The sequence below is a fragment of the Mustela putorius genome, unplaced genomic scaffold, assembly GCF_011764305.1.
Source record: "Mustela putorius furo isolate JIRA1106 unplaced genomic scaffold, ASM1176430v1.1 tig00000095_pilon_pilon_pilon, whole genome shotgun sequence".
NCBI classification, from domain to species: Eukaryota; Metazoa; Chordata; class Mammalia; order Carnivora; family Mustelidae; genus Mustela; species Mustela putorius.
The window spans coordinates 34,787,387-34,859,475 of record NW_025421280.1 but is presented as its reverse complement, the minus strand read 5'-3'; the positions used below and the strand labels follow the sequence as shown (position 1 = coordinate 34,859,475).

General features: G+C 40.0%; 4 protein-coding genes across 4 annotated transcripts; all 4 read right to left on the bottom strand.

Annotated features, from left to right (window-relative positions):
* Positions 1-17,967: 17,967 nt before the first annotated feature.
* On the bottom strand, positions 17,968-18,939 carry LOC101689194 (olfactory receptor 7G1-like). The gene has a single exon (XM_004771766.3). The coding sequence runs from the start codon at positions 18,919-18,921 to the stop codon at positions 17,968-17,970; it is 954 nt and encodes a 317-aa protein (XP_004771823.1). The 5' UTR covers positions 18,922-18,939.
* An 18,994-nt stretch (positions 18,940-37,933) lies between these two features.
* On the bottom strand, positions 37,934-38,872 carry LOC101678835 (olfactory receptor 7G1-like). The gene has a single exon (XM_004771739.2). The coding sequence runs from the start codon at positions 38,870-38,872 to the stop codon at positions 37,934-37,936; it is 939 nt and encodes a 312-aa protein (XP_004771796.1).
* Positions 38,873-49,551: 10,679 nt separating this feature from the next.
* Positions 49,552-53,208, bottom strand: LOC101689485 (olfactory receptor 7G1-like). The gene is made up of 2 exons (XM_004771767.3): positions 52,293-53,208; positions 49,552-49,601 (listed from the first exon to the last, which is right to left on the bottom strand). The coding sequence occupies exons 1-2, from the start codon at positions 53,206-53,208 to the stop codon at positions 49,552-49,554; spliced, it is 966 nt and encodes a 321-aa protein (XP_004771824.2).
* Positions 53,209-57,614: 4,406 nt separating this feature from the next.
* Positions 57,615-58,559, bottom strand: LOC101679141 (olfactory receptor 7G3-like). Its single transcript, XM_013045274.2, has one exon. It carries the CDS (start codon positions 58,539-58,541, stop codon positions 57,615-57,617), a length of 927 nt encoding a protein of 308 aa, XP_012900728.1. The 5' UTR covers positions 58,542-58,559.
* Between the last annotated feature and the right edge of the window lie 13,530 nt (positions 58,560-72,089).

Genomic DNA, 72,089 nt, shown 5'->3' with positions numbered 1-72,089 from the left:
CTCTCCCCCTGCTTGTGGTCTCTTTGTCTCTCTCTTTCTTAAAATGAATAAATAAAATATTTTAAAACATATAAATAATAAGAATGGGGATGAGAGGAAACTTTGGAAATGATGGATATGTCTATGGTCTTTATGGTGGTAATGGATTCTCAAGTATTAACACTTATCCCAAACTCATTGAGTTGTATATGTTACTTTGTACAACTTGTTTACATGCCAATCACATCTAAAATAAAGTGGCTTTTGTAAGTTAATTTAATCATGGTTGCACTATAAAAAATCCATCACAGAAGTTCAGATCCTCCTTTTTTTTTCCCCCCCTAATTGGGCCCCACTAAAGTTTGGGTCAGGCAGCTTTGGGGAGTGCCTCCTGAAGGTATTCAGAAGATAGGTACCGACTCCTATTTCCTGGGTTAAGATGATAGATATTTTATTTTATTTTATTTTATTTTTTCCATGTCCCAAAATTCATTGTTTATGCACTAGATTATTGACCTTGGATCCTTTCAAACAGGGGAGGCCTAATTGGCTCAGTCCTGGGTGTGTCCATGTATTACCTATAATTCTTATGAGGTATTGATTTAGAAAAATTCTCTAATGATTTAAGATTTGTATTTATTTGATAGAGAAAGATAAAGCACACAAGCAGGGGGAGCTGCAAACAGAGGGAGAGGGAGAAGCAGGCTCCCCACTAAGCAGGGAGCCTGATGTGGGACTCGATTCCAGGACCCCGAGATCATGACCCCAGCTGAAGGCAGATGACTAATGGACTGAGCCAACAAGGCACCCCTCTCTAATCATGTTTTAAAGGTAAATATCTCATCAGGGGTTGCCTGGCTGGCTCAGTTGATGGAGCATCGACTCTTTTTGATTTCCAGGCTGTGAATTTGAAACCCATGTTGGGTGTGAAGATTACTTTAAAGAAAAAAAAAAACACTCATCAGGATCCTAATGTTTAAAGATGACTAGTGGGGCACCTGGATGGCTCAGTCAGTTAGGCATCTGACTCTTGATTTCAGCTCAGGTCATGATCTCAGAGTCATGAGATCAAGCCCTGCATTGAGCTCCACACTCATAGTGGAGTCTGCTTGTCCCTCTCTCTTCTCCTGTGCGTTCTCTCTCTCTCTCTCTCTCTTTCTCATGGATAAATAAATAAAATCTTTTTAAAAAGAACAAAAAATAGATTCCGGAGGAGGAGTCAAGATGGCGGAGAAGTAGCAAGCTGAGACTGCTTCAGCTAGCCGGAGATCAGCTAGATAGCTTATCTAAAGATTGCAAACACCTGAAAATCCATCGGCAGATCGAAGAGAAGAAGAACAGCAATTCTGGAAACAGAAAAACAACCACTTTCTGAAAGGTAGGACCGGCGGAGAAGTGAATCCAAAGCGACGGGAAGATAGACCCCGGGGGGAGGGGCCGGCTCCCGGCAAGCGGCGGAGCAACCGCGCACAAAATCAGGACTTTTAAAAGTCTGTTCTGCTGAGGGACATCGCTCCAGAGGCTAAACCGGGGCGAAGCCCACGCGGGGTCAGCGTGGCCTCAGGTCCCGCAGGGTCACAGAAGGATCGGGGGTGTCTGAGTGTCGCAGAGCTTGCGGGTATTGGAACGGGAAAGCTGGCTACAGAGACAGAGCCGACAGTAAGCTCACAACTCGGTGTTACCTTGAACCGGTCGCAGGCTCGGTGAGCTCGGAGCGCGGCCGGAGGTCAGGCAGATGGGAGTAACTGGGCGCTGTTCTCTGAGGGCGCACTGAGGAGTGGGGCCCTGGGCTCTCGGCTCCTCTGGGCCGGAGACCAGGAGGCCGCCATTTGTATTCCCGTCCTCCAGAACTCTACAGAAAGCGCTCAGGGAACAAAAGCTCCTGAAAGCAAACCCGAGCAGATTACTCACCCCGGCCACGGGTAAGGGTGGTGTAATTCCGCCTGGGGCAAAGACACTTGAGAATCACTACAACAGGCCCCTCCCCCAGAAGATCAACAAGAAATCCAGCCGAGACCAAGTTCACCTACCAAAGAGTGCGGTTTCAATACCAAGGAGAGCAGCAGAATTCCAGAGGAGGAGAAAGCCAAGCACGGAACTCATGGCTTTTTTCCTGTGATTTTTTTTTAGTCTTGCAGTTAACTTAATTTTTTCTTTTTCATTTTTTTTTTTTTTTTATTCTCGCCTTCGGGTAAAAATTTTTTTTAACTGTTACCTTTTTCTTTTTTAACGATTTTTTACTAGTTTATCTAATATATATATTTTTTCTTTTTTACATTTTTCTTAGGTGTTTTCTTTTTTTAAAAATTCTTTTCTTTTTTTTTTCTTTCTTCCTTTTTGAACCTCTTTTTATCCCCTTTCTCCCCACTCACGATTTTGGATCTCTTCGAATTTGGTTAAAGCATATTTTCCTGGGGTTGTTGCCACCTTTTTAGTATTTTACTTGCCCCTTCATTTACTCTTATCTGGACAAAATGACAAGACGTAAAAATTCAACACAAAAAAAAGAACAAGAGGCAGTACCGAAGGCTAGGGACCTAATCAATACAGACATTGGTAATATGTCAGATCTAGAGTTCAGAATGACAATTCTCAAGGTTCTAGCCGGGCTCGAAAAAGGCATGGAAGATATTAGAGAAACCCTCTTGAGAGATATAAAAGCCCTTTCTGGAGAAATAAAAGAACTAAAATCTAACCAAGTTGAAATCAAAAAAGCTATTAATGAGGTGCAATCAAAAATGGAGGCTCTAACTGCTAGGATAAATGAGGCAGAAGAAAGAATTAGTGATATAGAAGACCAAATGACAGAAAATAAAGAAGCTGAGCAAAAGAGGGACAAACAGCTACTGGACCACGAGGGGAGAATTTGAGAGATAAGTGACACCATAAGACGAAACAACATTAGAATAATTGGGATTCCAGAAGAAGAAGAAAGAGAGAGGGGAGCAGAAGGTATACTGGAGAGAATTATTGGGGAGAATTTCCCCAATATGGCAAAGGGAATGAGCATCAAAATTCAGGAGGTTCAGAGAATGCCCCTCAAAATCAATAAGAATAGGCCCACACCCCGTCACCTAATAGTAAAATTTACAAGTCTCAGTGACAAAGAGAAAATCCTGAAAGCAGCCCGGGAAAAGAAGTCTGTATCATACAATGGTAAAAATATTAGATTGGCAGCTGACTTATCCACAGAGACCAGGCAGGCCAGAAAGAGCTGGCATGATATTTTCAGAGCACTAAACGAGAAAAACATGCAGCCAAGAATACTATATCCAGCTAGGCTATCATTGAAAATAGAAGGAGAGATTAAAAGCTTCCAGGACAAACAAAAACTGAAAGAATTTGCAAATACCAAACCAGCTCTACAGGAAATATTGAAAGGGGTCCTCTAAGCAAAGAGAGAGCCTACAAGTGGTAGATCAGAAAGGAACAGAGACCATATACAGTAACAGTCACCTTACAGGCAATACAATGGCACTAAATTCATATCTCTCAATAGTTACCCTGAATGTGAATGGGCTAAATGCCCCTGTCAAAAGACACAGGGTATCAGAATGGATAAAAAAAAAAACCCATCTATATGTTGCCTCCAAGAAACTCATTTTAAGCCCGAAGACACCTCCAGATGTAAAGTGAGGGGGTGGAAAAGAATTTACCATGCTAATGGACAACAGAAGAAAGCAGGAGTGGCAATCCTTATATCAGATCAATTAGATTTTAAGCCAAAGACTATAATAAGAGATGAGGAAGGACACTATACCATACTCAAAGGGTCTGTCCAACAAGAAGATCTAACAATTTTAAATATCTATGCCCCCAACGTGGGAGCAGCCAACTATATAAACCAATTAATAACAAAATCAAAGAAACACATCAACAATAATACAATAATAGTAGGGGACTTTAACACTCCCCTCACTGAAATGGACAGGTCATCCAAGCAAAAGATCAGCAAGGAAATAAAGGCCTTAAATGACACACTGGACCAGATGGACATCACAGATATATTCAGAATATTTCATCCCAAAGCAACAGAATACACATTCTTCTCTAGTGCACATGGAACATTCTCCAGAATAGATCACATCCTCGGTCCTAAATCAGGACTCAACCGGTATCAAAAGATTGGGATCATTCCCTGCATATTTTCAGACCACAATGCTCTAAAGCTAGAACTCAACCACAAAAGGAAGTTTGGAAAGAACCCAAATACATGGAGACTAAACAGTATCCTTCTAAAGAATGAATGGGTCAACCGGGAAATTAAAGAAGAATTGAAAAAAATCATGGAAACAAATGATAATGAAAATACAACGGTTCAAAATCTGTGGGACACAACAAAGGCAGTCCTGAGAGGAAAATATATAGCGCTACAAGCCTTTCTCAAGAAACAAAGAAAGGTCTCAGGTACACAACCTAACCCTACACCTAAAGGAGCTGGAGAAAGAACAAGAAAGAAACCCTAAGCCCAGCAGGAGAAGAGAAATCATAAAGATCAGAGCAGAAATCAATGAAATAGAAACCAAAAAAACAATAGAACAAATCAACGAAACTAGGAGCTGGTTCTTTGAAAGAATTAATAAAATTGATAAACCCCTGGCCCGACTTATCAAAAAGAAAAAAGAAAGGACCCAAATAAATAAAATCATGAATGAAAGAGGAGAGATCACAACTAACACCAAAGAAATACAAACTATTATAAGAACATACTATGAGCAACTCTACGGCAATAAATTTGACAATCTGGAAGAAATGGATGCATTCCTAGAAACATATAAACTACCACAACTGAACCAGGAAGAAATAAAAAGCCTGAACAGACCCATAACCAGTAAGGAGATTGAAACAGTCATTAAAAATCTCCAAACAAACAAAAGCCCAGGGCCAGACGGCTTCCCGGGGGAATTCTACCAAACATTTAAGGAAGAACTAATTCCTATTCTCCTGAAACTGTTCCAAAAAATAGAAATGGAAGGAAAACTTCCAAACTCATTTTATGAGGCCAGCATCACCTTGATCCCAAAACCAGACAAGGATCCCACCAAAAAAGAGAGCTATAGACCGATATCCTTGATGAACACAGATGCGAAAATACTCAACAAAATACTAGCCAATAGGATTCAACAGTACATTAAAAAGATTATTCACCACGACCAAGTGGGATTTATTCCAGGGCTGCAAGGTTGGTTCAACATCCGCAAATCAGTCAATGTGATACAACACATCAATAAAAGAAAGAACAAGAACCATATGATACTCTCAATAGATGCTGAAAAAGCATTTGACAAAGTACAACATCCCTTCCTGATCAAAACTCTTCAAAGTGTAGGGATAGAGGGCACATACCTCAATATCATCAAAGCCATCTATGAAAAACCCACCGCAAATATCATTCTCAATGGAGAAAAACTGAAAGCTTTTCCGCTAAGGTCAGGAACACGGCAGGGATGTCCATTATCACCACTGCTATTCAACATAGTACTAGAGGTCCTAGCCTCAGCAATCAGACAACAAAAGGAAATTAAAGGCATCCAAATCGGCAAAGAAGAAGTCAAATTATCACTCTTCGCAGATGATATGATACTGTATGTGGAAAACCCAAAAGACTCCACTCCAAAACTGCTAGAACTTATACAGGAATTCAGTAAAGTGTCAAGATATAAAATCAATGCACAGAAATCAGTTGCATTTCTCTACACCAACAGCAAGACAGAAGAAAGAGATATTAAGGAGTCAATCCCATTTACAATTGCATCCAAAACCATAAGATACCTAGGAATAAACCTAACCAAAGAGACACAGAATCTATACTCAGAAAACTATAAAGTACTCATGAAAGAAATTGAGGAAGACACAAAGAAATGGAAAAATGTTCCATGCTCCTGGATTGGGAGAATAAATATTGTGAAAATGTCTATGCTACCTAAAGCAATCTACACATTTAATGCAATTCCTATCAAAGTACCATCCATCTTTTTCAAAGAAATGGAACAAATAATGCTAAAATTTATATGGAACCAGAAAAGACCTCGAATAGCCAAAGGGATATTGAAAAAGAAAGCCAACGTTGGTGGCATCACAATTCCGGACTTCAAGCTCTATTACAAAGCTGTCATCATCAAGACAGCATGGTACTGGCACAAAAACAGACACATAGATCAATGGAACAGAATAGAGAGCCCAGAAATAGACCCTCAAATCTATGGTCAACTCATTTTCGACAAAGCAGGAAAGAATGTCCAATGGAAAAAAGACAGCCTCTTCAATAAATGGTGCTGGGAAAATTGGACAGCCACATGCAGAAAAATGAAATTGGACCATTTCCTTACACCACACACAAAAATAGACTCAAAATGGATGAAGGACCTCAATGTGCGAAAGGAATCCATCAAAATCCTTGAGGAGAACACGGGCAGCAACCTCTTCGACCTCAGCCGCAGCAACATCTTCCTAGGAACAACGCAAAAGGCAAGGGAAGCAAGGGAAAAAATGAACTATTGGGATTTCATCAAGATCAAAATCTTTTGCACAGCAAAGGAAACAGTTAACAAAATCAAAAGACAACTGACAGAATGGGAGAAGATATTTGCAAACGACATATCAGATAAAGGACTAGTGTCCAGAATCTATAAAGAACTTAGCAAACTCAACACCCAAAGAACAAATAATCCAATCAAGAAATGGGCAGAGGACATGAACAGACATTTCTGCAAAGAAGACATCCAGATGGCCAACAGACACATGAAAAAGTGCTCCATATCACTCGGCATCAGGGAAATACAAATCAAAACCACAATGAGATATCCCCTCACACCAGTCAGAATGGCTAAAATCAACAAGTCAGGAAATGACAGATGCTAGCGAGGATGCGGAGAAAGGGGAACACTCCTACACTGTTGGTGGGAATGCAAGCTGGTGCAGCCACTCTGGAAAACAGCATGGAGGTTCCTCAAAATGTTGAAAATAGAACTGCCCTATGACCCAGCAATTGCACTATTGGGTATTTACCCTAAAGATACAAATGTAGTGATCCAAAGGGACACGTGCACCCGAATGTTTATAGCAGCAATGTCCACAATAGCCAGACTATGGAAAGAACCTAGATGTCCATCAACAGATGAATGGATCAAGAACATGTGGTATATATACACAATGGAATATTATGCAGCCATCAAAAGAAATGAAATCTTGCCATTTGCGACAACATGGATGGAACTAGAGCGTATCATGCTTAGCGAAATAAGTCAAGCAGAGAAAGACAAGTATCATATGATCTCCCTGATATGAGGAAGTGGTGATGCAACATGGGGGCTTAAGTGGGTAGGAGAAGAATCAATGAAACAAGATGGGATTGGGAGGGAGACAAACCATAAGTGACTCTTAATCTCACAAAACAAACTGAGGGTTGCTGGGGGGAGGGGGTTTGGGAGAACGGGGTGGTATTATGGACATTGGGGAGGGTATTTGCTTTGGTGAGTGCTGTGAAGTGTGTAAATCTGGTAATTCACAGACCTGTACCCCTGGGGATAAAAATATATGTTTATAAAAAATAAAAAAATTTAAAAAAAAAAGAACAAAAAATAAAATAAAGATGAATAGCAATATAAAAACTCTGCTTCACCAATGAGGAAATCTGAGCCATGCATGGAGTTGTGAAAATAAGCAACTATATCAGAAATGATAATTTGGACTCAGAAACACCTGAGTTTATTCCAGGTTTCAGCACATACTTTGGAAATAAGGAGATGTTTACAACTAGAAAACATCACCCAACATAGTGCTTCACATATAGGATCTTCTTACTACTGCCTATCAGAATTTGTTTATGGAGGTGCTCCTGGGTGGCTCAGTCAATTAAGTGTCTAACCCTTGATTTCAGCTCAAGTTATGACCTCAGGGTTGTGAGACTGAGCCAAACACTGGCTTCACACTGGGCAAGAACCCTGCTTGGGATTCTCTCTTTCCCTCTTCCTCTGCCCCTCAATCCCTCTATCTCTCTCCCTTAAGGAAAAAAAGAAGTTTATGGCATGACAGTGACTGGACAAACATGCATGGTTCATTATAGTGAGGGAAGTGAGGAATGGGACAAAAAAAGGGAGAGAAAGAAAGAAAAATCCTGGCAAGGTAACAATTTTCAAGAAGGAATTTATGTGATAAAACTCCCATTGTAGGGCGCCTGGGTGGCTCAGTGGGTTAAGCCGCTGCCTTCGGCTCAGGTCATGATCTCAGGGTCCTGGGATGGAGGCCCGCATCGGGCTCTCTGCTCAGCAGGGAGCCTGCTTCCTCCTCTCTCTCTGCCTGCCTCTCTGCCTGCTTGTGATCTCTCTCTGTCAAATAAATAAATAAAATCTTACAAAAAAAAAAAAAACTCCCATTGTAAATCTTGCTCATATATAGAAGCAGAGAGAGGACACAAACCTTGGTACATTTCACTCTGGTTCATTGACTTTCACCCCTTTGCTATATTCCCCTGTCTTACAACATCACTAGTTATTTCCTCTTGAAGGAATAGGCATTTTTTATTGTGACATACAGACACATGCACCTGCATATACACGCACACAAATACACATACTTGTGTCTGTGTGTAAACAATTTACTACAAGGCCAAGAGACCCAACCACCTAAAGACTGTGGTTTCCTCTGGGAAAGGAAGGACAGGAATGGAGAAAAACAAAAATAGAATGCTGTCTCTAAGAAAACTATTTTATTACTTTAAGAAGAAAACTATTATGACAAATATAAAAATGTATTAATTCCAGACACAGATACACGAGTACCTGTCCTGATATTCTGTATTAGTCTCCATTTTTATTTTTAAAAAGACTTTATTTATTTATTTGACAGAGAGAGACACAGTGAGAATGGAAACCCAAGCGGGGGTAGTGGGAGAGGAAAAAGCAGGCTTCCTGCAAAGCAAGGAGCTTAACGCAGGGCTCGATCCCAGGACCCTGGAATTATGACCTGAACCAAAGGCAGATGCTTAACAACTGAGCCACCCAGGTGCCCCTAGTCTCTGTTTTTAAATATTATAAGGTTACTGAAGAAGGGCCAGCACGAGAAAGATAGCTTTATAGGATTTTCCCTTGTCCATTTCCTGTTCCAGAGTCCTCAAAGACAGGCACCAGGACCCAAACCAAGGACCATCCCTACAAAGGAGTATTAAAAAACAGACACAGAGGAACAAATATGTGCTAACCTCCTACCTCAATTCTGTGCCCAGAAATTCAACATTTTAGAGAATTCTAGAACTTTCTATAAAATTGTACGAGGGAAATTTTCTCCTGAGGATGGAAAAGGTCTCTAGAACTTTGGGTTCAGAGTAGAAAACGAGACTTATTAGGTATTGCTGCAAAAGTACATATTTATATCAGATGATGAACAATGAGGCACTCCACAGATGAATAAGATCAGGTCATCTCCACCATGTTCTCACTCACAGACCCAAATGGACTGCCCCTTCCTATCTGAAAACCATATACTTGGGAACTTCAGGTTACCTGGGTGCCGTATCTAAGAAATGATACCCAATTCTCCCTTTGATACTTCCCATGGAGAATGAAAACACAGCTCAAAGCACTAGGCCATTATACAAAATGATGGTCCTTGAGAAAAGGCTCAAGTGTGCTGCCTAGTGACCTGAACAGAGTGGCCACAGGAAGACAATTTGCAGTCTCTGTGGTTCTTCGGGGTTTAGTATCCAAAGTTCCTCATTAGTCACATTCCCTTACTATCATGCAGATCCCCAGGTAGTAAGAATCTTTAAGGAACAAGGCTTAGAGAAGGAAAACCGTAAAACTGGCTAACTCTTGGGAGCCTGTGTGGCTCAGTGGGTTAAGCCTCTGCATTTGGCTCAGGTCATGATCTCAGGGTCCCGGGATCGAGCCCCAGATTAGGCTCTCTGTTCAACCGGGACTCTGTGTCCTACTCTCTCTCTCTCTGCCTCTCTGCCTACTTGTGATCTCTGTGTCAAATAAATAAATAAAATATTTTTTGAAAAAAGAAAAACACAGTAGCTAACCCCCTCATCCCAGGAGGCCAAAAGTATTAAATTCTTCCCCATCCACCTATTTATTTTCATATCTATTTCAAATTCCTTTTATACACAGATGCAGTTCCCTTCTGTAATTTTATTCTCGTCTTGTTTCCTAAGGTACATTCAAAGGTACTCGTTACAGCAACAACCTAAGGACAACAGACAGGACATGTAAGCTCAAAAGCATAGTTTATTACATGGCGATAGATGATAGATAGATAGATAGATAGATGATAGATAGATAGGTAATACAGGTCATCTATAAAATGCATGTGGTGATATGCATGATAATTAAGCAGATATATTAAATAAAGCAAATAAAAGCAAATTCTAAGGACTAATTCTATGTATGGTGCATTGTATTCTTTTTCTACATATGATACTCAACAGTTTATTTTTATAATAAATGTTAACAATATATTTTATGTAAACTAGTATATTAATTCAATATATAAGCCATATAAAATTATTAGTGAGATATTTTACTTTTATCCTCTTTGAAATCCAATGTAGATATTAAACCTCGGCACCTGTCTGAGTGCAGACCACCATTCTTCATGTGCTTAGCAGCCACATGTGTGCAGTGGCTCCCCCAAGGGACGGCACAGCCTGAGAGCCTTGACCTGTACAGTCAATCATTTCTCGTGTAGTCCCTATAATCAAAATGAACTGTGCATTGAAAGGAAGCCTCAGCAAAAAGAAAAAATGGGAGATTAGGAGGCTCAAAACTCTTGTCCTCTCAAAATAACACTGAAAAAAAAACAAGCAGAAGTGTCAGAACTGACTTTGTCAGAACTCCTGAAAACACCCCAAATTTAGAGCAACAACGTAAATGCTGAATCAAGGAATAAGTGACTTCAAAATGGCAGGAAAGTTATGTGACATTTTTACCTGCCCTTTCCCCTCCCTTTTCCTGGCATGGCAATACTTAGTATGAAAATGTATGATCAGGATTAGACTCTGGTCCAGGTGTTCGTTTTTTTTTTAATTAATTTTTTATTTTTTATAAACATAATTTTTATCCCCAGGGGTACAGGTCTGTGAATCACCAGGTTTACACACTTCACAGCACTAACCAAAGCAAATACCCTCCCCAATGTCCATAATCCCACCCCCTTCTCCCAAACCCCCTCCCCCCAGCAACCCTCAGTTTGTTTTGTGAGATTAAGAGTCACTTATGGTTTGTCTCCCTCCCAATCCCATCTTGTTTCATTGATTCTTCTCCTAACCACTTAAGCCCCCATGTTGCCTCACCACTTACTCATATCAGGGAGATCATATGATACTTGTCTTTCTCTGCTTGACTTATTTCGCTAAGCATGATACGCTCTAGTTCCATCCATGTTGTCGCAAATGGCAAGATTTCATTTCTTTTGATGGCTGCATAATATTCCATTGTGTATATATACCACATGTTCTTGATCCATTCATCTGTTGATGGACATCTAGGTTCTTTCCATAGTCTGGCTATTGTGGACATTGCTGCTATAAACATTCGGGTGCACGTGTCCCTTTGGATCACTACATTTGTATCTTTAGGGTAAATACCCAATAGTGCAATTGCTGGGTCATAGGGCAGTTCTATTTTCAACATTTTGAGGAACCTCCATGCTGTTTTCCAGAGTGGCTGCACCAGCTTGCATTCCCACCAACAGTGTAGGAGTGTTCCCCTTTCTCCGCATCCTCGCTAGCATCTGTCATTTCCTGACTTGTTGATTTTAGCCATTCTGACTGGTGTGAGGGGATATCTCATTGTGGTTTTGATTTGTATTTCCCTGATGCCGAGTGATATGGAGCACTTTTTCATGTGTCTGTTGGCCATCTGGATGTCTTCTTTGCAGAAATGTCTGTTCATGTCCTCTGCCCATTTCTTGATTGGATTATTTGTTCTTTGGGTGTTGAGTTTGCTAAGTTCTTTATAGATTCTGGACACTAGTCCTTTATCTGATATGTCATTTGCAAATATCTTCTCCCATTCTGTCAGTTGTCTTTTGATTTTGTTAACTGTTTCCTTTGCTGTGCAAAAGCTTTTGATCTTGATGAAATCCTAATAGTTCATTTTTTCCCTTGCTTCCCTTGCCTTTTGCGTTGTTCCTAGGAAGATGTTGCTGCGGCTGAGGTCGAAGAGGTTGCTGCCCGTGTTCTCCTCAAGGATTTTGATGGATTCCTTTCGCACATTGAGGTCCTTCATCCATTTTGAGTCTATTTTTGTGTGTGGTGTAAGGAAATGGTCCAATTTCATTTTTCTGCATGTGGCTGTCCAATTTTCCCAGCACCATTTATTGAAGAGGCTGTCTTTTTTCCATTGGACATTCTTTCCTGCTTTGTCGAAAATGAGTTGACCATAGATTTGAGGGTCTATTTCTGGGCTCTCTATTCTGTTCCATTGATCTATGTGTCTGTTTTTGTGCCAGTACCATGCTGTCTTGATGATGACAGCTTTGTAATAGAGCTTGAAGTCCGGAATTGTGATGCCACCAACGTTGGCTTTCTTTTTCAATATCCCTTTGGCTATTCGAGGTCTTTTCTGGTTCCATATAAATTTTAGCATTATTTGTTCCATTTCTTTGAAAAAGATGGATGGTACTTTGATAGGAATTGCATTAAATGTGTAGATTGCTTTAGGTAGCATAGACATTTTCACAATATTTATTCTCCCAATCCAGGAGCATGGAACATTTTTCCATTTCTTTGTGTCTTCCTCAATTTCTTTCATGAGTACTTTATAGTTTTCTGAGTATAGATTCTGTGTCTCTTTGGTTAGGTTTATTCCTAGGTATCTTATGGTTTTGGATGCAATTGTAAATGGGATTGACTCCTTAATATCTCTTTCTTCTGTCTTGCTGTTGGTGTAGAGAAATGCAACTGATTTCTGTGCATTGATTTTATATCTTGACACTTTACTGAATTCCTGTATAAGTTCTAGCAGTTTTGGAGTGGAGTCTTTTGGGTTTTCCACATACAGTATCATATCATCTGCGAAGAGTGATAATTTGACTTCTTCTTTGCCGATTTGGATGCCTTTAATTTCCTTTTGTTGTCTGATTGCTGAGGCTAGGACCTCTAGTACTATGTTGAATAGCAGTGGTGATAATGGACATCCCTGCCGTGTTCCTGACCTTAGCGGAAAAGCTTTCAGTTTTTCTCCATTGAGAATGATATTTGCGGTGGGTTTTTCATAGATGGCTTTGATGATATTGAGGTATGTGCCCTCTATCCCTACACTTTGAAGAGTTTTGATCAGGAAGGGATGCTGTACTTTGTCAAATGCTTTTTCAGCATCTATTGAGAGTATCATATGGTTCTTGTTCTTTCTTTTATTGATGTGTTGTATCACATTGACTGATTTGCGGATGTTGAACCAACCTTGCAGCCCTGGAATAAATCCCACTTGGTCGTGGTGAATAATCTTTTTAATGTACTGTTGAATCCTATTGGCTAGTATTTTGTTGAGTATTTTCGCATCTGTGTTCATCAAGGATATCGGTCTATAGCTCTCTTTTTTGGTGGGATCCTTGTCTGGTTTTGGGATCAAGGTGATGCTGGCCTCATAAAATGAGTTTGGAAGTTTTCCTTCCATTTCTATTTTTTGGAACAGTTTCAGGAGAATAGGAATTAGTTCTTCTTTAAATGTTTGGTAGAATTCCCCCGGGAAGCCGTCTGGCCCTGGGCTTTTGTTTGTTTGGAGATTTTTAATGACTGTTTCAATGTCCTTACTTGTTATGGGTCTGTTCAGGCTTTCTATTTCGACCTCAGTCGCAGCAACATCTTCCTAGGAACAACGCCAAAGGCAAGGGAAGCAAGGGCAAAAATGAACTATTGGGATTTCATCAAGATCAAAAGCTTTTGCACAGCAAGGGAAACAGTTAACAAAATCAAAAGACAACTGACAGAATGGGAGAAGATATTTGCAAACGACATATCAGATAAAGGACTAGTGTCCAGAATCTATAAAGAACTTAGCAAACTCAACACCCAAAGAACAAATAATCCAATCAAGAAATGGGCAGAGGACATGAACAGACATTTCTGCAAAGAAGACATCCAGATGGCCAACAGACACATGAAAAAGTGCTCCATATCACTCGGCATCAGGGAAATACAAATCAAAACCACAATGAGATATCCCCTCACACCAGTCAGAATGGCTAAAATCAACAAGTCAGGAAATGACAGATGCTAGCGAGGATGCGGAGAAAGGGGAACACTCCTACACTGTTGGTGGGAATGCAAGCTGGTGCAGCCACTCTGGAAAACAGCATGGAGGTTCCTCAAAATGTTGAGAATAGAACTGCCCTATGACCCAGCAATTGCACTACTGGGTATTTACCCTAAAGATACAAACGTAGTGATCCAAAGGGGCACGTGCACCCGAATGTTTATAGCAGCAATGTCCACAATAGCCAGACTATGGAAAGAACCTAGATGTCCATCAACAGATGAATGGATCAAGAACATGTGGTATATATACACAATGGAATATTATGCAGCCATCAAAAGAAATGAAATCTTGCCATTTGCGACAACATGGATGGAACTAGAGCGTATCATGCTTAGCGAAATAAGTCAAGCAGAGAAAGACAAGTATCATATGATCTCCCTGATATGAGTAAGTGGTGAGGCAACATGGGGGCTTAAGTGGTTAGGAGAAGAATCAATGAAACAAGATGGGATTGGGAGGGAGACAAACCATAAGTGACTCTTAATCTCACAAAACAAACTGAGGGTTGCTGGGGGGAGGTGGTTTGGGAGAAGGAGGTGGGATTATGGACATTGGGGAGGGTATTTGCTTTGGTTAGTGCTGTTAAGTGTGTAAACCTGGTGATTCACAGACCTGTACCCCTGGGGATAAAAATATATGTTTATAAAAAATAAAAAATTTAAAAAAAAGGAAATCAGGGCGCCTCGGTGGCTCAGTGGGTTAAGCCGCTGCCTTCGGCTCAGGTCATGATCTCAGGGTCCTGGGATCGAGTCCCACATCAGGCTCTCTGCTCAGCGGGGAGCCTGCTTCCTCCTCTCTCTCTGCCTTCCTCTCTGCCTACTTGTGATCTCTCTCTGTCGAATAAATAAATAAAATCTTTTAAAAAAAAGAAAAAAAAAAGGAAATCATAGGATTACCTCATTTTTTTATGATACACACACACACACACACACACACACAAACGTACATACCATAATTTATTAATCCATTCATCCATCACTGGACACATGGATGGACCTTGAAGGCTTTATTCTAAATGAAATAAATCAGATGGGGAAAGACAAATACTCTGTGATCTCACTTATATGTTGACTCTAAAAACAAAACAAAACAAAACACCTAATGCAAAGAAAAAGAAAACAGATTTGTGGTTACCGGAGATGAGAGGTGGGATGAAGAAGAATTGGAGAGAAGTAAAAAAGTACAAATTTCTGGTTATACAATACATAAGTTCTATGGGCATAACATACAACATGATGACTACACCTAATGTAGTCATGTAGTCATGTAGTCATGATGATTACTGCTATATGATATACAGGAAAGTTGTTAGCATAGATCCTTCAGGTTCTCATCACAAGGAGGAAATATTTTTCTTTTCTTTTGACTGTGTCTATATCAGATAATGGATGTTAACACACCTACTGGGGTCATCATTTCACAATATATGTAAAACACACCATCTTGCTGTATACCTTAAACTTATACAGTGATATATGTCAATTATTTCTCAATAAAACTGTGGAAAAGAGCAAAATCTGGGGGAGATTATCATACCCAGAGCCATTACATTGTAATATTGAGTCTGAGAAGCAGAAAGAAAAAAGAATGAAGAAAAGTGAGTAGACCCTAAGGGACCGGTGAGACACCATCAAGTGTAAAAAACATATGCATTATGAGAGTGCCAGAAGGAGAAGAGAAACAGAAGAGTAACTGAGAATAAAATGAACAAAAACTCCCCAAACAGGGTAATAGACATGAACCTAAAAAACTAGGAAGCAGAGTGAACTCCAAGAAGGATAACTGAAAGATACTAACACTAAGGCTCATTATCATCAAACTAGCAAAGCAAAGGGAAAGAGAGAAACTTGAAAGGTGATCATCATATACAAGAACTTAAGAGAAAATCAACTCCACACATACAAGAGGTCCTCAATAAGATTAAAAACCAATTCTCACAAGAACCATGAAGCTGAGAGGTAGTGGGATGACATATTTAAAAGTGTTGAAACAAAACTGACAACCAAGAATTTTATATTTGACAAAACGTTCCTTCTGAAAATGAGGGAGAAATAAAACATTCCCAGAAGAATAAAGCTGAAGGAGTTAAATATCACTAAACCTGCTCTATGAAAATATCTAACAGAGTCCTTTAGGTTAAAATGAAAGAAGCTAAATAGCAACTCAATTCTGTATGAAAAAAAATTAAGATTTCGGATAAATGTGTGGGCAAATAAAAAAACAGCATTGTATTTTTAACATAAAGACAAAGCAATATAAGAGCAGAGGTTTTGTATGCTATTGAAATAAAAATGGTATGTATTCTAACTAGAGTTTTATAAACTTAGAATGTTAAATGTAATGCCCATGGTAACCATAAAGACAATTATCTGGATATATTCCAAAAAGGCAATGAGAACAAAATCCAAAATGTTCACTACAAAAAATCAACAAGGCAGCAAGGAGGGCAGTAATGGAAGAAATAAAGAAAAAAAAAGGTTTCAGACATAAATAAAATAAAAATTTCAATGGAAGAATTAAGTATCGCCTTACCAGTGAGTACTTCAAACCCAAGCAGATTAAACTCTCCAGTCAAAAGGTAGAGATTGGAAGAAAGATAAAGAAAACATGGTGTGAATATAGGCTGTTTATGAAAGACTCATTATGGCTTCACAAACACAAATAGATTTCAAATTAAAAAAAAAAAAAATACAGGCCAGGCAAATAGTCACCAAAGGAGAGCTAATCTTGGGGTGGGGGTGCAGAAATAGACTTTAAGTCAAAACTGTTAAAATAAACAAAGGAAGCAAGATGGAAAATAGATAAACAGATACACAGAAATACAGATTAAAAAGTCAGTAATCAAGACAATATAACAATTATAAACATACATACACCAAACAACAGAGCCTCAAAATACATGCAGCAAACATGACAGAAGTGAAGTAAGAAATACGTGTTTCCCCCATAATACTAAAGAGACTTCAATACATCATATTCAACAATGCTTAGTGACCCTGGATAGACTGACAAGAAATAATGAACTTAGTATTATGCCTCCATCAGAAAGGATGAAGACCCAACTTTTGTATCAACCTGGATGGGACTGGAAGGGATTATGCTGAGTGAAATAAATCAAGCAGAGAGAGTCAATTATCATATGGTTTTACTCACTTGTGGAGCATAAGGAATAACATGGAGGACATGGGGAGATGGAGAGGATAAGGGAGTTGGGGGAAAATCAGAGGGGGAGATGAGGCATGAGAGACTAGGGACTCTGAGAAACAAACTGAGGGTTCTGGAGGAGAGAGGGGTGAACCTGGTGGTGGTATTAAGAGCATGTATTGCATGCAGCACTGGGTGTGGTGCATAAACAATGAATTCTGGAACATGAAAAATTTTTTTTAAAAAAACACTATGTTGTATACCTGAAACTAATGTAACATTGTGTGTCAACTGCAGTTCAATAAAAAAAAAAAATCCTGCCCCCAAAAAATGAACTTGAAAAACAGTATAAACAAACAAAACCTAACAGATACATGTAAACACTCCATCCAACAACAGTAGAAAATGCACTCTTCTCCAGAACACATGGCACATTCCCCAGGATAGATCTATGTTAGGCCACAGAGCAGGCTTCAGTAAATTTAAAAATACTGAAATCATTCAAAGTGTCTTTTCTGATCATCATGGTGTGAAGCCAGAAATCAGTAACTGAAGAACAAATGGAAAATATACAAATATGTGGAAATTAAACAACACACTCCTGAAAAAACAGTGACATTTTGCCCATGAGTTTCCTCAAGGTTCCCTTCATATCCCTGTTCCTCAAGCTGTAGATGAAGGGGTTCATCATTTGAGGGACAACAGTGTACATCATGGAAACCACTGCAGTGTTTCTGGAAGAGTTAGTGAAAGCTGAACTAATGTACACCCCCAAACCTGTCCCATAGAACAAAGACACAACTGACAGGTGAGACCCACAGGTGGAAAAAGCTTTATACTTTCCACCTGCTGATGGCATTCTCAAAACAGAGGACACTATCTGAGTGTAAGAGAAAATGATTCCACACAGAGGAATACCACCAAATATGCTCATTGCAAAATATATCAGGATGTTATTGATGAGGGTATCAGAACATGCAAGCTGGATGACCTGAACAACTTCACAGAAGAAGAGAGGGATTTCAAGGTCTGTGCAGAAGGTCAGCTGTAACACCATCAGACTGTGCACCAGGGCATCCACAATGTTAATGCAGAAGGAGAGTAGAACCATCAGGCTACAGAGGTGGGAGTTCATAATGACTGTGTACCTCAGTGGATGACAAATGGCCACATAGCGGTCATAGGCCATTACTGCAAGGAGAAAACTTTCTAGACTAGCAAAAACCAGGACAAAGTAGATCTGTGTGAGGCAGCCTGCATAAGTGATGCTCTGATTCTGTGCCCGGATGTTCACCAGCATCTTTGGGACAGTGGTTGTGCTTAAGCAGATGTCAGTAAAGGACAGGTTGGAGAGGAAGAAGTACATGGGCGTGTGGAGGTGGGAGTCCAAGATGACAGCCAGGATGATGAGCAGGTTTCCCAGGATGGTGACCAGGTATACGGACAGAAACAGAATGAAGAGAAAGGGCTTCAATTCTGGGTCCTCTGTCACTTCCATAAGAAGGAATTCTGAAACCCCTGTTTTGTTTCTGAGTTCCATGTTGTTGATGAATCTGACAGAGAAGGTGGAGTGACAGCACAATCAAATGTATGTTTTCTAGACCAGCAGGAGAAGCATCACCAGAGACAACACTGCCTTGGGATGGGATGGAGACTAGTAGAGAGGGATAGGAAATAGGTGCCTTTTATATGCATATTATCCTTTAACAAAAACCTTAAGCTGATACAGCAAAATGCCATCCATTAATTCCCACACGGTTAACAGCTAGGCATTTTAAAAATATTGACTCTATCATTTTGGTTATTTGAAACATTTGGTAATTTTATAAAGAGAAACAGACTGGGGAGGCAGCTGAAGATTCTGTCTGGATCCCCGGAGACCTCAGAGACAAGCAACTGAGATAGTATGTCAAGAACCAAGAATGGGAAGATAAAGTGAACTTTACCAAAGATTTCCTGCCCTCTCACTTCCACAAAATTGTAAATAAATGTCAGAGACTTGTCTAATAGTCATCTTATTTTTCCCAAAAGAGCAGATTTCCACTCATTAAGAAATGGCCCTGGCCAAACTAGAGAGTGAGTACATTAGTAAATGGAGGTACTTGAGATTGGTGCAAAGTAGAAGATGTGATGAGAATGACAGGCAGGTGGACCCTGGAAGACTTGGTTCTAATCATCTGATACACGTACTCTCGTCATGACTTCCCCTGGATGAACCTGTAGTAAAACACCTGCGCTCATTTCCAAATATCCATGTAGGTTACCTGGCTGGCTTCACAGTGGAATGATGACTGACATTTCCCCTGAATGTGCCATCTGGGAGATTTGTACTCAGAAAGGGCAGAGGGACTGAATGAGACCTAGGCTCCCGAACAAAAAGGATCTTCTGTGGGAGGAGGTCCAATTATGCTACTACTTTTCATGGGAAGGATTACTGAAATAAGTGGTCACAAGCAGACTGCAGTCTCTGTATCCCTAGAGATTCAATTTCCAAAGCTCCTCATTAATCAAACAATTTCATTGTCACTGAGATCCCAAGCAAGTGCAAATCCTTCAAGACCAAAATCTGTGAGGCCCAGAGCCATGATGTACTTCTCTCCACCTGTTTCTACTCATCTCGATTTCAAATTCTTGGAAATGTGGACACACCATCCTTCTCTAATTGGATAAGAGTCTTCTTTTCTCAGTTATGGACAACGATATTGCTAACGAATCAATGACATCAGGAATTCTGATACCTATTTGGGGTGTGAGAGTACACTGTGCATGTTTATATATATTATGTATATATATACATATTATATATATTATGTATATTTTAATATACACATGTATATGTATATTATATGTATTCTTAGATTGTATATAGTGTATAAATATTTAAAAACATAGCTACAAAAAAATAACAGCATAGCTACATTATTATAAAAATGCAAACACTCTAGGGGCCTCTGGGTGGCTCAGTTGGTTAAGCAACTGCCTTTGGCTCAGGTCATGATCCCGGAGTACCAGGATCAAGTCCCACATTGGGCTCCCACTCTATGGGAAGTCTGCTTCTCCTCTCCCATGCTCTCTTTCACTCAAATAAATAAATAAATATAGCCCCCCCTCAAATAAATAAATAAAAAGTTTATCTCTCTGAGTCTTTAAATGTTTCCTGAACATTAATCTTAACCGTGTATACACAGAGCATATACAATACATTTTACACAATAGATTCTAATCTATTCTCTGTGAAAGTTCTCTGATTAACTCAAACCTGCTACTCCCATTTTAGGTTTTCATAGTCACATATTTTTTTCCTTCCAAGTTTTTATTTAATTCAAGTTAGTTGAGGCACCTGGGTGGCTCAGTCAATTTAAGTATCTGCCTTCGGCTAAGGTAATGATCTCAAGGTTCTGGGATCCCGTCCTCCATAGGCTCCCTGTTCAGCATGGAGTCTGCATCTCACCCCCCCTCCCCCTGCTCCTGCTCTCTCTTTCTCCTCTCTCTCAAATAAATAAATAAATACATAAATGAAATCTTCTTTAAAAGAAAATTCAATATTGGTTTTAGGAGCAGAATTCAGTGATTCATCACTTACACAGAACACCCAGTGCTCATCCCAAGTTCCCTCCTTAATACCTACCACCCATCTAGCCCATCTTCCACCCACCTCCCTCCATCAACCCCTGGTTTGTTCTCTGTAGTTAAGAGTTGCTTATGGTTTATTTCCTGATCTCTCTCTTTCCCCCTTCCATATGTTCACCTGCTTTGTTTCTTAAATTCCACATGAGTGAAATCATACGGTATTTGTCTTATGACTGACTTATTTCACTTAGCATAATACTACCTCCATCCACACTGTGGCAAATGGCAAAATTTCATTCTTTTTGGTGGCTGAGTACACACACACTCACACACACACACACACACACACACAATTTTCTTTATCCACTCATCAGTAGATGGACATCAGCTCTTTCCATAGTTTGTCTATTTTGATAATGTTGCTATAAACATCAGGGTGCATGTACCACTTCAGATCAGTATTTTTGTATTTTTTGGGTAAATACCTAGTAGTGAAATTGCTGGATTGTAAGGTAGTTCTATTTTTAACTTTCTGAGGAACCTCCATACTTTTTCAGGGTAGCTGTACCAGTTTGCATTCCCCCCAACAGTGTAAGAGGGTTCCCCTTTTTCTGCATCCTCACCAACACCTGTTGTTTCCTATGTTGTTGATTTTAGCCATTCTGAGTGGTGTGCACAGTCATCTTTTCTAATTTTGTCACAAGTCTCAAGGTACAGTATTCCTTACTTTAGGGGACTGAGGATTGAAACATTAACATAAAGATAAACATAAAATTTCCCATCTTAACCATTTTTAAGTGTGTCGTTCATTAATGTTAAGTATTTCTCACTGCTGTGCAACCAATCTCCAAAAGTCTTTATCTGGTACAAATGAAATTCTATGTCATTTCTTCGTGTGTGTGTGTGTGTGTGTGTGTGTGTGTAGCATGGAACTTCCTTTTTTTTTTTTTCCTATTGTGTTATGTTAGTCACCATAAAATACAACACTGCATCTATGTCATTTCAATAAGACCAAATCCCCTGCCTCCTCCAGCCCCTAGTAACTACCATTCCATTTTTGGCTTTGTAATTTTGACTCCTCTAGGGACCTCATGTAGAACCATACAGTTTCCTTTTGTGACTGGCTCATTTTACTTTGCTTTATGCCCGTAACATTCACCCATGTAGTTTCATGGGTCAGGATTTCCTTCCTTTTTAAAGAATCATATTTCATTGTGTATATATACCATATTTTATCAAGTGTTCACCATTGCAGACCCCATCTGCTCCACAGATGACCCCAGAAGCTTTCTTCACTGAGGAAACATAAAAGCTGCAGACCCCCTGCAGTTTTCATTGCCAAGAGTTCTACAGGATTTCACATTCAAAGACCAACAGCTTGAGTCCCATTCCATTCACATTACACAGATGCCTTGGTCCTGGAAGTCAGCATGGCCACCAAGCACACACTCACAGCTCGTCCTGGCCCCCAGAGCTACACATATGCTTGTTGCCAGGTCCATTTCCTGTCCCTGGTCTCCACCCCCATGCAAACCCATGGCTATCAGTCATGATGCAAATGCATACCATCAGCCCCAGCAGCCACAGCTGTGCATACACGGGCAGAAAACCTCAACCCTTATCACTGGCCACTACCACCATGCACACACATCCATAGCTGACCCCTGCCACTCCCCTGACCCTAACTACCATTCAAGTACTTACAGTTGTCTGTGCCACCGTATAGGAAACTACAGGTAGCACCCACAGCAGGGTGTTTGCACACTGCTAACCCTGACCATTACAACTGCCTGTCCTGGACCCTGATCACTGATTCTGGAGGTGCTGCAAGAGAAAAGAGACCCATCAAACATGAGGGAAATCCCATAAGGTAATCAGCAGATTTCTCAACAAAACGTTGAAGGCCAGGAGAGAATGAGATTTTATATGTAAAATACTGAAAGAAAAATCTGCTAACAAAGAATACATTACAAAAAAAAAAATACATTACCCAGCAAAGCTGTGACAGATAAAGATATTCACAGAAAGACAAAAGCCACATTGAGATATCACCTTACACCAGTTAGAATGGCCAAAATTAGCAATTCAGGAAACAACATGTGTTGGAGGGGATGTGGAGAAAGGGGAACCCTCTTCCACTGTTGGAGGGAAAGCAAGTTGGTGCAGCCACTTTAGAGAACAGTGTGGAGATTCCTCAAGAAATTAAAACTAGAACTTCCCTATGACCCTGCTATTGCACTACTGGGTATTTACCTCAAAGATACAGATGTAGTGAAAAGAAGGGCCATCTGTACCCCAATGTTTATAGCAGCAATGGCCATGGTCACCAAACTGTGGAAAGAACCAAGATGCCCTTCAACGGAAGAATGGATAAGGAAGATGTGGTCCATATACACTATGGAGTATTATGCCTCCATCAGAAAGGACCAATACCCAACTTTTGTAGCAACATGGACGGGACTGGAAGAGATTATGCTGAGTGAAATCAGTGAATCAGAGAGAGTCAATTATCATATGGTTTCACTTGTTTGTGGAGCATAACAAATAGCATGATAACAAATAGCATGGGGACAAGGGGAGTTAGAGAGGTGAAGAGAGTTGGGGGAAATTGGAAAGGGAGGTGAACCATCAGAGACTGTGGACTCTGAAAAACAATCTGAGGGTTTTGAAGGGGCGGGGGGTGGGAGGTTGGGGGAACCAGGTGGTGGGTATTAGAGAGGGCATGGACTGCATAGAACACTGGGTGTGGTGCAAAAACAAGGAATACTGTTATGCTGAAAGTAAAAAAGAAGAGACATCCAAAAAACAAACAAACAAACAAACAAAAAAAGCTGAAGGAGTTCATCACCACTAGACCAGCCTTAAAAGAAATTCTAAGTGAAATTTTCAAGTTGAAATAAATGATGTGGGGGCATCTGGGTGGCTAAGTCAGTTAAGTGTCTGCCTTTGGTTCAGGTCATGATCCCAGGATCCTAGGATCAAGCCCTACATTCAGCTGTCTGTTCAGTGGAAAGCCTGTTTCTCCCTCTCCCTCTGCCATTACCCTCACTTGTGCTCTCAGGCTCGCTCTCTCTGTCAAATAAATAAGATCAAGCAAAAAAAAAACTGTATCAATTAGTAATGTGAAAACATATTAAAGTACAAAACTCATTGCTAAAGGTAGTCAAATGCAGAAAAGTCTAATATTTTAATGGTTATAACTCTAAGGTAATATCTAAAGGAAAAAATTATTAAACATAACTATACTGCATTTATTTTAAAAATATACAACACAAAAAGATGTAAACTGACACACAAAAGATATAAAATGGGGAAATAAAAGGGTAGTTTTTTTTTTTACATAATCAAAATTAAGTTATTGGCTTAACATAGACTGTTTTATTATTTTATTTTATTTTATTTTATTTTTTATTTATTAGAGAGAGAGTATGCCTGAGCAGGTGGAGCAGCAAGCAGAGGGAGAAGCAGGCTCCCTGCTGAGCAAGGAGCCCAATGTGGGACTCAACCCCAGGGTCATGGAATCAGGACCTGGGGCAAAGACTAACTTAACCAACTGAACTACCCAGGAGCCCCTTAACATAGACTGTTAAAACTGTAAGATGTGTTATATAAGCCTCATGTTAACCACAAATCAAAACCTTATAGTAGATACCAAAACAAACCAACATCAAAGGAGAAGGGAGATGAGGGAAATTGGAAGGGGAGATGAACCATGAGAGACTATGGACTCTGAAAAGCAATCTGAGGGTTTTGAAGGGGTGGGGGGTGGGAGGTTGGGGGAGCCACCTGGTGGGTATTATGGACGATATGGCACGGAGCACTGGGTGTGGTGCATCAACAATGAATTCTGTTACACTGAAAAGAAATTAATTAAAAAAAAAACAAAGGAATCAACAAATCACAGAAAATAAATCACAAAGGAAGACAGCAATAGAGAAGAAAGGAGCAAAGGATCTACAAAATACCAAGAAAACAATTAACAAAATGACAATAGTAAGAATTCACCTATAAATAATTACTTAAAAGTAAAAGGCACTAAATTCTCTAATCAAAACACATAAAATGACAGTCGTTTTGTTTTGTTCTATTTTTTAAATCCCAACTATATGATGCTTACAAGGAATGCACTTCAGCAATTAAGGACACACATAAACCGAAAGTGGAAATGTGGAAAAAGATACTCGATGCAAATGAAAACCAAAAGAGGGCAGGAGTATCTATACTTATATTATATAAAATAGACTTTAAGTCAAAAACTATAACAAGAAACAGTGGCACCTAGAAGGCTCAGTCAGCAAAGCATCTGACTCTTGATTTCAGCTCAGGTCATTACATCAGGGTCTTGGAATCCACCCCCATGTTGGGCTCCCTGCTCAGCAGAGAGTCTGTCTCCTTCCACCCTTCCCCTTGCTTGCACTCTTTTAAATGAGTGAATGAATGAATGAATGAATGAATGAATCAATAAAATCTTTTAAAAATTGTAACAGGATACAAAGACGACTGATATATAATAGTACAGGTCATCAGGCTATAACAAGTATAAATGTGTATCTATCCAATATCAGAGTATGTAAACACATTAAACAAATACTAATGGATCTGGAGAGTAACAAACAATAAATAATGATAATGGTCCTCCCTACCTTACTTTCAGCAGTCTACACTATCCAGGCTAAAAATGAATACATAAACATTGGATTTTAAGAACAATTTACCAAATAGACCTAACAAACACATCCAGAAAACTCCATCTAATAGCAGCAGAACACACATTCTTCTCTAGCATATACAGAACATTATACTGAATGGATCATATGCTGGGCCACAAAACGAGCCTTAACAAATTTGAGAAGACTGATGATAGTGGTATGAAGCAAAAACTCAATAACAGGAGGAAAACTGGGGAATTCACAAACAAGTAGAGGAAAAAAAAAATATTCTCCTGAAAAACTGATGGATCAAAGAAGAAATCGAAATGGAAATTAAAAAAAAAAAATCACACAACAGGGATGAGGGATGCCCCAGTAGCTGAGTTGATTAAGCATTTCCCTTCAGCTCAGGTTATAATCCCAACATCCTGGGACAGAGGTCCACATCAGACTCTCTGTGCTCAGTGGGGAGTCTGCTTCTCCCTCTGCTTGCTTCTCCTCCTGCCTATGCTCACTCTCTCTCTCTGACAAAAAAATAAATATTTATTTTTCATGTGATTTTTTAAAGAATCACACAACAAAGGAAAATAGATTAAAACTCTTCAAACTACAGGGATAGAGGGATCATCCTCAACTTCATAAAAGCAATTTATGAAAAACCCACAGCGAATATCATTCTCAATGGGGAAAAGCTGACAGCCTTCCCTTTGAGATCAGGAACACAACAAGGATGCTCACTCTTGCCACTGTTTTTCAACATAGTACTAGAAGTCCTAGCAACAGCAATCAGACAACAAAAAGAAATAAAAGGTGTACAAATGGGCAAAGAAGTAAAATTCTCTCTTTGTAGATGACATGATACTTTATATGGAAAACCCAAAGACTCCACCCCCAAACTACTAGAACTCATACAGCAATTCAGTAATGTGGCAGGATACAAAGTCAATGTACAGAAATCACTTGCTTTCTTATACACTAACAATGAAAAAAACAGGGAAATTAGAGAATCAATTCCATTTATTATAACATCAAGAACCATAAGATACCTGGGAATAAACCTAACCAAAGAGGTAAAGGATCTGTCCTCGAGGTACTACATAACATTCATGAAACAAAATAGAAGAAGACACAAAAAGATGGAAAAGCATTCCATGCTCATGGATTGGAAGAATAAACATTGTTAAAATGTCTATATTGATGGGACTGGAAGAGATTATGCTGAGTTAAATAAGTCAAGCAGAGAGAGTCAATTATCATGGTTTCACTTATTTGTGGAGCATAACAAAAAGCATTGAGGACATGGGGAGTTAGAGAGAAGGGGGTTGGGGTAAATTGGAAGGGGAGGTGAACCATGAGATACTATGGACTAAAAAACAATCTGAGGGGTTTGAAGCAGCAGGGGGTGGGAGGTTGGGGGAACCAGGTGGTGGGTATTAGAGAGGGCACGGATTGCTTGGAGTACTGGGTGTGGTGCAAAAATAATGAATACTGTTATGCTCAAAATAAATTTTAAAAATCTTTAATAAAAAAATAAAATGTCTATATTGCCCAGAGAAATCTAAACTTTCAATGCCATCCCGATCAAAATTCCACTGGCATTTTTCAAAGTGCTAGAACAAACAATCCTAAAATTTGTATGGAACCAGAAAAGACCCCGAATTGCTAAGGAAATGTTGAAAAAGAAAAACAAAGCTGGGGGCATCACATTGCCTGATTTCAAGCTTTCTAACAAAGCTGTGATCACCGAGACAGCATGGTACTGGCATAAAAACAGACACAAAGACCAGTGGAACAGAGTGGAGAGCCCATATATGACTCTCAACTCTATGGTCAAATTATCTTTGACAAAGCAGGAAAAAATATCCAGTGGAAAAAAGACAGTCTCTTCAATAAATGGTGCTGGGAAAACTGGACAGCTATATATAGAAGAATGAAACTCAACTATGCTTTTATACACAAGATAAACTCGAAGTGGATAAAAGACCTCAACGTGAGACAGGAATCTATCAAAATACTAGAGGAGAACATAGGCAGTAGCCTCTTCAACATCGGCCACAGCAACTTCTTTCAAAACATGTCTCCAAAGGCAAAGGAAACAAAAGCAAAAATGAGCTTTGGGGACTTCATCAAGATCAAAAACTTCTGCACAGCAAAGGAAACAGTCAACAAAACAAAGAGACAACCCACGGAATGGGAGAAGATATTTGCAAATGACACTAGAGACAAAGGGCTGATATCCAAGATCCATAAAGAACTTTTCAAACTCAACACCCAAAAAACTGATAATCAGATCAAAAAATGGGCAGAAGACGTGAACAAAGAAGACATACAAATGGCTAACAGACACATGAAAAAATGTTCATTATCATTAGCCATCAGGGAGATTCAAATCAAAACCACATTGAGATACCACCTTACACCAGTCAGAATGGCCAAAATTAATAAGACAGTAAACAACGTGTGTTGGAGAGGATGTGGAGAAAGGAGAATCCTCTTACACTATTGGTGCAAATGCAAGTTGGTACAGCCACTTTGGAAAACAGTGTGGAGATTCCTTAAGAAATTAAAATAGAGCTACCCTATTAACCTGCAATTGCACTACTGGGTATTTACCCTAAGATACAGATGCAGTGAAAAGAAGGACCATCTGTACCCCCAATGTTCATAGCAGCAATGGCCACAACTGCCAAACTGTGGAAAGAGCCAAGATGCCCTTCAACAGACGAATGAATAAAGAAGATATGGTCCATATATACAATGGAGTATTATGCCTCCATCAGAAAGGATGAATACCCAATGTCTGTATCAACATGGATGGGACTAGAGGAGATTATGCTGAATGAAATAAGTCAAGCAGAGAAAATCAATTATATGTTTTCACTTACTTGTGAAGCATAAGGAATAACACATAGGACATTAGGAGAAGGAAAGGAAAAGTGAACTGGGGGAAATTGGAGGGGGAGATGAAGCACGAGAGACTGTGGACTCTGAGAAACAAACTGAGTGTTTTGGAAGGGAGGGGGGTGAGGGGATGGGTGATCCTGATGGTGGGTATTAAGGAGGGTACATATCACATGGAGCACTGGGTGTACATAAACAATGAATCTTGGAACACTGAAAAAATTAAATTTTTTTAAAAGATTTTATTTATTTATTTGACAGACAGAGATCACAAGTAGGCAGAGAGGCAGGCAGAGAGAGAGAGGGAAGCAGGCTCCCCGCTGAGCAGAGAGCCCGATGTGGGACTCGATCCCAGGACCCTGAGATCATGACCCAAGCCGAAGGCAGTGGCTTAACCCACTGAGCCACCCAGGCGCCCCCAAAAATTAAATTAAAAAAAAAAAAGTAAAATAGAAATACAACATGCCAAAAGTTATAGGATGAAGCAAAAGCAGTTCTAGGAGGCTAGTTTATACTGGTAAGTGCCTATGGTGAGCAAAAAGAAAAATCCCAAATAAACAATCTAAATTTATACCACAAGGAACAATAAAAAGAAAAAACTTAGCCAAAAATTAGTATAAAGAAGAAAAAAAAAGATTAAAGCAGAAGCATTAAACAGAAACTAGTAAGAGAATGAACAGATACCATCAGAATGATGATGTAGGACACACAGCCTCATTGTCCCCCAAGAGAAGTCAAGAATTAGACACATATGCAGGGGCATCTGGGTGGCTCAGTTGGTTAAGCATCTGCCTTTGTCTCAGGTCATGATCTTGGGGTCCTGGGATCTAGCCCTGCACTGGACTCCCTGCTCAGGAGAGTTTGCTTCTCCTTCTCCCTCTGTCCCTCCCCCTGCTCATGCTCTGTCTCTCTGTCTCTCTCTCTTTCTTCTCTTATATAAATAAAGTCTTAAAAAAAAGAATCAGACAAATATTAACAAACAAAAAACAGTCTGGGAGGGCTCTGGAGTCTACTTAAGAAATGTTACCAACATAGTGGAAAAAACCTGAGAACAATCACAGAAGAAGAGAAGGAAGACAGCTTCGTTTTGCCTGCATTACCCTATCCCCCAAGCTGGCATTATTGTGCACCAAAAGGAACCTCAGCTAGAGAGAGTCCCCTTACCAGGAAAGAAAGAGTGGGTTGAGCTATCAGTTTCCAGGCATTTCAGGGCCTCACACACCACTTCCCTTCACCCTACCCAGACTAGCAAAGGTGAGACATAATGAGAAGGCAAGGATCAAGGAAGAAAAGCAGGGGATACTAATACCAGGACTGATCTCAATTCACAGGGACCTGAAACACATAAAAACTTAGCAGATTTTGTCACAGAAAAAAAAAATAAAGTCCAGCACAGCCACTGTGTACTCCTTGCACTCCCTTTCACCCCACAGATATACATGTTTAGTGACGACATCCACCTGAGTCCCTCGCCACCCCTTCCCCTCTACTCTGAGCCCACAACATGTACCAGCAGCCAGCTCAGGCCTCTGAAGCTGTAAATGCAAGTCACCACCCTAGACCCCCTTGCTGGCTTCCCAGCACCATGTGCTCACTTAGAGATAGTCCCTCCAGCTGTGCACTGCAGGCCATCAGCTGACACTGATCACCAACCTCCATGGCAGTGTGCATGCCTGGGGCAGATGGTACAGCAAAGGGAGAGCTCAACAAAAGCCAGGGCTCCCATAGCTGCTTGTGGATATGCATCAGGCCTTGTCTTCTGTCACTGACCTACACCACTGAACTCTTCTGTAGCCAACCCCTCCAGCTATGCACCTCCACACTCCCAGACCAACCCCCATTACTGGGACCCTCTCCAATATATAAAAATCATGAACATATATGTACCCAACATCACAGCACCTCAATATGTTAAGCAAACACTAACAGAATAAAGGAAAAATAGGCAATACAATAATAGTAGGGACTCCAATGCCCCCACTTTCAACAGTGGATAAATAATTCAGAGAGAAAATCAACAAGGAAATAAACTTGAACCATACATCATGCCAAATGTACCTATCAGACATATACAGAACATTCAGCTGATAGCCTCAGAATACATATTCTTCTCAAGTGCATGTGGAACTTTCTCCAGGATAGATCATATGATAGGTTCCCAAAGAGTCTTGACAAATTTATAAAGATTGAGATCATACCAAGTATGTTTCCAACCACAATGCTATGAAACTAGAAATTGGTAACGTATGAAAAGCTGGAAACTCACAAATATGTGGAAATTAAACAACACAGTCCTGAACAACCAATGAGTCAAAGAAGAAATCAAAAGAAAATTAAAAAATACCTTGAAACAAACAATAAAAATGAAAGCACCATATATCAAAAACTACAGGATGCTACAAAAACAGTTCTAAGGGTGGTGTGTCTGGGTCTGGGGGTTGGTTATCTGCTTTTAGCTCAGGGCCTGATCTTGGAATCCTGGGATCATGCCCCACATTGGGCTCTCTGCTTGGCTAGCAATTTGCTTCTCCCTTTTACTCTCTCTCTCTGCTTTCCTTATATCTCTCTCTCTCTCCCGCAAATAAATAAAATCTTAAAAAAAAAAAAAACAGCATGGAGCACTGGGTGTGGTGAAAAAATAATGAATACTGTTTTTCTGAAAATAAATCAATTTAATAAAAAAAACAAGTCTAACAGAAATATTTAGAATGATATAAGTCTGCATTAAGGAAAAAAAGATCTCAAAAAAGAACAAACTGAGTCATACTTAGGAGAAGGAGGTAAACATAAAGAGAAGAAATAAATGAAATAGAGACCAGAAAACTGTGTAAGATTTATTTATCTGAGTCAGAGAAAGAGCAAGTGGGGAGAGGGGAAGGGTGACAGACTCTTCAAGCAGACTCCCCACTGAGTGCAGACCTCAACTCAGGGCTCCATCTCATAGCACATGAGATCATGACCTGAGCTGAAACCAAGAGTTGGACACTTAACCCAAGGCTCAATCTCATGATTGAGATCATGACATTAGCTGAAACCAAGAGTCCAGTGCTTAACCAACTGAGCCACCCAGGCACCCCATGAAAACTATATTTTTTTAAAAAACAACAACAACTAAGAGCTGGGTTTTTAAAAATATTTTTTATTTATTTATTTGAAAGAGATCACAAGTAGGCAGAGAGACAGACAGAGAGAGGAAGGGAAGCAGGCCCCCCACTGAGCAGAGAGCCTAATGCTGGGTTCCATCCCAGGACCCTGGGATCATGACCTGAGCTGAAGGCAGAGGCTTCAACCCACTGAGCCACCCAGACACCCCTGGGGTTTTTTTTTTTTAACTGTATTTTATTTTTTCAGTGTTCCAAGATTCATTGGAAGAGGTTTTTTTTTGTTTTGTTTTGTTTTGTTTTGTTTTTTTTAAGAAATGATAAACAAAATTGAGGAAACTTAGACTAAGAAAAAAAAGAGAGAGAGAAGACTCAAATAAAATCAGAAGTGAAAGAGTAAACATTACAACAGATACCACAGAAATACAAAAGATCGTAAGAGACTACTATGAACAATTATATGTCAATAAGTGGATAATCTAGAAGAAATGGATAACCCAGAAGACTCCTAAAAACATAAAGGAAACCAAGACTGAATCATGAAAAAAAAATAATTTGAAGAGACCAATAATGAGGAAGGAAACTAAATCTGTAATCAAAAACCTCCCAACACAAAAAAACTCATGATGACATGGTTTCACTGGTTATTTCTACCAAACATTTAAGGAAGAATTTACACCAATATTTCTCAAATTCTTCCCAAAATTTTTAAAGATGGAAACATTTCCTAAATCATCTCATGAATTCAGCATTACCCTGATACCAAACCCATATAAAGACATCACAGTAAAATTATAAAGGAATATCCCTAATAAAGAGAGATGTAAAAATTAAAAAAAATATTAACAAACTGAATCTAACACCAAATTAAAAGGATAATTTACCATAACCAAAGATATTTATCCAAGAACTCAAGGGTGGTTCATCATATAAAACTAGATCAAGGAAATACATCACATCAATAAACAAAGGACAGAAAACTCAATTTGATGAAGAAAATGATTTTCATAATATTTAAAACCCATTTATGATCATTTTTTAAGACTCAGAAAACTAGGGATAGTGCAATAATTCCTCTAACTGTTAAATGGTTTTTATGAAAAACCCATAGCTAACACCATACCTGATATTGAAAGACTGAAAACTTTCTTCTTAACATCAAGGACAAGACAAGGAAGCTGACCTCACCATTGCTAGTCACCATGGAACTGGAAGTTCTAGCCAGAGCTACTAGTCAAGAACACCAAATAAAAGTCATTTAGATTGGAATGGAGGAAGTAAAACTACCTCTATTCACAGGGACCTGATCCTATACAGAGTAAACTCCAAAGAGTTCACAGGAAAGGTACTGAGCAAAGAACTGTTGTAGGATATGTGATCAACACACCAATATCAGCTGTGTTTTTACATATCCTAGGTGGCTCAGTGGGTTAAGCCTCTTCCTTCAGCTCAGGTCATGATCTCAGGGTCCTGGGATTGAGCCCCACATCAGGCTCTCTGCTCAGCAGGGAGCCTGCTTCCTTGCCCCCATGCCTGATGCTCTGCCAACTTGTGATCTGTCAAATAAATAAATAAAATCTTTTTTAAACAGTTATTCTGTTTAAAATAGCATCTAAAACAATGAGAACACCTAGAAATAAGTTTAACCAAAGAGTTAAGAGACTTGTACACTGAGAATTAAACACATGTCTGAAATAAATTGAAGAAAACCTAAATAAATGGATCTGGGTCTGGTTTAATGGGTATAAAGACTTCATTTTTAAGATGGCAATCAATACAAAGAAATCTAGAGGGCTGCCTGGGTGGCTCAGTTGGTTGAGCATCTGCCTTCAGCTTGGGTCCTGGGATCAAGCCCTCTGTTGGACTCTCTGCTCAGTGGGAAACCTGGTTCTCCCCCCTCTCTAATAAATAAAATCTAAAAAAAAAAGAGAGAAAGAAAATGAAACCTACAGATTCAATGCAATCCTTCTCATTATTATTTTTGTGCAAAAAGGGACAATGCCTTTCTTCCACATATGGAAAAACTGATTCTCAGACTCCTATGGAATTTCACGGGGCCCCAATCAGCCCAAACAATTTTATACAAATAAAATTAAAGGACATAGACTTTTTGAGTTCAGAGAGTACAGTTTGGCAGTTCCTCAAAAGCTAAACATAGAACTACTGGACAACCCAGCAATTCCACTTCTAAGTATATAGCCAAAGAATTCAAATCAGGAACACAAACAGGTTATTTATATAACAATGTTCATAGCAGTATTACTGACAATACACAAAATGTGGACATGAACACACATACACAACACACACACACACACAAAATGGATTATGTTTCAGCCATAAAAAGGAATTCAGTTCTGAAGCATGTTAAAACATAGACAAACCTTGAAAACATTATGCTAACTAAGTATAATAAGCCAATGCAAAAAAACATGTATTTTATGACTTCTATGAAGTATTTAGAATAAGAATAATCACAGAGGGGCGCCTGGGTGGCTCAGTGGGTTAAGCCTCTGCCTTCGGCTTAGGTCATGATCTCAGGGTCCTGGGATCGAGCCCTACATTGGGCTCTGTGCTCAGCAGGGAGCCTGCTTCCCCCCCCCCCTCTCTCTGCCTGCCTCTGCCTACTTGTGATTGCTATCAAATAAATAAATAAAATCTTTAAAAAAAAAAAAGAAGAATCACAGAGATAGAAAGCAGACTAGAGGTTGTCAAGGGTGGGTTTTGTGGCATGAGCAAGTTTTTGATAAATGGCTATAGATTTTCTGTTTGATCCATGAAATTATGGAAGCAGATGCAATGTTTTCCCAATACTGTGGGTGTAGTTTTGTCACCGAATTGCACAGGCAAAAATCATGAAATTTGCATAGGGTATAAGAAAGTAATCCAGTTTCATTCTCATGTGGCTGTCCAGTTTTCCCAACACCATTTGTTGAAGAGACTATCTTTTTCCCATTACTACTTCTTAAGTTATTATTTAAATTCCAGTTAGATAACATACAGTGTACTATTAGTTACAGGTGTACAATATAGTGATCCAACAATTCCATATATCAACTGGTGCTCATCACAAGTACCTTCCTCAATCCCCATCACCTATTTAACCCATCTCCCCCAACCAACCTCCCCTCTGGTAACCATCACTTTATTCTCTGTAGTTAAGAGTCTGTTTCTTGGGGCACCTGGGTGGCTCAGTGGTTAAAGCCTCTGCTTTTGGCTCAGGTCATGATCCCAGGGTCCTGGGATCGAGCCCCACATCTGGCTATCTGCTCAGCAGGGAGCCTGCTTCCTCCTCTCTCTCTCTCTGCCTGCCTCTCTGCTTACTTGTGATCTCTGTCAAATAAATAAATAAATAAAACTTAAAAAAAGAGTCTGTTTCTTGGTTTGCCTCTCTCCCTCTCTTTTAATGACTTTGTTCATTTGGTTTTTTCTTCTCTTAAATTCCACGTATGAGTGAAACCATATAGTACTTGTCTTCTCTGACTGACTGACTTTGCTTAGCATTATACTCTGTAGCTCCATTCATGTCATTGCAAATGGCCAAGATTTTTTTTTATGGTAAGTAATATTCCAATATATGTATACACTACATCTTTAGCCACTCATCAATCAATAAATACCTGGACTATTTCTATAATCTGTCTATTGAAATAATGCTGTTATAAATACTGGGGTGCATGTATCCCTTTGATTTAGTGTTTTGCATTTTTTGGTTAAATACCTAGTAGTGTAATTGTAAAATATGGTTGCCCTATTTTTACCTTTTTGAGAACCTCCATACTGTTTTCCAAAGTGGCTGGACCAGTTTGCATTCCCAACAAAAGTGCAAGAGAGTTCCTTTTTCTCCACATTCTTGCAAACACCTGTGGTCTCCCTTGTTGCTGATTTTAGTCAGTCTGACAGGTGTGAGGTGATATCTCATTGTAGTTTTGCTTGTATTTTCTTAGTAAGAGTGATAGTGAACATCTTTTCATGTGTCTGTTAGCCATCTGCATGTCTTCTTTGGAAAAATGTCTATTCATGTCTTCTACCCATTTCTTAACCGGATTATTTGTGTTTTGTGTTTTGAATTTGATAAGTTCTTTATAGATTTTGGAATATTAACCCTTGATGGATACAGCATTTGCAAATATATTCTCCCATTTCATAGGTTCCTTTTTAGTTTTGTTGATGGTTTCCTTCACTGTGTATGGCAGAAGTCTAGTCACAGCAATCAGACAACAAAAAGAAGTAAAAGGCATTCAGATCAGCAAGGAAGAAGTAAAACTTTCACTATTTGCAGATGACATGATACTCTATATAGAAAACACAAAAGACCCCACCAAAAAACTGACAGAATTGATAAATGAATTCAGTAAAGTGGTAAGATACAAAACCAATGTACAGAAATCTGCTGTATTTCTATACACCAATAATGAAGCAGCAGAAAGAGAAATTAAGCAATCAATCCCATTTACAATTCCATCCAAAATAATAAGATATGTAGGAGTAAACTTAACCAAAGAGGTGAAAAACCTGTGTTCTGAAAACTCCCAAACCCTATCAAAAGAAATTGATGATGACACAAAGAAATGGAAAGACATTCCATCCTCATGGATCGGAAGAACAAATATTATTAAAATGTGTGTACTACTCAAAGCAATCTATACATTTATTGCAATTCTTGTCAAAATATTAACAGCATTTTTCACAGAGTTAGAACAAAAATTCCTAAAATTTGTATGGAACCACAAGAGATTTTGAATAGCCAAAGCAACATTTAAAGAGAAAAAAAAAGTAAAGCTGGAAGCATCACAATTCCAGGCTTCAAATTATATTACAAAGTTGTAGTCATCAAGGCAGTATAGTACTGGCACAAAAACAGACACACACAACCATATGATCAATTAAAGCAGGAAAGAATATCCAGTGGAGCATAACAAATAGCATGGAGGACAAGGGGAGATGGAGAGGAGAAGGGAGTTGAGGGAAATTGGAAGGGGAGGTGAACCATGAGAGACTATGGACTCTGAAAAACAATCTGAAGGGTTTGAAGGGGTGGAGGGTGGGAGGTTTGGGAACCAGGTGATGGCTATCAGAGAGGGCATGGATTGCATGGAGCACTGGGTGTGGTGCAAAAACAATGAATACAAATGAAACAAAGAACAGCTCCCCCTACATACACACCATGTCATATACCTGGCTTGTCTCTAGAGTGCAGTTCGCATGGCCCTAACCATGAGATCAGGCAGACTCAAGTCTCTGCTATAACCACAGACTTATTTGATTCTTTCCTGACCTATCCAATTTTTCCCACTTCTCTTCTGGAAAGTGTTATGCTGAAAAAAATAAATAAATTTAAAATAAATAAATAAAATACCCCATGATTCAAAAAATAAACAACTGAGACTTCATCAAATAAATAAAAAGCTTCTGCACAGGGAAGGAAACCATCCAAACTAAAAGGCAACCTATGGAATGGGAGAAGATACTTGCAAATGACACATCTGATAAAGGGTTAATATCCAAAATCTATAAAGAACTTATAAAACTCAACACCCCAAAAATGAAATCCATTTAAAAATTAGTCAGAAGACATGAACAGACCTTTTTCCAAAGAAAACATATAGATGGCCACAGATACATGGAAAGATGCTCACCATCACCAATCATCAGGGAAATTATAAACATATTTATTGTTTTGGCATTTTACAATCAGGATTATTTTCTCTTAGTAGATATGATGGCTTTCTCACTCATCAGGATCAAAGTTCTAATGACCATCTCAAATCAATGAGATAATCACACTATAGCTGTTTTGCAGATTACAAAACTGAGTACAGTTAATGCTGATGTTGCCCTGCAGTGACATAGTTTACCAGTGACAGGTCTCAGGAATTACTGGAGTATGAAAGAACAGCTCCCCCTACATACACACCATGTCATATACTTGGCTTGTCTCTAGAGTGCAGTTCGCATGGCCCTAACCATGAGATCAGGCAGACTCAAGTCTCTGCTATAACCACAGACTTAATTTGATCCTTTCCTGACCTATCCAATTTTTCCCACTTCTCTTCTGACATTTTGGTATCTGTATAACACTTGCCTTGGGACAGTTTGTGAAGACCCCACCAAAAATACCAGGCTTAGGAATTAGAACTCATTTTTAAAACCTCACAAGAGCTACTCAAAGAACAAATCAAGTTTCAACCCAAAGGTAAGATGAACTTACCCAGTAAGTTCTCTAATCATTCTAGAAGAACTTGGTGATGCAAGAATCAGACATTCTGGCGCACCCAATATTTGTCACTTTGAGTCATTCTAGAAACCCCAGTCCATTCAGACGACACAGTCACAGAAGAGAAGATGTTCTATTTATGAGTTTCCTCAAGGCTCCCTTCATGTCCCTGTTCCTCAGGCTGTAGATGAAGGGGTTCATCATTTGAGGGACAACAGTGTACATCATGGAAACCACTGCAGTGTTTCTGGAAGAGTTAGTAAGAGCAGAACTAATGTACACCCCCAAACCTGTCCCATAGAACAAAGATACAACTGACAGGTGAGCCCCACAGGTGGAAAAAGCTTTATACTTTCCACCTGCTGATGGCATTCTCAAAACGGAGGACACTATCTGAGTGTAAGAGAAAATGATTCCACACAGAGGAATACCACCAAATATGCTCGTTGCAAAATATATCAGGATGTTATTGATGAGGGTATCAGAACATGCAAGCTTGATGACCTGAACAACTTCACAGAAGAAGAGAGGGATTTCAAGGTCTGTGCAGAAGGTCAGTTCCAACACCATCAGACTGTGCATCAGGGCATCCACAATGATAATAAACAGGGGGAGTAAAACCAGCAGGCCACAGAGGCGGGAGTTCATAATGACTGTGTACCTTAGTGGATAACAAATGGCCACATAGCGGTCATAGGCCATTACTGCAAGAAGACTACTTTCTAAACTTGCAAAAACCAGGATAAAGCAGATCTGTGTGAGGCAACCTGTGTAACTGATGTGCTGATTCTGTGTTTGGATGTTCACCAGCATCTTTGGGATCGTGGTTGTGCTTAAACAGATGTCATTAATAGACAGATTAGAAAGGAAGAAGTACATGGGGGTGTGGAGGTGGGAGTCAGAGCTGACAGCCAGGATGATGAGCAGGTTTCCCAGGATGGTGACCAGGTACATGGACAGGAACAGGATGAAGAGGGGGAACTGCAGTTCTGGATCCTCTGTCACTCTCATGAGAAGGAAATCTGAAAGATGTGTGTCATTTCTGGGTTCCATGTTGTTGATGAATCTGATGAAAGGATGGAGTCAATCAAATGTGTGTTGTCTAAAAGAAAAGGACAAGCACCACTAGAGGAAAAACCATCTTGGGATGGGATGGAGACTAATAGGAAGGAATAAGAGATGGTGACTTCTGCATGTATATTATTGTTTCTTTAAAAATAATAAAAACCTGGGATGCCTACATGTCTCAGTTAAGTGTCTCCCCTCAGCTCAGGTCATGCTGGGGTCAGAGTCCCACATCAGGCTCCTTGCCCAGCAGGCAGCCTGCTTCTCCCTCTGTCTGCCTCTCCCCCTGCTGTGCTCTCTTTCTCTCTGACAAATAAAATAAATAAAAACCTTTAAAAAATAATAATAACCTGAAGCTGATATTGCAGAGAATCAACCATTGTTAAGTCTGAGGAGGGTTAACAGATAGTCATTTTTAAAAATTACCTTGTTTATGATGCTCTGTTTATTTAAAACATTCAGTAATTTTAGGGGTACCTGGGTGGCTCAGTCAGTTAAGCATCTCACTTCAGCTCAGGTCATAATCACAGAGTCCTGGAATTGAACCCAATATCAGGCTTTTCTCTCTCCGTCTCCCTCTGCCCCTTCCCCCTGCTCATGCTCACGCTCTCTCTCAAATGAATAAAATCTTTTTTTTAAAGATAAAAAAATAAACTGATATGCAGAATGTGAACAACTTATAATGCTTAATATCTTGATCAGACTTAGTTGTTTTTTTAAAAGATTTTATTTATTTATTTGACAGACAGAGATCACAAGTAGGCAGAGAGGCAGGCAGAGAGAGAGAAAGAGGAGGAAGCAGGCTCCCTGCTGAGCAGAGAGCTCCATGTGGGGCTTGATCCCAGAATCCTGGGATCACGACCCGAGCCGAAGGCAGAGGCCTCAACCCACTGAGCCACTCAGGTGCCCCAGACTTAGTTGTTATGTGGGTTTGGTCCACTCTAAGAAAATTCATCAATTAGTGTACCTTTCTTTGTGTATGTTACACTTCAACAATAATGTTTACTTCTGAAAAAGAAAAAACACATTTGGTAATTTTATAAAAAGAAACACACTGGGAAGTCACCTGAAGATTCTCTCTGGGGGGCACCTCGTTGGCACAGTCAGTTAAGCATCCAACTCTTGGTGTAAGCTCAGGTCATGAGCTCAGGGTTGTGAGATCCTGCCCTGCTTTGGGCTCCATACTCAGTGGGAGGTCTGCTTGAGATGCTCTCTCCCTCTAAAATAAATCAATAAATCTTTAAAAATAAAAAGATTGTCTGGATCTCTACAGACTTCAGAGTCAGACAACTGAGATAATACATAAATATGTCAAGAAACAAGTTTTTCCAAACTTCCTGCCCTCTTACCACTACAAGATTATAAACAAATGCCAGAAAATTTTATAATGGTCGTGTTTTTTATACTTTATTTTTTAAAGATTTTATTCATTTATTTGAGAGAGAGCATAAGCACAGGGAGCAGCAGAGGGAGACAGAAGCAGGCTCTCCACTGAGCAAGGAGCCTGATGAAGGTTTCAATCCCAGAACTCTGGGATCATGACCTGAGCAGAAGGCAGAAGCTTAACAAACTGAGCCACCCAAGAACCCCAACACTCTTGTTTTTTAAAAGGCAAATTTGTACTCAGGAGGAAATGGTCCTGGTCATACAAGTGAATGAAAAGATATTAGTAAATGGGATGATGGCAAAAAGCGTAAGGAAACATATGAAAACAAGACAGGAGGGAGGACCATGTGTTACTTGGTTTCAATCACCTGGTATATGTGCTCTTTTCACAGCTGCCTCAGATGAACCTGTAGTAAGACATCTGCTCCCATTTCCAAACACTGAGTAAGGGATATTAGGTTACCTGTTGGCATCAGACTGGAATAATGACTGACATTTCTGATGAACCTTATGGAATATCTGCTCTCAGAAAGGGCAGAGGGATTGAGTGAGATCCAGACGCCTGAGCAAGAAGGATTGCCTGTGGGAGGCGGCTTAGGTGTGTTACTTACTACTTTTCATGTTGAATGAGGTGGTCACAGCCAGATTGCAGTGTCTGTATCCCTAGAGGTTCAATTTCCAAAGCTCCTCATTAACTAAGAAATTTTTCTGTCACAGACATCCCAAGGCAGTGTAAATCCTTAAAGACCAGCACTCTATAGAACAGTGGAATTCAGGGTGGTCCTTTCTTGACCCTACAAGACCAGGTGTACCTCATGTACATTCGGGTCTGTTCATCTCCATTTCTTTTTTTTTTAAATTTTTTATTTCTATTCAGCATAACAGTATTCATTATTTTTGCACCACACCCAGTGCTCCATGCAATCCGTGCCCTCTATAATACCCACCACCTGGTTCCCCCAACCTCCCACTCCCTGCCCCTTCAAAACCCTCAGATTGTTTTTCAGAGTCCATAGTCTCTCATGGTTCACCTCCCCTTCCAATTTCCCCCAACTCCTTTCTCCTCTCCATCTCCCCTTGTCCTCCATGCTATTTGTTATGCTCCACAAATAAGTGAAAACATATGATAATTGACTCTCTCTGTTTGACTTATTTTACTCAGCCTAATCTCTTCCAGTCCTGTCCATGTTGCTACAAAAGTTGGGTATTCATCCTTTCTGATGGAGGCATCATACTCCATAGTGTATATGGACCACATCTTCCTTATCCATTCGTCCATTGAAGGGCATCTTGGTTCTTTCCATAGTTTGGCGACCGTGGCCATTGCTGCTATAAACATTGGGGTGCAGATGGCCCTTCTTTTCACGGCATCTGTATATTTGGGGTAAATACCCAGGAGTGCAATTGCAGGGTCATAGGGAAGCTCTATTTTTAATTTCTTGTTCATCTCCATTTCAAATAATTTGCAAATATAGATACACCATTCTTCTCTAACTAAATTTCAGTCTTCATTGTTTGGGTATTAATGAAGGGATTTCTATCCAATGAATGACATCAGTAAGTCTGATATCAATTCTAGTTGTGAAAATATAGTTTGTATATATTGATATAAATAATACAGGTAAAAATATAGCTGAGTTGTTATAAAATGGGAAACTCTCAAAGGTTTTTCTTCTGGGTGCCTGAATGGCTCAGTAGGTCAAGCCTCTGCCTTCAGTTCAGGTCATGATCTCAGAGTGCTGGGATTGAGCCCCACATTGGGCTCTCTGCTCAGTGGGGAGCCTGCATCTCTCCTCTCTCTCTGCCTGCCTCTCTGCCTACTTGTGATACCCCTCTCTCTCTCTCTCTTTCTCTCTCTGTTAAATAAATAAATAAATAAATATTTTAAAAGAAAGTTTTTCTTCTAAGAATCACTGTTTCCTGAAGCTTAATCTTCACTGTGTATATTTACAAGTATATTTATAATTAGATTCTAATTTATCCTGCGTGACAATTTTGACTAGAGTCAATGCAGACTCTGTTACTTCTTTTTACATATTGTAACTATTTTTTCTTTTTTTTTCACAGTATTTTCAATTTACATATTTGTTCACTTTAGGGGACTGTGGGTTAAAATTATCCAAAGAACTCATATGAATCAGTAAGAAAAACATAAACCCAGTAGAAATACCAAAAACATATATTTAAAAGAAAGGGAAACTGAGACCTGAAACCATAAATATCCTAGAAGCAAGCACAGGCAGCAATTTCTCTGACATCAGCCACAGCAACATTTTCTAGTTAAATCTCCTAAGGCAGAGGAAACAAGTGAATCATTGAACATTGTATCAAAAACTAATGATGTACTATACCTTGGCTAACTGAATTTAAATAAATACAATAAAGCAACATTAAACTATTGAAACTACATCAAAATGAAAAGTTTCTGCACAGCTAAGGAAACAGTCAAAAGAACAAAAAACAGCCTACTGAATGGGAGAAGATACATCTGATAAGGGATTAGTATCCAAAATATGCAAAGAACTTATACAACTCAACTAGAAAAAAAATCCAAAAAAAATCAAAAAATGGACAGAGGAGGGGCGCCTGGGTGGCTCAGTGGGTTGAGCCGCTGCCTTCGGCTCAGGTCATGATCTCAGGGTCCTGGGATCGAGTCCCGCATCGGGCTCTCTGCTCAGCGGGGAGCCTGCTTCCCTCTCTTTCTCTCTGCCTGCCTCTCCATCTACTTGTGATTTCCCTCTGTCAAATAAATAAATAAAATCTTTAAAAAAAAATGGACAGAGGAAATGAATAGACATTTCTCCAATGAAGACATGCAGATGGACAACAGACAATGAAAAGATAATCAACATCTGATGATTAGTGATCATGAAGAAAATGCAAATCAAAACCACAATGAGATGTCACCTCACACACATCAGAATGACTTAACAATAAGCTATGCCAATTAATTAAAAAATACAAGGAACAGGTGTTCGTAAGGATGTGGAGAAAATGGAAGCTTTACATATTGTTGGTGGGAATGCAAGCTGGTGCAGCCACTGTGGAAAACAATATGGAAGATTAATCAAAGAATTAAAAATGGAATTACCATATGGTCCAGTAATTCTACTACTGGGTATTTTCCCAAATCCAAAAATACTCATTCAAAAAGATTATATATATATATATATATATATATATATATATATATTTGATATTTATATATATATATATAAATTTGATATTTATATATATATATATATCCCTATGTTCATTACACCATTATTTACAATAGCCAGATTATGGAAGCAATCCAAGTGTCCATTCATAGATGGATGGATGGATAAAGAAGATGTGATATAGGGGCACCTGGGTGGCTCAGTAGGTTGGAGCCACTGCCTTAAGCTCAGGTCATGATCCCAGGGTCCTAGGATCAAGCCCCGCATCAGGGGTGGGGGTGGGGGGGTCTCTGATCAGCAGGGAGCCTTCTCAGAGAGTCTGCTTCCCCACTCCCCCGCTGCCTGCCTCTCTGCCTACTTGTGATCTCTGTCAAATAAATAGACATTATCTTTTTAAAGTTTTTTTTAAAAAAGAAGATATGGTATATGCATACAATGGAGTATTTCTCAGTCATAAAAAAGAATGAAATCTTCCCATTTGCAACAATATGGCAAGATTTGTCAGAGAAATGATTTCACATGATTTCACTGATAGGTAGAATTTAAGAAACAAAACAAATCATCAAAGAAAAAGAGAGACAGGGCACCAGGGTGGCTCAGTCAGTTAAGCGTCTGCCTTTGGCTCAGGTCATGATCCCAGGATTCTGGGATCAAGTCCCACATCAGGGACTCTGTTCTCCATCTCCCTCTACCTCTCCCCACCCTGCTCGTGCTCTCTTGCTTGCTCTATCTCAAATAAATACATACATAAGATCTTATCTAAAAAAAAAGAGACCAAAAAAAAAAAAAAAAACCATACACCCCCCTGCCCACCAAAAAACATACTCTTACATACAGAGAATAAACTGCTGGTTACCAGAAGGAAGGTGTGTGGAGGGATGGGTAAAATAGGTGAGAGGGATGAAGAGTACATTTATCATCATGAGCACTGAGTAATGTATAAAACTGCTGAATCATTCTATTGTAGAGCAAAACTAATATAATATTAATTATACTGGATTGAAAAATGTTTAAATTTAAAAATGTTTAAATTAAAACTTTATAAATAATAAAAGAAAATGAAGATCTGAAGATGCCCAGCCACATAACAATAAGCTATGCCAATTAATAAATTATTTTTACTCCCACCAGGTTATCAGTATCCTTGAAAGTATACTGATGTGGTATAGATTATCAGGACCTTCTAACATGTGTTAACTGGCTCTCTTATTTCCATCAAGGGACATATATGAGAGTATTCCAACAGGTTATTCATAGTAACAGAAAACTACTTACAAACAAAATTTCCCTCAATATTGGACAGGATACCTATTTTGAAAACTCACCACATATCATGTAAAAACACAGAGGAATGGAAATAAGTTATTTATTTATATGCCCAACATGATTAAATATCAAAGTACAATAATGAGAAAAACAATTAAGATGAAAATGCATACATCATATTAAACTTCTAACAAGTTTGAAAATAGGCAGATTTATAAATTGAACAGGAATATGTATCAGATGATAAGAGGACGATGTTTAATTCTACTGCCAGTTTCAGAGGGCAAATATGATTAAATATTTGAAATTTCATAGAATTCAACCCAAAAGAAGAACTTCAAAGGAAATAAGTAAACGGGGCGCCTGGGTTGCTCAATTGGTAAAGCAGCTGCCTTTGGCTCAGGTCATGATCCCACGGTCTTGGGATCAAGTCCCACATCCGGCTCCTTGGCTCCTTGCTCCGCAGGGAGCCTGCTTTTCCCTCTGCTTCTGCCTGCCTCTCTGCCTGTGCTCACTCACTCGCTCTCTCTCCCTCTGTCTCTGACAAATAAATAAATAAATAAATAAATAAAGTCAAAAGTGTTTGTACCTAGAATGAGGAGAGGATAATGTAAGTGGCAGATCACACAGATAGGTCCTAGGGTGATGGCATCGTTCTTTTTAACCCCTGGGTAAGTGTAAATGTTCTTATTATGTGACTATTCTTTCAAATCTACAGGTAGATTTTATGTACTGTTAAGTATATACAACATTAAAAAGCAAAACTGAAGAAAGATCTTCCCTCTTCCTAACTGGGAATACATCCTCCCATAAGCTTTTTATTCTTTTCTTTTTTTTTTTTTTTAAGATTTTATTTAGTTATTTGAGGGAGAGGTAGAGAGAGCATGAGTGAAGGGATGCAGAGGGAGAGGGAGAAGCAGGCTCCTGGCTGAGCAGGGATCTCAATGCAGGGCTGGATCCCAGGACCTTGGAGTCACGCCCTGAGCTGAAAATAGACATTTAACTGACTAAACCACCCAGGCACCCCTCTTTCTATTTCTTTTTTTTTTTTAATTAAAATGGGTCATGCTTTGAAAAAAAAATCTCAAATTTAGTTCTGAGTGTAAAAATGAGTGCACAGGGATGCCTGGGTGGCTCAGTCCGGTAAGCCTTCAGCTCAGGTCATGGTCTCAGGGTCCTGAGATTGAGTCCCCCATATGGGGCTCCCAGTTCAGTAGGGAGTCTGCTTCTCCCTCTGCTCCTCCCCCCACTTGTGCTCTCTTGCTAGCAAGTTCTCTCAATTAATTAGATAAAAACTTTAAAAAAATTCCTCAACTCTATGGTCAAATAATCTTTGACAAAACAGGAAAAAATATACAGTGGAAAAAAGACAGTCTCCTCAATAAATGGTGCTGGGGAAACTGGGCAGCTATATGTAGAAGAATGCAACTCGACCATTCTCTTACACTGTACACAAAGATAAACTCAAAATGGATAAAAGACCTCAACATGAGACAGGAATCCATCAGAAGCCTAGAGGAGAACATAGGCAGTAATCTCTTCAATATCAGCCACAGCAACTTCTTTCAAGATTATGTCTCCAAAGGCAAAGGAAACAAAAGCCAAAATAAACTTCTGGGACTTCATCAAAATCCAAAGCTTCTGCATAGCAAAGGAAACAGTCAAGAAAACAAAGAGGCAACCCACGGAATGGGAGAAGATATTTGCAAATGAAAGTACAGACAAAAGATTGATATCCAGGATCTATAATGAACTCCTCAAACTCAACACACACAAAACAGACAACATATCAAAAAATGGGCAGAAGATATGAACAGACACTTCTCCAATAAAGACATACAAATGGCTATCAGACACGTGAAAAAATGTTCGTCATCACTAGCCCTCAGGGAGATTCAAATTAAAACCACATTGAGATATCACCTTACACCAGTTAGAATGGCCAAAATTAGCAAGACAGGAAACAACATGTGTTGGAGGGGATGTGGAGAAAGGGAAACCCTCTTCCACTGTTGGTGGGAGTGCAAGTTGGTGCAGCCACTTTGGAGAACAGTGTGGAGATTCCTCAAGGACTTAAAAATAGAACTTCCCTATGACCCTGCCATTGCACTCCTGGGTATTTACCCCAAAGATCCAGATGTAGTGAAAAGAAGGGCCATCTGTACCCCAATGTTTATAGCAGCAATGGCCATGGTCGCCAAACTGTGGAAAGAACCAAGATGCCCTTCAAAAGACGAATGGATAAAGAAGATGTGGTCCATGGTCCATATACACTATGGAGTATTATGCCTCCATCAGAAAGGATGAATACCCAACTTGTGTGGCAACATGGACGGGACTGGAAGAGATTATGCTGAGTGAAATAAGTCAAGCAGAGAAGAGTCAATTATCATATGTTTTCACTTATTTGTGGAGCATAACAAATAGCATGGAGGACATGGGGAGATAGAGACGAGAAGGGAGTTGGGGGAAATTGGAAGGGGAGGTGAGCCATGAGAGACTATGGACTCTGAAAAACAATCTGAGGGTTTTGAAGGGGCAGGGGGGTAGGAGGTCAGGGTACCAGGTGGTGGGTATTATAGAGGGCACGGATTGCATGGAGCACTGGGTGTGGTGCAAAAATAATGAATACTGTTATGCTAAAAATAAAAAATAAATTTTAAAAAAAGACCAAAAAAAAGAAGGGATTTATATTAAAATAGATAATTTGGGGGAGCCTGGGTGGCTCAGAGGGTTAAGCCTCTGCCTTTGGCTCAGGTCCTGATCTCAGGGTCCAGGGATCAAGCCCCACATCGGGCTTTCAGCTCAGCAGGGAGCCTGCTTCCCCATCTCTCTCTCCCTACTTGTGATCTCCATCAAATTAAATAAAACCTTTAAAAATGTTTAAAATACACAGTTTTATATATATGCCAAATGTGAATGAAATCTACTTTATCTCCATCCACTAAAATATGCATATGTATGCACTGACACCAATAAAAAGATGATATATCAGTTAAAAAAAAAAAAAGTCCCTCAAAAAGTCCCTCAAATGTCTCCCCAGAGGTTCAAAGTCAGTCATTCTTGCTGGAGTCAGGGAAACCTCAGTGTGAACAAAGGTCTCAGGGGATTTACCTACGTGGCTGTGCTGTGAGCCTCAATGGAGGAATCTTCACACTACAGACACTACCAGTGCCAGGGCAGGGAGCTGTTTCTCAGATGTGATGCTGAAAATAAAACCATCCCTCAACGTCCAGTAACAACAGGTTCTCCAGCAACTCCGATTCTCCAGAGACCACCACTGTTTAATCCCCTCCCAGAAAAGGTGACTTTAATTTACAGACCTTTTTTTCTGCATTTATGGGGAAAGAAATGCTCCTAATAATGACAATTTCCCTTTTCTCTACTCTTACACTCAATATTTCCTTATCAAAAAACAAACAAAAAAAGCATTTCTCTGCAGAATAACTTTATAAAAAGACATACTTAGGGGCACCTGGGTGGCTCAGTGTGTTAAAGCCTCAGCCTTCGGCTCAGGTCATGATCCCAGGATACTGGGATCGATCCCCGCATTGGGCTCTCTGCTTGACAGGGAGCCTGCTTACCTTCCTCTCTGCCTACTTGTGGTCTCTGTATGTCAAATAAATAAATAAAATCTTAAAAAAATTAAAAAATAAAGACTCACTTAAAATATTTGCATTATAGCCCTAAGACTGCACCCAATCTCTATGACATTAATGATACAATTAATTTTATTCAATTATGTTTCCCCATATGTAGGAAACAGCAATAAAAGCTCAGATACATTCTTATAAATAAACCAATGGAGGGCCCCTGGGTGGCTCAGTCAGTTCAACATCTGCCTTCAGCTCATATCGTGATCCCAGGGTCCTGAGATCTGCCCCCACCTCTGGCTCCCTGCTGAGCAGGGAGCCTGCTTCTCCCACTCCTGCTTTCCCTGCTTGTGTACTCTCTCTCTCTGTGTCAAAGAATAAATAAAATCTTTAAAATAAATAAATAAATAACCAATGAGGTTTTTAACAAGTAAGATCAAACTTTGCCCTGACCAGAAAAGTCAATTGATAAATACAACAAAACAAATTGCTGACACCAGTGGTAAAAAAAAAATATGAGTTACAAGACTTAAGAATATATAGGCTGTGTAAGACATAAAAGAGAGGTGCCTGGGTGGCTCAGTTGGTTAAGCAGCCAACTCTTGGTTTCCACTCAGGTTGTTATCTCAGGGTCATGAGATCAAGCCCCACAGTGGGCTCCCCATTCAGCAGAGAATCTGTTTGAGATTCTCTGTCCCTCCCTCTGCTCTCACGCAGAGGTGCATGCTCTCCCTCTCTCAAATAAATAAATCAATCTTTTTTTTTTTTTTTAAAGACCTGTAAGATATGGAACACAATGACAGCAGTTAAATCCTGTGGAATACTTGCTAGTTGTCAAGCATTGTCCTAAGTGTTTGTAATGCTTATGGGGGTGGACTTCCCAGCAGGAGTTACATTCCATATGATCAGTAATCATTTTCCCAAAACCAAGAATTAGATTAAGTAGAATCCTATTCTCAGGGAATAGACTAAAGGGCATTTATTCTGCATGAGTCAATGCAATGTCAAGTAACAACAAAACCAGAGTTCAACAGTCAGATTTGTCTCCAGGTATCATATCAGGATAAGATGCCCATATCTGTCACAGCCATCTGTGTCCATGAGGGGAACCAGCCCAAGATAAACCCACCACACAGAAAAATAAGTAAGTTTACCTCTACATTCCCTACCTCTGAAGTAGTTATCAGGAATACATCATTCCTAAAATCAACAACACAAGAAACAAAAGGTGTTGGCAGGGATGTGGAGAAAAAAGAACCCCTCATGCACTTCTGGAGGGAAGGCAAACTGCTACAGCCACTGTGGAAAACAGTATGGAGGGTACTCAAGAAGTTAAAATAGAATTACCCCATGATCTGGTCATCACACTACTGGGTATTTACCCAAAATATACAAAAACATGAATTCAAAGGTATACATGTACTCCTATGTTTATTGAAGCATTATTTACAATAGCCAAATTATGGAAGCAGCCCAAGTGTCCTCTCATAGATGAATGGATAAAGAAGACATCATGTATATATATACATATGTATGTGTATATATATGCATATATATACACACATCATGTATATATACATATATGTATGCTTACATATATGTATATGAATAAATAATATTCCACTGTGTATGTATAATATTCATTATATATCTATATATAACATATACAAGCAGACATATAAAATGGACTATTATTCAGCCATAAAGAGAAATGGAATCTTGCCATTTATAACAACATGAATGGAGCTAGAGAGTATAACGCTAAGTGAAGCCAGTCAGAGAAAGACAAATACTGTATGATTTAACTTATATGTGGAATTTAAGAAACAAGACCAATAAGCAAAAGAGGAAAAAAAGAGATAGAGGCCACCCAAGAAACAGACTAACTTTAGAGAATAAACTGATGGTTATCAGAGGGGAAGTGGGTGGGTGAAATAGGAGATTGGAGTTAAGGAGGGCACTTTTTATGACCACTGGGTGTTGTATGGAAGCATTGAATCACGATATTGTACACCTGAAACTAACAGAACACTGTGTGTTACCTACCTGGAATTAAAATCAGAACTTTAAAAAAAATATTTAACAATCTTTATTGCTCATGTCCATTAGAGCCAGGGTTACTTTCTTTTAGCAGAAACAAAGATTTTTTCACTAATTAAGATAAATTGTTTCACCATCATCTCAAACTATTACAGTGTAGTAGATGCTGATAGTGCCTTTGCAGAGACTCGGTCTACCAGTGACCACTCTTGTAAACTACCAAATTAGGTGTAAAAGATCTGCTTTTCCCATGTTTCATAGTAGGCTTACTTTAGAACTGCATGTATGGAATTGGCAGTATTATGTCTCTGTGACTACAGACTTACTTGGATCCTCTTCACGATCCACCCAACTTCTTTACTTTTCTTCTTCCTGGAATATCCCCCCAAAATCACTGTATGCCCTCCCTCAGGTTCAGCTCTCTGGACCTGACCAAAGAAACTGAGCTTGATAATGGAATTTGTTTCTGAAACATCACAGAGCCATTCAAAGAACAATTCAAGTTGTTCAACATAGTATTAGAAGTCCTAGCAACAGCAATCAGACAACAAAAAGAAATAAAAGGTATCCAAACTGGTAATGAAGAAGTCAAACTTCTCTCTTCGCAGATGACATGATTCTTTATATGGAAAACCCAAAAGACTCCACCCCCAAACTACTAGAACTCATACAACAATTCAGCAACGTGGCAGGATACAAAGTCAATGTGCAGAAATCAGTGGCTTTCTTATACACTAACAGTGAAAATACAGAAAGGGAAATTAGAGAATCGATTCCATTTACTCTAGCACCAAGAACCATAAGATACCTGGGAATAAACCTAACCAAAGAGGTAAAGGATCTGTACATGAGGAACTACAGAACACTCATGAAGGAAATTGAAGAAGACACAAAAAGATGGAAGATCATTCCATGCTCTTGGATTGGAAGAATAAACATTGTTAAAATGTCTATACTGCCTAGAGCAATCTATACTTTTAATACCATTCCGATCAAAATTCCACCAGTATTCTTCAAAGAGCTGGAGCAAATAATCCAGAAATTTGTATGGAATCAGAAGAGACCCCAAATCACTAAGGAAATGTTGAAAAACAAAAATAAAACTGGGGGCATCACGTTACCTGGTTTCAAGCTTTATCACAAAGCTGTGGTCACTAAGAGAGCATGGTACTGGCATAAAAACAGACACATAGACCAGTGGAACAGAGTAGAGACCCCAGATATGGACCCTCAACTCTATGGTCAACTAATCTTCGACAAAACAGGAAAAATTATACAGTGGAAAAAAGACAGTCTCTTCAATAAATGGTGCTGGGAAAACTGGGCAGCTAAATGTAGAAGAATGAAACTCGACCATTCTCTTACACCGTACACAAAGATAAACTCAAAATGGATAAAAGACCTCAACATGAGACAGGAATCCATCAGAATCCTAGAGAAGAACATAGGCAGCAATCTCTTCGATATCAGCCACAGCAACTTCTTTCAAGATATGTCTCCAAAGGCAAAGGAAACAAAAGCCAAAATAAACTTTTGGGACTTCATAAAAATCAAAAGCTTCTGCACAGCAAAGGAAACAGTCAAAAAAACAAAGAGGGAACCCACGGAATGGGAGAAGATATTTGCAAATGACAGTACAGACAAAAGGTTGATATCCAGGATCTATAATGAACTCCTCAAACTCAACACACACAAAACAGGAAATCATATTTTAAAAATGGGCAGAAGATATGAACAGAGACTTCTCCAATAAAGACATATAAATGGCTATCAGACACATGAAAAAATGTTCAAGTTTCAACCCAAAGTTAAGATGAACTTACCCAGTAAGTTCTCTAATCATTCTAGAACTTGGTGATGCAAGAATCAGACATTCTGGCTCACCCAGTATTTCTGTCACTTTGATTCATTCTAGAAACCCCAGTCCATTCAGATGACACAGTCACAGAAGAGGTGTTCTATTTATGAGTTTCCTCAAGGCTCCCTTCATGTCCCTGTTCCTCAGGCTGTAGATGAAGGCCTTCATCATTTGAGGGACAACAGTGTACATCATGGAAACCACTGCAGTGTTTCTGGAAGAGTTAGTAAGAGAAGAACTAATGTATACCCCAAAAGCTGTCCCATAGAACAAAGATACAACTGACAGGTGAGACCCACAGTTGGAAAAAGCTTTATACTTTCCACCTGCTGATGGCATTCTCAAAACAGAGGACACTATCTGAGTGTAAGAGAAAATGATTCCACACAGAGGAATACCACCAAATATGCTCGTTGCAAAATATATCAGGATGTTATTGATGAGGGTATCAGAACATGCAATCTTGATCACCTGAACAACTTCACAGAAGAAGAGAGGGATTTCAAGGTCTGTGCAGAAAGTCAGTTGCAACAACATCAGGCTGTGCATCAAGGCATCCACAATGCTAATAAACAAGGAGAGAAGTATGAAGAGGCCACAGAGGTGGGAGTTCATAATGACTGTGTACCTTAGTGGATAACAAATGGCCACATAGTGGTCATAAGCCATTACTGAAAGAATACAACTATCCAAACTTGCAAAAACCAGGACAAAGCAGACCTGTGTGAGGCAGCCTGTGTAAGTGATGCTCTGGTTCTGTGTTTGGATGTTCACCAGCATCTTTGGGACTGTCGTTGTGCTTAAGCAGATGTCAGTAAAGGACAGGTTGGAGAGGAAGAAGTACATGGGGGTGTGGAGGTGGGGGTCTGAGATGTCAGCCAGGATGATGAGCAGGTTTCCCATGACAGTGACCAGGTACATGGACAGGAACAGGCTGAAGATGAGGGGCTGCAGTTCTGGATCCTCTGTCACTTCCAGGAGAAGAAATTCTAAAATGTCTGTTTCATTTCTGGGTTCCATATTGTTGATGAATCTGATTGTAATGATTATGGCAACAAGACAATGAAATGTCAGCCTCTAGGCAAGCAGAAGGAGTATCACCAAGCACAAGGCACCTTGTTGGGAAAGGAAAATGTCCAATGGAGAGATGCCTTCTCTTTGCATATTATTTTGTTATTTTGAAAAAAGATCTAAAGTGAATAAAGCAGTGAGTCAAGATTTGTTAATTCTGGAAAGGGTTGAGGAATCATCATTTTTAAAATTAGACTATTCTTTAATTTGGTAACTTCACTAGAAAAAATGGGTAGTGAGACTGTCTGGATCTCCACTCCCTTCTGCAGATACCTCACAGCCTGGCAACAGAGATAATACAACAGTATGTTAAAAACCCACAACTGGAAGATACAGAGAAACTGCCCAAGCCAACTCCCAGAAACCAGTAGAAAGACTGAGCAAACGTTGTTATATAATAACAATCATCCTATTTGCAAATGCACATGTTCCTGCTGAGAAGGAAAAATGTCTTTCTCACAGAAAGAAAAAAGAAACTGACAGAATGATAACTATTTGGGGACTGGAGGAAAGGTTCAAGGAAATAAGTCAAGAAAATAGAAGACAGGCAGGAAGCAAATGGATGTCTTGATTCCACATGTACTCCTCACAATTTCTGCTGGATAAACTTGTAGTAAAATATATGCCCTCATTTCCAAACATTAACTAAGGGACATCAGGTTACCTAGATGACATCACTGTGGAATGATACAGGACATCTCTGCTAGATGCTGGATAATAGAGACTGGTGCTCCACCTACAGAAAGAAGAAAGGGAGGGAGTGAAGCATCAGGCTCCTCAGAAAGAGAGATCATCATCAGGGTGAGGCACAGATATGCTATTTATTTCCTGGGGCAGGGCTGTTGAGCGAGGCTGTCACAATTTATAGTCTCTGTACCTCTGGAGAATCAATATCCAAAGCTCTTCATTAACTGAACAATTATATCTTCATTCTGATCCCAGGGTGGTGCAAATTCTTTTCAGACTAAAGCAGCAGAATTGAGGAATTCAAGATGGTTGATACCCTGATGCAATGAGTCCATCACCACTTATCTCTCCACCTGTTTCTGCTCACATCTTCTATTTCACATACATTGCAGATGTGGACATGCCCTCCTTTGGAATCTCTATGTAATCAGTGATATCAGGAAGCCTGATGGTAATTGTAGGTGTGAAATTATGTATTTATATTTCAGCCATTAGAAGGAATGAAATTCTGACAGGTGCCACCACATGGATGAACCTTAAAAACTTATGCTCAGTGAAGTGAGCAGATGAAAAAGAACAAATATTGTATAATTTTAGTTTAAGGAGCCTAGAATAGGCACATGAACACTGTTACCAGGGGAGGGAAGAAAGGAATAATTTTTTAGCGTCCCAGAATATCTTAACAACTGTATCTGTGCTAATAAAATCATGTTCCTATTGGTAGGGTGAGCAAGATCACATCTGGAAATATTTACTGAAAGTTTATGTGCCCTGCTCTTTCTTTCCTTGTTATAATGAAAGAACAATTCTGAATTTCATTGAATCAGTAGCTTGTTTTATTAGCTCATTTTTGAGGTGCTTGAATTTCTTAGTCCTTATCTTTTAGATTGTACTTATTCTCATAAAAAATGCTTGATTTCAGCGAAAACAGACAAAAAAAAAAGAAATGCCTGACTTTGAGGTGTCTGGGTGGCTCAGTTTGTCGGGTCCCCAATGTTGGGTCCCCTAATAATAGGTCCATGGTCAAAGGAGTGAGACTGATACAAAGTGAAGGTCAAGCAAAGCTTTATTTCATGCCAAGTATCAAGAATCAAACCGGCCATCACACAGACTGGTCAGGGCTGCCCCTCACAGAGAGGGTGACCCCTCCCTGCCTCACAGACTAACTTTTATAGAACAAAGGCCATGCGGTTGGGCCTGGCCACACACTGGTGGTGAATGAGATAGTAACACACAGAGAAAGCTGCACAGTCATGCTAGGTCACATGCGGGTGGCCAACTGAATTACAATTCATCCCATAGTAGCTATTTGAATTGGCCTATCACCTTAGTCAGAATTGGTGCCCAAAAGTTGGGGCACACTCTCCTTGGTAGCTAGGGGGACAGTATGCACGCTTTACTGATTGGATGTCTCCACCTGACCCAACTCATCCCTGCATTCGATCTGTTATCTGGGGGGTGGGGGGGCAGCGTCAGTTTAAGTTTTACTGCATAAACAACAAAATGGCTGTTCAACCAAGGTGGGGCCACTCTGGCTAAATAGGCCCTTACAAGTTAAGTTTCCAACTCCTGATTTCTGCTCAGTCATGATCTTGGCTGGGATCATGAGACTGAGCCTTGTGTGGGCATCTGGGCTCAGCTGGAGTCTGCCTGAAATTTTCCATCTCTCTCTGCCCCTCCCCCACTTGTGTGAACACTCACATGCTCTCTCTCTTTCTCTAAAAATAAATAAATCTTAAAGAAATGCTTAACTTTGGGACGCCTGGGTGGCTCAGTTGGTTAAGCGGCTGCCTTCGGCTCAGGTCATGATCCCAGCGTCCTGGGATCGAGTCCCACATCGGGCTCCCTGCTCAGCGGGGGGCCTGCTTCTCCCTCTGCCTCTGCCTACCACTCTGTCTGCCTGTGCTCACTCTCTCTGACAAATAAATAAATAAAATCTTTAAAAAAAAATGAAATGCTTAACTTCTCTGAAGTAATAAAATTGTTTCCCTATTTTGTCTTCAGAAATATTTAATCACTGATTCTTGTATCTAAAGCTTTGGTACATTGGAATGAATTTTTTTGAGTTTTTATATTGTAGTAAATATATATAACATTATAAGGGCCTATTTAGCCAGACCGATGCCATCCAGTTAAACAGTGATTTTGTTGTTTATGCAGTAAAACTTAAACTGACCCCCTCACTCCCACCCCCCCCACCCCCCCACCCCGCCACGGAACTTACTTAAAAGCAAGTCTGGGAAACCAGTCCCAGGTAACAAAGCCCAAATACAAGGGTGGGTCAGGTCAGGCGGAGATAACAGCCCAAATGCAGAAGCTGAGAGGGTCAGGTGAAGACATCCAATCAGTAGAATGCACATACTGTCTCCCTAGCTACCAAGGAGTGTGGGTGCCACCTTTTGGGCGCCAATTCTGACCAAGGTGACAGGCTCATTCAAGTATCTACTAGGGTAAATTGTAATTCAGTTGGTCACTCATGTGTGACCTAGTATGACTGTGCAGCTTTCTCTGTGTGTTGCAATCTCATTGGTCACCTGTGTGTGGCCAGGCCCAACCACATCAACCTTTGCTCTATAAAAGTTAGTTGGTAAGGCAGGGAGGGGTCACCTCTTTGTAATAGATGGCCCTGACCAGTCAGTTTGATTCTGGATGTTTGGCACAAAATAAAAGCTTTGCTTGACCTTCACTTTGTATCAGTCTCGTTCCTTTGATCAGGGACCCATTATTGGGGGACCTAACAAACATAAAATTTACTATTTCAGCCATTTTAAGTGTACAATGCCGTGGCATTAAGAACACTCACAATGTTGGAGGACCATCATCACTATCCATTTCCTGAATATTTTTATCATCCCAAACAGAAACTGTACCTATTAAATGATAACTTTTTCTCCAACCAGCTTTCAGAAGGAACCTAACACCTTGCCATACAGCTGATTTCAGACTTCTGACTTTCAGAGTGCAACAGAATACATTTGTGTTGTTTTAAGTGGCTAACTTTGTAACATATTACAATGACAATGGGAAACGAATATAGGACACATAGTTCAATTTGGGCTAATGATAACAACAATGCTTTCTGGATGTCTCCTCGGAAATATTATGGCTGGTTTGCAAGGAAGCTCAAGGAGAGGCTTATCAGGTTATGTTTCTGACTTTGAAAGGCCTCTGCACTGGAGCAGGCATCAGTGACCACCAGGAGACTAGCCCTAATAGGAAAACATCACCACATGGCAAAGTAAAATGCACTCCCCTGGTTTTGTGCCTGGACCTAAGCAATCCCTGAAGTTTTTGTTAGGACAGATCATTGTTTTTATCATTTGACCCTACTGGATCTGAGAATCTTGCCTTATTACAGCTGAAGTCATGCATCCTCACTAACAGAGTTTAAGCTTCTCAAATCTACCCAAAATATAAACTAATATAATCACATCAATTTTATAGATGAGGAAACTGAGTTTAGAGTTGAAATAAATTGTCAAAGACCACAAAGCTATGTTTTAGTGGAGGTAGGATTCAAACACAGCTGGTCTGATTTCAAAATTCTTACCCTTAACTGTTAGATCTCTGGCTTTATATATTCAAAGTCAGTCAGGCTGTCTGGATTATTTCTCTCTGTCAAATTCCAACAGTGTAAGCCCAAAGCAGCTGACACATTAATGAAAAGATTATATTCTAGAGGTAAGTTTCCTCAAAGCCCCCATCATGTCCTTGTTCCTCAGACTATAGATAAAGGGATTCATCATGGGGGTGACCACAGTGTACATCACTGATACTATTGCACTCTTCCTCGAGGACTGTGTAGCTGCAGAACTAAGGTAAACCCCAAAACCTGTACCATAGAACAAGGAAACAACTATTAAGTGTGACCCACAGATGGAAAATGCCTTATACTTTCCACCAGCTGATGGGATTTTCAGGACAGAGGAGACAATTTGAGTGTAAGAGATAATTATCCCAGAGAGAGGAATAACACCCAAAAGGCTGGTCACTAAATACACAAGAATGTTATTGATGAGGATATCGGAACAGGCAAGCTTGAGAATATGAGCTAATTCACAGAAAAAGTGGGAAATCTCCAGATCTGTGCAGAAGGAAAGCCGCAGCACCATCAAAGTGTGGAGAAGGGCATCCAGAACACTAATAAGGAAGGACAGCAGAACCAGCAGCCTACAGAGTTTGGGGTTCACAATGATATTGTACCTCAGTGGGTGACAGATGGCCACAAATCGATCAAAGGCCATCATGACAAGAATTCCATTTTCCAACCCGGCGAAAGTCAGGACAAAGCAGATTTGGGTGAGGCAGCCTGCGTAACTGATGGATTTGCTCCGTGTCTGGATGTTCACCAGCATCTTGGGGATCGTTGTGGTGGTAAAACAGATGTCAACAAAAGCCAGATTAGAGAGGAAGAAGTACATGGGGGTGTGAAGGTGGGTGTCATACATAATGGCCAGGATGATGAGGAGATTCCCAACCACAGAGACCAGATACACAGACAAGAACAGGCAGAACAGGAGAGGCTGTAGCTCTGGATCTTCTGACAGTCCCAGGAGGAAGAATTCTAGAGTATCTGAGAGATTTCCGGATTTCATGTTGTTGAAGGGTCTGATAGAAAAGTTGGAAATGACAAGAAAACAAATCTTAAGAGAAACTTTCTCAAACATGCCTATCTTTTCTCCTGCTTCCCTCTCTCCCCTTTTTAAACCTCCTTTTCCTGTTTTGTTTCCCTCAACACTCCCAGCTATACCATCCTGTCCCAAGTTTTTTTTTCTATCAATCCTTTGTGAAGTAGATGTACTTAATAAGAAAATAGGAATGACATATTGCCCTGTTACAATGGCTGGGTGGTTAAGTGTCTGCCTTTAGCTCAGGTCATAATTCCAAAATCCCAAAATCAAGCTCTAAGTTGGGTTGCCTGCTCAGCGGGGAGTCTGATTCTCCCTCCCCTCAGCTTCTCCCCTGTTCCTGCTCTCTCTCTCTCTCTCATTTACTCTCTCAAATAATTAAGTAAAATTAAAAAAAAAGAGAGAGAGATGGAAGGAGAAGCAAGAGGACGAGGAGTAGGAGACTAAAATATCATCAGGTCCCAGGATTTCAGCTAGATAGTAATCAAACCATTTTGAACACCTACAAACTCAACAGAGGATAAATAATAAGAGCAACAATTCTAGAAACAGAAAATCGATCACTTTCTGGAAGGTGAGACATGCAGAGAAGTGAATCCAAAGCAACAAGAAGAGACCACAGAGGGGAGAGGCCAAGTGAGAGAGCAGCAGAGCACAAAACCAGAACTCTTAGAAGTCTTAGAACTCTTAGAAGTCTGCTCCACTGAGGGATGTCACTCCAGAGGCTAAGCGGGGGATGGAGCCCTCATGGGGACAGTGAGGGGACAGTGTGGTCTCAGGACCCACAGGGTTACAGAAAGACCAGGGATGTCTGAGGGTGACAGAGCCCACAGGCATCAGAGTGGGGAAGCCAGCTGTAGATACAGAGCCAAGGAGGGCACTCTCAGCTCGGGGTTACCTTAAAAAACCATGATCGAGGCACAGCCAGGCCACTAATCTATGAGCAGGGACGCCGGAAGTGGCAGATCTGGGGAGACTCATCTTCCTCCTCTGGGGGGAGCAGCAGGGGAGCACAGAACAGGAATATGCTGGGTTTGGAGACTCCAAACAGGGCCGTGTGACAGAGACAGAAACGTTCAGTCACAGGCCGGGTGAGCTCAGAGCATGGACGGAGACCAGGGAGACAGGAGAGATTGACTGCTTTTCTCTGAGGGTGCACTGAGTAGGGAGGCCCTGAGCTCTCGGCTCCTACAGGACTGGAGACTGGGAGGCCTCCATCTTCACTCCCATTCTCCAAAGCTCTATGAAAATCATTCAGGGAACAAAAGCTTCCAAGAGTGAAACCAAGCAGATCGCTTAGCTTGGCCCCTGGCAAGGATGGTGCAATTCCACCTCCAGTAAAGACATTTAAGAATTACTGCAATAGGCCCCTCCCCCCAGAAAAGCAGGAAAAACATCCAGCCAAGACAAAGTTCATGGATCAATGAGAATTGCCAAATTCCAGAGCAAAAGGAAAGCAACACACAGAATTCATGGCTTTTTTCCCATGATCCTTTAGCCTTTCAAAGTAAACTTTTTTTAAAAGATTTTATTTATTTATCGGGGGGGGGGGAGAGCGAGCACAGGCAGACAGAATGGCAGACAGAGGCAGAGGGAGAAGCAGGCTCCCCGCCGAGCAAAGAGCCTGATGTGGGACTCGATCCCAGGACGCTGGGATCATGACCTGAGCCGAAGGCAGCTGCTTAACAAACTGAGCCACCCAGGCGTCCCTCAAAGTAAATTTTTTAAGTTCATTTTTTCTTTCCTCTTTCCTATTTTAATTTTTAAAACTATTCTATCAATACCTTTTTTGTACAAATGTTTTTTAAAATAGAGATCTTCATTTTTTTAAGTTAATTTTATTTTTCACTGTTCCAAGATTCATTGTTTATGCACCACACCAAGTGCTCCATGCAATACATATCCTCCTTAATATCCACCACCAGGCTCTCCCAATCCCCCACCTCTCTCCCCTCCAAAACCCTCAAATAAGTCAAGCAGAGAGAGTCAATTATCATATGGTTTCACTTACTTGTGGAGCATAAGGAATAACATAGAGGACATTGGGTGGAGGAGAGGAGAAGTGAGTTGGGAGAAATCAGAAGGGTAGATGAACCAGGAGAGTCTGTGGATTCTTATTGATACCTTTTCAAAAAATCTTTTTTAAAAAATTTTCATTGTTATCATCATATTTTAACCCTTCATTATATTTAACCTTATTTTTTGCCTACATATACAGGGTTTTTTTTCTTTAAAATTTAAGAAACAATTTTTTCTAATCAAAATATACCCTAAATCTAGCACGTGGCTTTGCTCTAGTCTCCAGCCTGATCACTTTCTTTCCTTTTTTTTTCTTTTCTTTTTTCAACCAACTTCTTACCTTAAAAATTACTTTTTTAGAATCTTTAAATTTTCATCTTTACGGTCATATTCCATCCCTTCATTGTGTTTACCTTTATTTTCGTATATGTATGTTTTTCTTTCTTTAAAATTTTGGGAGGTAGTTTCTTCTAACAGACCAAAATATACTCAAAATCAAGTGCGTGGCTCTGTTTTAATCACCAGTCTAATACATTTTTTTTTCTTTTTTTCTCCCTTTCTTCTCTCCCCCAGGTTTTGGGTCTCTTCTGATTTGGTTAGTGTGTATTTTTCTGGGGTTGTTGCTCCCCTTTTATATTTTCTTCTCTCATTTATCTATTCTCATCTGGATAAAATGACAAGGCAGGAAAAACTCACCTCAAAAAGGAGACAAGAGGCAGTACCAATGGCTAGGAAGCTAATCAATACAGACATTGGTAATCTGTCAGAACCAGAGTTCAGAATGATGGTTATCAAGGTGCTAGCTGGGCTCGAAAAAAGCATGAAAGATACTAAAGATTCCCTTTCTGGAGAAATAAAATCCTTTTCTGGAGAAATAAAAGAACTATAATCTAGCCAAGCTGAAATTTTAAAAAAGCTATTAATGAGGTGCAATAAAAAAAATGGAGCCTCTTACTGCTAGGATAAATGAGGCAGAAGAGAGAATTAGTGATATAGAAGACCAAATGATGGAGAATACAGTGAGCAAAGAGAGACAACCACTGGATCATGAGAGGAGAATTCAAGAGATAAGTGATACCATAAGATGACAATATTAGGATAATGGGCAAAAGAAAAATAAAGAGAGAGGCAGAAGGTATATTGGAGCAAATTAGAGCAAATTAGAGAAATTTCCCTAATTTGGTGAAGGGAACAAGCATCAAAATCCAGGAGGCACAAGGAACCGCCCCTCAAAATCAATAAAAATAGGTCAACACCCTGTCGTCTAATAGTAAAACTTACAAGTCTTAGTGACAAAGAGAAAATCCTGAAAGAAGCTCAGGACAAGGGGCGCCTGGGTGGCTCAGTAGGTTAAAGCCTCTGCCTTTGGCTCAGGTCATGATCCCAGGGTCCTGGGATCGAGCCCCACTTCGGGATCTCTGCTCAGTGGAGAGCCTGCTTCTTCCTTTCTCTCTCTCTCTCTCTCTCTGCCTACCTGTGATCTCTGTCAAATAAATAAAATCTTAAAAAAAAAGCAGCTCAGGACAAGTCTGTAACATAGAACAGTAGAAATATTAGATTGGCAGGCAGCAGACCTATCCACAGAGAGCTGGCAGGCCAGAAAGGACTGGCATGATATATTTAGAGCCCTAAATAAGAAAAATATGCAGCCAAGAATACAATATCCAGCTAGGCTGTCACTGAAAATAGAAGGAGAGATAAAAAGCTTCCAGGATAAACAAAAATTAAAAGAATTTGCAAACCCCAAACCAGCCCTACAGGAAATATTGAAAGAGAGCAAAGAGAGAGCCTAAATAAACAGACCAGAAAGGAATTGAGACAATATACAGTAACAGTCACCTTACAAGCAATACAATGATACTAAATCCATATCTTTAAATAGTTACACTAAATGTAAATGGGCTAAATGCCCCAATCAAAAGACCTAGGGTACCAGAATGGATTAAAAAAAAATAAGACCCATCAATATGCTGTCTGCAAGAGACTCATTTTAGACCCAAAGACACCTCTAGATTTAAAGTGAGGGGGTGGAAAACAATTTACCATGCTAATGGACATCAAAAGAAAGCTGGAGTGGCAATCCTTATGTCAGATAAATTAGATTTTAAGCCAAAGATTATAATAAGAGATGAGGAAAGACACTGTATCATACTTAAAGGGCCTGTCCAACAAGAAGATATAAAATTTTTAAATATCTATGCCTCTAACATGGGAGAAGCCAATTATATAAACCAACTAATAACAAAATCAAAGAAACACATCGACAATCTTAGTATATGTGCTGCCGAAGAGAGCACAACACATCGACAATCATACAATAATAGTAGGGGACTTTAATGTCCCCTCCTCAGTGAAATGGACAGATATCTAAGCAAAAGATCAACAAGAAAATAAAGGCTCTCAATAACACACTGGACCAGATGGACATCAAAGATATATTTAGAACATTCCATCCAAAAACAACAGAACACACATTCTTCTCTAGTGCATATGGAACATTCTCCAGAATAGATCACATCCTGGGTCAAAAATCAGGTCTCAACTGGTACCAAAAGACTGGGATCATTCCCTGAATATTTTTAGACCACAATGCTCTGAAATTAGAACTCAGTCACAAGAGGAGAGTTAGAAAGAATCCAAATACATGGCGGCTAAAGGGCATCCTTCTAAAGAATGAATGGGTCAACTAGGAAATTAAAGAAGAATTTTAAAAATTCATGAAAACAAATGAAAATGGAAACACAACTGTTCAAAATCTTTGGGACACAGCAAAGGCAGTCCTGAGAGGAAAGTGTATAGCAACACAAGCCTTTCTCAAGAAACAAGAAAGGTCTCAAGTACACAACCTAATCCTATGCCTAAAGGAGCTGGAGAAAGAACAGCAAACAAAGCCTAAACCCAGCAGAAGAAGAGAAATAATAAAGATCAGACCAGAAATCAATGAAATAGAAACCAAAAGAACAGAAGAACAAATCAACATAACTAGGATCTGGTTCTCTGAAAAAAAATTAAAAAGATTGATAACCCCCTGGCCAGACTTATCAAAAAGAAGAAAAGAAAGGACCCAAATTAATAAAATCATGAATGAAAGAGAAAATATCACAACCAACACCAAAGAAATACAAACAATTATAACAACATATTATAAGCAACTATATACCAGCAAATTTAGCAACTGGAAGAAATAGATGCATTCCTAGAGACATATAAACTACCAAAACTGAACCAGGAAGAAATAGAAAACCTGGGGGCACCTGGGTGGCTCAGCTGCCTCCAGCTTGGGTCCTGGGATCAAGGGTCCTGGGATGAAGCCCTGTGTCAGGCTCCCTGCTCAGAAGAGAAACTGCTTCCTCTGTATGTCACTCTGCCTACTTGTGCTCTCTGCCTGTCAAATGAATAAATAAAATCTTTTTTTTAAAAAAAAGAAAAGAAATAGAGGCGCCTGGGTGGCTCAGTGGATTAAGCCTCTGCCTTTGGCTTAGGTCATGATCTCAGGGTCCTGGAACTGAGCTCCACATTGGGCTCTTTGCTTAGCAGGGAGCCTGCTTCCCCCAACCTCTGCCTGCCTCTCTGCCTATTTGTGATCTCTGTCAAATAGATAAATAAAATCAAAAGAAAGAAAGAAAGAAAGAAAGAAAGAAAGAAAGAAAGAAAGAATCAGAAAACCTGAACAGACCCATAACCAGTAAGGACACTGAAGCTGTCATCAAAAATCTCCCAAAAAACAAGAGCCCAGGGCAAGATGGCTTCCCAGGGGAATTCTACGAAACATTTAAAGAAGAATTATTGCCTATTCTTCTGAAACTGTTCCAAAAAATAGAAATGGAAAGGAAACTTCCAAACTCATTTTATGAGTCCAGCATTGCCTTGATTCCAAAACCAGACAAAGACCCCATCAAAAAGGAGAATTACAGACCAATATCCTTGGTGAACACAAATGCAAAATTCTCACCAAAATGCTAAACCAATAGGATCCAACAGTACATTAAAAGGATTATTTACCACAACCAAGTGAGATTTATTCCTGGGCTGTGAGGTTGGTTCAACATCTGCAAATCAATCAATGTAATGCCATACATTAAAAAAAGAAAGGACAAGAACCGTATGATACTCTCAATAGATGCTGAAAAAGCATTTGACAAAGTACAGCATCCTTACTTGATCAAAACTCTTCAAAGTGTAGGGATGGAGGGTACATACCTCAATATCATCAAATCCCCCATCTATGAAAAACCCACAGTGAATATCATTCTCAACAGGGAAAAACTGAGAACTTTCCCCCTAAGGTCAGGAACATGGCAGGGATGTCCACTATCACCACTGCTATTCAACATAGTACTAGAACTCCTAGACTTGGCAATCAGACAATAAAAAGAAATAAAAGGCATCCAAATCAGCAAACAAAAACTCTCACTCTTTGCAGATGATATGATATTTTATGTGGAAAGCCCAAAGACTCCACTCCAAAACTGCTAGAACTCATACAGGAATTCAGTGAAGTGTCAGGATATAAAATCAATACATGGAAATCAGCTGCATTTCTATACACCAAAAATAAGACAGAAGAGAAATTAAGAAGTCAATCCCATTTACAGCTGCACCCCAAACCATAAGATACTGAGGAATAAACCTACCCAAAGAGGCAAAGAATCTGTACTCAGAAAACTATAAAGTACTCATGAAAGAAATTGAGGAAGACACAAAGAAATGGAAAAATGTTCCATGCTCATGGATTGAAAGAACAAATATTGTGAAAATGTCTATGCTATCTAAAGCAATCTACACATTTAATGCAATCCCTATTAAAATACCATCAATTTTTTTTTCAAAGAAATGGAACAAATAATCCTGAAATTTATATGGAACCAGAAAAGACCTTGAATGGCCAGAGGAATGTTGAAAGAGAAAGCCAAAGTTGGTGTAATCACAGTTTCAAGCTTCAAGCTCTATTACAAAGCTGTCATCATCAAGAAAGTATGGTACTGGCACAAAAACATACACACAGATCAATGGAACAGAATAGAGAGCCCAGAAATGGACCCTCGACTCTATGGTCAACTTATCTTCGATAAAGCAGGAAAGACCTTCCAATGGAAAAAAGACAGTCTCTTTAACAAATGGTGTTGGGAAAATTGGACAGCCACATGCAGAAGAATGAAACTGGACCATTTCCTTACACCACACACAAAAACAGACTCAAAATGGATGAAAGACCTCAATTTGAGACAGGAATCCATCAAAATCCTAGAGAAGAACACAGGCAGCAACCTCTTTACCTCAGCCACAGCAACTTCCTCTCAGAAACATCACCAAAGGCAAGGGAAGCAAGAGCAAAAAATGAACTATTGGGACTTCATGAAGCTCAAAAGCTTTTGCACAGCAAAAGAAACAGTCAACAAAACCAAAAGACAACTGACAGAATACTTGCAAATGGCATACCAGATAAAGAGCTAGTATCCAAAGAACTTATCAAACTCAACACCCAAAGAGCAAATAATCCAATCAAGAAATGGGCAGAGGACAGGACAGATATTTCTGCAAAAAAGACATCCAACAGACACATGAAAAAGTATTCAACATCTCTTGGCATCAGGAAAGTACAAATCAAAACCACTTGAGATACCACCACATACCAGTCAGAATGGCTAAAATTAACAAGTCAGGAAATGACAGATGTTGGCGAGGATTCAAAGAAAGGGGAACCCTCCTACACTGCTTGTGGGAATGCAAGCTGGTGCAGCTACTCTGGAAAACAGTATGGAGGTTCCTCAAAAAGTTGAAAATAGAGCTATCCTATGACCCAGCAATTGCACTACTGGGTATTTACCCTAAAGACACAAATTTAGGGATGCCTGGGTGGCTCAGTGGGTTAAAGCCTCTGCCTTTGGCTCAGGTCATGATCCCAGGGTCCTGGGATCAAGCCCCACATCGGACTCTCTGCTCACCAGGGAGCCTACTTCCCCCACTCTCTCTGCCTGCCTCTGCCTACTTCTGATCTATCAAATAAATAAATAAATAAAATCTTTAAAAAAAAAAAAAGATACAAATGTAGTGATCTGAAGGGGCACGTGCACCTGAGTGTTTATAGCAGCACTTTCCACAATAGCCAAACTATGGAAAGAACCTAGATGTCCATCAACAGATAAATGGATAAAGAAGATGTGGTGTGTACACACACACACACACACACACACACAGGAATACCATGCAGCCTTCAAAAGAAATGAAATCTTGCCATCTGCAACAACATGGATGGAACTAAGAGTATTATGCTATGCGCAGTAAGTCAATCAGAGAAAGAAAATGATCCCCCTGATATGAAGAATTTGAGAGGTGGGGGGGGGGTGGAGGGTATGGAGGGAAAAAATAATACAAGATGGGATCAGGAGGGAGACAAACTATAAACGACTCTTAATCTCATGATACAAACTGAGGGTTTCTGGGGGTGGGGAAAGGGATATCGTGGCTGGGTTATGGACATTGGGGAGGGTATGTGCTGTGGTGAGTGCTGTGAAATGTGTAAGACTGATGATTCATGGACCTGTACACCTGGGGCAAATAATACACTGTATGTTAATTTTAAAAATGCCTGTAAAAAAATGCCTGTAAGCCAGTAACTCTAAAATAAAATTATTGAGGCTCTATTCTAGAATGGTTTGAGAAAATACAGCTGATGGGCAAGATCCAGTCGATAAAGGCTTATGAGAACATAGCCATTCATTTCTTTATCACCCATGGCACCTTGAAAGCTACATCTGAGTTGAGTACTTTTGAGAGGCCACATGGCCCACAAAATCTAAAATATTTTCCAGAGACAAGATGGCGGGGAAGTAGGAGGTGGCGCCTTTTCAACCTGTACCCTAAAGTGAGCTGATTACCTACCAAAGAACTCCGATCACCCATGAAATCAGCCTGAGATCAGAATTATACACGTCTGGATTTCTACAGGGGTAGAAGATGCCAGTGGGCAGGAAAAGCAGAGTGGACACTGGACTGATATTGGAAGATAAACAAAAGGGGGAGGGAGCCACCAGAGGTGACCGGTTGGAAAGTAATACCCCTAATACAAGCAAGAGTGCCCTGCATCTGGGGACCAGCATTAACTTGGAGACTGGTTGAAAGCACTCCAAAAGAGCAAAGGATCGAGGGGGGAAATTGTGGGAATCGGGGCGGCTAGGGACAGGGGCTTAAGTCCCCAGACCCAGGACAGCCTCCCCTGCTGCTGAGCCAGAGGGAATGCAGTGGAGAAACCGCGTCTTGGTCCCTTAGCTGCCAGTGCACCCGAGATTGCATGGGGTCTGGCTCCTGTGATGGGCTGGGAGCCACACAAGACAGCAAAACACGGAGCCCTGCTACAGAGCCTCAGACACGCGCACCCCCTCATCCTGAGAGAGGTGCACAAAGGCCCACCCGGCGCTCTTAGTCCTGCGCCATTGTTTCAGAGCCTGAGACACGCACCCCAAACTCTCCCCTGAGAGAGGTGCATGAAGGCCCAGCCTGGCGCTTTCGGACCTGCACCCAGCTCTCAGAGCCTGAGACACATGCGCTACCCACAGCCTCCCCTGAGAGAGGTGCGAGCAAGCAGGGAGCTCCTAGACCCAGAAAGACCAGGCACTCCCAGCCTGGGCTAGCGGGAAAATCTCGGCATGCAATCGCTGCTTAGAACCTCTCTGGTGGTCTGGAGCTGCCCAGACAACCGCCCTGCTGTGGTTTTGGGTACAAGCAGAAGATCCTGCATCCCCAAGGACCGCGATTCAGAACCTGCTCTGCCAGTGGCCAAGAGGGAATTTATTTGGGCTCTGCAGTACCTACAGGGGAGCAGACTGAGGCTTCTCTCTGAGAGGGAGGTCAGGTTGCTGTTTGATTTCCTCTAAACCTACAAAAACCATCAAAAGCGGTCAAGGTGAGAGAGAAAAAAAAAAAGTGAACAAACATAAAAACCTCCAGAGAACAAAAGCCTGAAAAAACTGGTTTCCTCAGAGCCCACCCCCTTGAAGGGGGGGCAGGAGGACTTAACTCAGGGAACATCATTGACTGAAAAACCACGTGGCAGGCCCCTCCCCCAGAAAACCAACCAGGAAGGAAAAAAGAAAAAAACTACAAGAGAACCACCACCACCACTTCATAGGACAACTTTTATTTTTAATTTATTCCCACTATTTGGCTCATTTTTTATATATAGATAATTTTTAACCTATTTACCATCACAGTGAGCTGTCTAGTACATCAAATTCCATAATAACCTTCTAACCTGAACTCAATGATACATACACCTGTGTTTTTCTTTTGCATTTCTATTTTTAAAATTTCTTTTTTTTATTTTAGTTTAGTCTAGTTTATTCCTTTTTTATTTTTATTTTCTAATATTCATATAGAGTTAAACTTCAAAGTAATCCCCTTTCCACAATCAATACTACCCCTATAGGTAAACCAATTCTTAATCCCCCTTTATCTTAGGGAAGTTGAGTCCTTTAACAAAGGTATCAAGATACATTCAGGAAGAATCAAAACCACCTTCCTCGCCCACACTGAGAATTTATAACCAATCTCCCATCTTTTTCTTCCACCAGTGTTTCTGTGTTTTTGTGTTTGTCCTGATAGTATATAAAATGTTTTCCATCTGGCTCCTTATTGAAATAGTCTGCCTACCTCTAGTCTGAAAGCCTAATTAGATTTAGGTTCAATTTTTTTGGCAAACCCTTTTAAATATTTTCATGAGGACCCACATACTCTCTTGCTTTTTGTAATAATTACCTTGATCCATTAATTCATTGGCAGTTACAAAATGTTGACATTTATTGGTTAAAATACTTCAATAAAAAAATACTTCAATAAGGAGTAACTTTCCCTAATTATACAAGTGGTCACCTGAGGACTGCATTCTCGCAAGGCAGGATACATCTTGATTCTTGTATTCATCATTTGTTAAAATAATAAAATGGCTTTCAGCATGACACACAATGTTCATCTTCAGACAATGTGCCATCTTTGGCCATTCCTCCACTTGCCTCCTGAGCTCTTCTGAAACAAGCCTTACAGCTTCAGGTCTACCTTAAGTTTGGCATGAAAGATATTCTATACTCATCAATGCCTTGGTCTTCTGTGTCCCATGCCTATGCTCCCATGGCTGTGCTCCCATGCCGGTACACACCACATGTGGCTAACATCAAAACAGAGCCCATCTGCAGGATCTAAGTCAAGCTTAGAAAATGCTGCCAGCTCAGAGAGGCTTGTATGAATCAGTCATGAGCTAGACACATGTGCATATAATTTACAGACACTGGTCACAGTCTGCTCCACAGTCACTCAGGGATGCAGGCTGCTGGGGACCCTCCAGTCTTGTAGTTGTATCACTTGGAACATGTGGCCTTGCTAGTAATGATTTGGTGGATTTTAAAATGTTTGCAAATTCCGATTCTTTCCCTTAAGGAGAGCGGACACAAGTAGGCTGGGAAAATATTTGCTGCAATTTTCTCTCCATTAGTTGAAGGCTAATGTCACTCTCTGAAGCTAGAGTGAAGCACCTCTTTTCTGTAACAGGAGAGCGGGAGAATGACATTTAAGGAGACTTAATAAAATAATATTTTTAAGTGTCATTCTCATAAGCCTAGACAGTATTTCTTAATTACCTAACCCTGATATCAAGGCCACTGAACACTTGAGCCCCCAGAAAGGCTGGTGGACAGAAAGAAGGAAATAGAAGCAAATACACAAAGGAACACCCAGGTGGCTCAGTTGGTTGAGCATCTGCCTTCAGCTCAGTCAGGCTCCTTGTAGGGAGGCTGCTTCTCCCTCTCCCTCTGCCCCTCCACCCACCCCCCATGCTCTCTCTCTCTCTCAAATAAAATCGTTTAAAAAGAAGCATATACATGTGGGTGATTACACTTTCAGGGTAATATGGGGACGTACAGTAATAAATGCAAAATGTCTGACAGGGCACATGCGAACAGTAACACTTTAGCATATTTTACCCAATTAGATCTATGTTCAGGAGAAAAAATGACAATTTTAGAAGTTCCTTACCTCTTTCTCACTGGTATTTTCCCTTTTCCACTTAACACTCCTTAACCACATAATGATGAGATAAAAGTGGAAAAAAGGAAAAGAAAGAAAACAAGAAAGGAGAGATAATTAATTCCAAATATATTCAAATATTAATGGATGTCATTAGAGTCTAGCTCTGTGCTTAGAATAACAGCCTGGATAGAAATATTTACCCTTTTGCTTCCTTGATACATACCCCAAAATGTCTTTCTCTTCCATCATTTTTCCATTCTTACTGCAGTTTCTGAAGTGAAAATAAATCTCTTTATCCAGTAGTATAGGTCCCTATTTTTGTTTTAACCCTTGTCTTTTTTATTTCTATAATAGACAATATAAAAATGTTACTTTTCAGAAAAGATTTTATTTACTTGAGAGAAAGAAAGATCACAAGAAGGCGGGGCAGGGAAAGGGGTTGCCCCTGAGGGTAGAGAGAGAACCAGACTCCCTGATGGTCAGGGAGCCCAATGTGGAACCTGATCCCAGGACCCCAGAATCATGACCCAAGCCAATGGCAGATGCTTGGGTCATGATGGAGCACCCTTAAAAATGTTATCTTTTAAAAGTTCTCATCACAAGAAAAAATGTGTGACCAAGTGTGGTGATGGATGTTACTGAAACTTATTCTGGTAATCATTTTATCAATATTCACATATATCAAGTCACTATGTTGTACATCTAAAACTACAGCAATGTTACAACTTAATTAAAAGAAAGAAAATGTTAGGAGTAACCCATAGATCACAACCTCCTTCCTCATATTCCGGGTTTGGCCACCTCAGCCCCTGGTTCAGAGGAATCATCCCACGTGGACCTACCCAGGACCCTCTACAAGCCTCTCATATCCCATGGTTTATCCAGATTCCTGAGAAATTTATCATGATGCCCCCAAAAGTGGCAACAGGGGATAGGAATGGGTAGCAGTGTCTAAGCCTCTGCCTACTCCCACAAAGGAATTTCTGCAACAGCATCTCAAATACATGACAGAATCACAAGTACAGTGAGCCCACATAATGTGAGCCCTCTGCTTCACAAGCTGAGGCCCTGAGCAGAATTGACTCTCTTCCTGGAGAAAGATAAGGGATCATAAAAACCATTTAGGGATAAGTCTTGAGCACAGACACACCTTGGTTTAGTCACGAATCTCCCAACTATAACATGGATCTGTGACATTAGAAGGTCCCTGAACCTCTCTGAGCAGATTCAATTTTTTCATTTTTTCAAAAAATTTTACTTATTTGTCAGAGATAGAGAGAAGGTGCATGCGCACAGAGGCAGGGGAACACTCCCCACTGAGTAAGGAGCTGGATTCAGGACTTGATCCCAGGATTCGGATCATGACCTGAGCCGAAGGCAAATGTTTAACTGACTGAGTTATCCAGGCGTCCCAATTTTCTCACTTCTATAATGGGAACTACTATAAAAAATATACAAAGGTATCGCAGGAACAAAAAA

Bases quoted from the DNA above. Each gene is read 5' to 3' on its own strand.
- LOC101689194 (XM_004771766.3), bottom strand. From the start codon at position 18,921: ATGGAACTCAGAAACAAAACAGGGGTTTCAGAATTCCTTCTTATGGAA.
- LOC101678835 (XM_004771739.2), bottom strand. From the start codon at position 38,872: ATGGAACCCAGAAATGACACACATCTTTCAGATTTCCTTCTCATGAGA.
- LOC101689485 (XM_004771767.3), bottom strand. From the start codon at position 53,208: ATGGAACCCAGAAATGAAACAGACATTTTAGAATTTCTTCTCCTGGAA. The intron at 49,602-52,292 runs ATAGAACACCTC...TACCCTCCATAC, and splicing joins AGCCTTGAGGAAACTCATAA to TGTTTTCCACAGTGGCTGTA.
- LOC101679141 (XM_013045274.2), bottom strand. From the start codon at position 58,541: ATGAAATCCGGAAATCTCTCAGATACTCTAGAATTCTTCCTCCTGGGA.